General features: G+C 46.8%; 2 long non-coding RNA genes across 3 annotated transcripts; both read right to left on the bottom strand.

The window, feature by feature from the left end:
• Nucleotides 1–21,084: 21,084 nt before the first annotated feature.
• Nucleotides 21,085–42,746, bottom strand: LOC144116206 (uncharacterized). 2 transcript variants are annotated; one of them, XR_013311783.1, is made up of 6 exons: nt 42,484–42,746; nt 41,350–41,473; nt 35,050–35,209; nt 32,214–32,353; nt 27,711–27,868; nt 21,085–23,808 (listed from the first exon to the last, which is right to left on the bottom strand). It is a non-coding gene; the product is annotated as an uncharacterized LOC144116206 (long non-coding RNA). The 2 variants fall into 2 exon arrangements; XR_013311784.1 differs by having other exon boundaries at nt 21,085–21,774.
• A 25,556-nt stretch (nt 42,747–68,302) lies between these two features.
• LOC144106983 (uncharacterized) lies at nt 68,303–70,226 on the bottom strand. Its single transcript, XR_013309175.1, has 3 exons — nt 69,933–70,226; nt 69,078–69,171; nt 68,303–68,534 (listed from the first exon to the last, which is right to left on the bottom strand). It is a non-coding gene; the product is annotated as an uncharacterized LOC144106983 (long non-coding RNA).
• Between the last annotated feature and the right edge of the window lie 1,863 nt (nt 70,227–72,089).

Here is a 72,089-nt window from a genome sequence, read left to right as displayed (position 1 = left end):
ATACGACTGCGACGTCGTCCTGTGTAGACTCGACTCCACCGAGCCGTCTGCCGACATCTGAGAGCCTGACACGACTTGTGCGCCAAGAAGTAGAGGCAATGTCCCCCGTTGCGTTTCATCCACCCGCAACAGACAGTACTCCAGCAGTATCCCTTATACAGGCTGTCGTTCGCAAAGAATTTGCCAATCTTGGGATTCAACCTGTTTGCTCAGTTAGTGCCCCATATGCTCGCCGCATGTCCCCGGAGGTCGGTTCTGAACGTGCATACTACCGTCGACGCAGCCGCAATCCAGATGAATGGAGAACACCTGATGACAGGCCCATCTGCTTTAACTGCTCCCGAGTTGGCCACATATCTCGACACTGCCGAAGCCGTCCGTCCTCGACCTACAGCCGCTACCCGCCGGGTTCTGCATATTCCCGCCGCTCTCCCTCGCCCTCGGAAACGGCCTCTTCTGGCCACAACGCTCAGACCCCGCTTACCAACCGTTCGTCGTCACCTCAGCGTCGTCGATCTCCATCGCCCCGACCTCGCCGCCCTTCGTCGCCGGCCCCATATGCCCGCTCCCGGTCGGAAAACTGATGGCTGCAGCGTCTGGGGGTGATGCTGCTCTGACGACCCGACCAGAAAACCCTCCTTTAACTCTTCATGCTCATCGGAACATCCTTAACGTCGACGTGGACGGGGTCCCTGTTACCGCTCTGATCGACACTGGAGCGCACGTCTCAGTCATGAATGCTCGTCTTCGCCGTCGCCTAAGGAAAGTGCTCACTCCTGCCCCCTCAACTGTGGTCCGTGTTGCAGATGGCGGTATGTCTATTGTCGTCGGAATGTGTACTGCTCGTGTTTCAATAGCCGGCCGCCATACTTCTGTGCTCTTCACTGTCCTCGAACACTGCCCTCATGACATCATTCTCGGCCTTGACTTTCTCACCGACCATTCCGCCCTTATAGATTGCGCCACAAGCATCGTTCAACTCGCTCTACCTGTTCCTTCAGAGCCACCGGATCCAATTGTTCACCGACTGTGCACCGCCGACTTTGTCCGCCTGGACCCCGATGCCGCCACTTATGTCCGTTTCTCCTCGGTCCCGCCAGTTCCCGATGGTGACTACATCATTACTCCGGTTCCTGATGTGCCCTTTACACGCAGTGTTGCCCTTGCGCATACAGTTGTCACCATGTCGGCAAATCAAGCGTCCCTTCCGGTTCTCAACTTTGCCTCTTACGTTCAGCCGCTCCCACAAGGTATGTCGCTCGCCACGCTGTGCCCTGCTGCCGAATGCGTCGTATCGGCGGTGAGAAGCGTCCCACCCTCGTCGAACTGCCGCGACTCTGACGTCCCACCACCTGATGAATATGCAAAAATGATTGCTGCTGACCTCTTACCAGGGCAAGCTCACAACCTTCGGTATCTTCTGTCGTCTTTTCGCGACATCTTTGACTTCGATGACCGCCCTTTGGCTTGAACATCTGTGGTCACGCATCGCATCAACACCGGTGACGCAGCTCCTATTCACAGACGACCCTACAGAGTGTCCAGTACAGAACGCACCATCATACAGCAAGAGGTGGACAAGATGCTCAGTAAAGACATCATAGAGCCCTCGTCGAGCCCTTGGGCCTCACCAGTTGTGCTGGTTAAAAAGAAGGACGGCAGCTGGCGCTTTTGCGTTGATTACCGGCACCTAAACAACATAACAAAAAAGACGTCTATCCACTCCCAAGAATAGACGATGCTTTGGACTGCCTTCACGGAGCCAAATTTTTCTCTTCAATTGACCTTCGGTCCGGGTATTGGCAAATCTCTGTTGATGACAATGACCGCGAAAAGACTGCATTCGTCACACCGGACGGCTTATATCAGTTTAAAGTTATGCCCTTCGGTCTCTGTAATGCGCCAGCTACCTTCGAAAGAATGATGGACTCCTTGCTTCGCGGCTTTAAATGGTCCACATGTCTATGTTACCTCGACGATGTTGTGGTTTTTTCGCCCACGTTTACCACGCACCTCGAAAGACTGGCGAGCATTCTTTCTGTCTTCCGTCGAGCCGGGCTACAGCTCAATTCGTCGAAATGTCAATTCGGTCGCCGCCAACTCACCATTCTCGGACATCTAGTCGACGCTTCTGGTGTCCGCCCGGATCCTGTTAAAGTTAAAGCCGTCAAGGACTTCCCTATTCCCCAGTCGTCTACGGATGTGCGCAGCTTCGTCGGCCTCTGCTCGTACTTCCGCCGTTTCATCAAAACTTTTGCCGGCACCGCTCGCCCCCTGACCGACCTTCTAAAGAAAGACACCCCTTTTACCTGGGGCCCTGCCCAAGAGGAGGCCTTTTCTTCGCTAGTCGACTTACTCACCTCCCCACCTATTCTGGCCCATTTTGATCCGTCGGCTCCGACTGAAGTTCGCACAGACGCCTGCGGTTATGGGATTGGCGCCGTGCTAGCCCAACGTCACCAAGGGCAAGAACGCGTTATTGCATATGCCAGCCGCCTCCTTTCTACAGCTGAGCGAAATTACTCAATTACAGAGCGCGAGTGTCTAGCTCTTGTTTGGGCCGTAGCTAAGTTCCGACCGTACCTGTTTGGCCGTCCATTCTCCGTAGTGACCGATCACCACGCCCTTTGTTGGCTGTCTTCACTGAAAGACCCCACAGGCCGGCTCGGACGTTGGACGTTGCGCCTCTAAGAGTATTCTTACACTGTTCATTACAAGTCAGGGCGTCTCCATCAACACGCCGACTGCCTGTCTCGGCACCCTGTAGAGCCGCCTGATCCTGGAGACAACGACCTTGGCCCGTGCCTCTTCGCTATCTCCGATCTGGTTAACATCGCGGACGAGCAGCGACAAGACTCTTCCTTGCGTATTCTCATTGATCGCCTCAACCGTGCCAGCCGAGATCCTTCATTGCAACTGTTCGTCATTCAGGATGGCGTCCTATACCGCCGCAACCTTCGTCCTGACGGACCTCCACTCCTGCTAGTCGTTCCCCAGCGTCTCCGTTCATCAGTCCTAGCGGAACTACACGACCTACCGACCGCAGGCCACCTCGGCGTCTCCCGCACATACGATCGGGTCCGACGCCGCTTCTTTTGGCCTGGTCTGTACCGCTCTGTTCGGCGTTACGTTGCCTCCTGCGACCTCTGTCAACGCAGGAAGAGACCATCAACGTTGCCTGCTGGCCTTCTACAGCCTATTGACGTACCTCTCGAACCATTCTACCGTGTTGGACTCGACCTTCTCGGACCTTTCCCGACGTCCTGCTCCGGCAACCGTTGGATTGCTGTCGCGACCGACTATGCGACCCGGTACGCTATCACGCGTGCGTTACCAACAAGTTGCGCAACCGATGTCGCCGACTTCCTATTGCAGAACGTAATCCTTCACCACGGCGCTCCACACCAATTGCTGACGGACCGCGGCCGCTACTTTTTGTCCCGAGTAGTTGACGATATCCTCCGGTCCTGTGGCACGCAGCATAAGCTCACTACAGCTTACCATCCCCAGACGAACGGGCTTACCGAGCGCCTCAACAGGACTCTGACCGATATGCTATCCATGTATGTCTCGCCCGACCACCGCGATTGGGACGTTGCCTTGTCTTATGTAACATTTGCTTATAATTCGTCGCGGCATGATACCACCGGCTATTCTCCTTTCTACCTTCGGTTTGGTCGGCATCCTGCGCTGCCATTGGATACATTACTACCGAGTTCTACTGCCTCGACCACAGAGTATGCACGTGACGCCATCTCCCGAGCAACTATGGCCCGTGAAATCGCCCGAGACCGGCTCACCGCATCTCAGACCTACCAGAAGTCAGTTTACGACCGCCGGCATCGCCCAGTACACTATCCGCCGGGCTCACTCGTCCTCCTTTGGTCTCCTTCTCGCCATGTCGGTCTCTCTGAGAAACTTCTACGTCAGTACAGTGGCCCTTATCGAGTTCTCCGTCAGGTGACCGACGTGACCTACGAGATTACACCTCTTCATGCTCCGACGTCGTCCACTAGCCCTTTGACTGACGTCGTTCATGTAGTCCGTCTCAAACCGTACCACACGCCTGCTACATCATCCACTTAGCACCGGGACGGTGCTTTTGCCGCCGGGAGTTATGCTACGGTTGTGCTTGTGCTTGGAACGCTCGTGCTTGGTGCGCTCGCGCTTGGAACGCGAAGAGGACGAAGTGCGTTTCGGTTGCTGGGCTTCGCGTGCCCGGTTGTTCGGCTGCGTGGCTGTAAGCTGTTTCCCTGTAAATATATTTTTTCCCTTTTGGTGTGCACATCTTCACGTTACAATATTCATAATGACGACTGTGCCAACAATGACGTTTGATCCACAAGAGCCACTCATAGAGGTGACAGAAAGAGAGAGGGCCGACAGTGCCTATAGTAGCACAGCAGTGGAGAATTTATGGGGGGATGTCATCCTCATCCCAAAGCCTGAAATTTTACATAGGAAAACCGTGCCGAACACCCATTTCACAACAAAAAAATTTCAAGAAATATATGTTTCTAATGAAATAGCCCCCTCCTCCCCCTTTAAGAATTATCTATAAACCCACCCTTCTAGCCGTGGTTTTGCATCCACATATCTAGTTTATCGCATGATAATTAATATGCGTGACCGTACCTTTTCAGACTTCTAGAAGTTTACGAGTACCCAGTGTCATCAGTATAGGTTTCACAGTGTGGTCCATCATTTCGATGCTGTCTTTCATGTTTAACGTGCACAGCTGCAGCTGTACACATCAATTTTCTCTAGTTGTTGAAATAATAGCTTGTAATGTCACTGCAGAGTAGCAGACTTTACTTGTGATCCACCATACTGAAAATGAAATTCAGTGCTCAACACATCAAATGGTTTTTCTTCAGCACAACCACAGACATCTCTGAAATTGAATGCCCATGTGCATTATCATTTCACTGAGTACTTTTTACCACAAATGACACTATCATAGGATATGGGCAAAATAAATACATGTGAGAAAAGGCGTCCGAATTCAGTTCGAGGTTGATTACACAGCGAAAGCTCAGAGCATTAACATTCATACTATAATTGCGCGAAGGGCAAGAAACGAAACCATGCAAGATGCGGCAATGCCCTCCTTTATGAGCTGGCCATTCTAAGCTCATAAAGGAGGGCATTGCCGCATCTTCCCTGCAATCAGCTCTCAGGAAATCTTGCCATGAAAGGTCGCGAGAGAGCATTTTGGCGCAAACAGGCTGGTTACGTGTGAACGGGTACCCAGATCAACTCATTTCCTGGGCAGCGGAGAAACATCTCAGGCAGCTCAAGAATGGGGCTCAGCCGAAAGAAGCCAAAAAGAAGAAAAAGCCGGCTGTGGTCCCGTATGCACACTGCTTGTCACATGGGCTGAAAAAAGTTGCGGGCAGATACGACGTTGATGTCGTCTTTTCTGCACCTAGAAAACGTAACGCAATGTGCAAACAGGTGAATCAGAGGCAGTACGGCAAGAGCAAGAGGAATGCTTGTCAAGTGCGTCATGTGTCGCCATCTATACCTTGCGAGGTAGGGGTGGTATACCAGATCCCCTTCTCTTGCGGTGCCATGTACATTGGCTAGACTGGCAGGTGCGATAACAAACGCTTGATGGAGCATGAAAACACCAGGAAAAATGACCCCCTGTCTCACACAGGCTCCCACAGTAGGCAATGCCAATGCAGGCATGAAAAGGATCATGCTGAAAGGAGAGCTAAAGGGGACCCCCTTGCCCAGGCGTCTTTCCAGTGAAAAAAGTGCCAATGTGTTCCCGATTACAAGAACACGCGGATCCTGTTCCGACATAACAATAAATTAACACGCGAAGTAATGGAAGCTTTTTATATTTACCACAACGGCGCAAAATGTATCAGCAGCCCTTCCATAACGTTATCCGAGAGGGAATTGAGCTATCTAACCTCCCACGTGCCTTCCAGATAACTTTTGTTGATTGATAAGTAGTTCGCTATTGTATTTATACGCTTTTCGGTCTTCAATAAAAAACCAGTTGATAGTCAGCGCCTGTTTGTGCTAGTCCTTCGTCTTGTGTCCCGTTCGTGTTGCGCTGAGAGCTGTCGTTCCTTTGACCCCCTCCTTCACTTCATACTTAAAAGACGCTAGCTACTGCCCTCAGTCACCCCTGATGAAGGATTCGAGTCGGCTTCGAAACATTGTGTTAAAATTAAAATTTTTGGTTGCAGATGTACAGTTCATTATAGGTCTTCAAACCCAACAAGGAAGGCAAATCTGTCAAAATGTTTAGTTTTTAATCTATTCGTTCAGGCTTCGGGCTAGAAGCTATGCAGCTTGCCAAGAAGTACATCAATACCATGTAAGGCATCTCAGTAATCAAGACAGACCTGGAATTCACCAAGAAATGCAAGGAAACCAAGTTTGTACCCCAGAGCCTACGACTAGGACGCCCGGTCACCACACCGGAAGGGCGAAGCATCATCAAGGCAGAACAGTACTTAGTGACGGCACGGATACATGTGTGCCGTAGCGTGATTAGGAAGGAAGAAATCGACGCTTTCTTCGCCCGCCGACAACTCGAGGACAAGATGGCCAACCTAGTGACGTCAACCAAGGCATTTGCCAAAGAAACCACTTCATCAGAAGCCGACAAACACCGCACCAAGAAAAAAAGAAGTTGTAGAAACGTCAACGGCGGCCCGAAGCATCCCCCTTGGACCATTCTGAACTGGTCGCCAACTTCTGCACCGGAAAGCTCACAACCACCGAAACGTCAATCCTAGCCAAGCGACACAAATTCAACCTCCAGGTGAATAGACCCCCTTCCAGCAGCCGTATATGCGCTTCAAGTCGGTATCCGGCAACTGGAACCTGGTGTACGAGAAGAGGTCATGCTCAAAACAATAGGAGAACTTAATTCAATGCAAGCACAACGAAAAGAATCAAACCTACCACCGGATGAAAGGCAAGCCCTGCAAGACCTCAAGACAGACACTGACATAGTGATCCTCCCAGCGGACGAGGGCAACACAACAGTCGTTCTGGACAAACGGCACAACGAAGAGAAAATATCCACCTTACTCAGCAGTCAAAGGTATGAAAAATTCAAGAAGGACCCCACAACAACTACCTAAGCAAGGCTAAACAAAACATTGAAAGAAGTGTCGCAAAAGCACCCCAATTTCCGAAACTTCTACCTCCAGTTATTGAGCACCAACGGATCGGATCCAGAATTCTACGGCCTGCACTAAGTCCAAAAACCGGGAATCCCTTTGCGCCCGACTGCGGATTTCCGGTGTTCCCCTCTCGTTGTCAGAACACCTTCACAAACTCATATCCCCAATCGCAAGAAAAATAGCGACCCATATCCGTCATTCCAGTCACTTCGTCGAACTGCATGGTCTCCCAAGCCGCACTCGAGGCCGACGAATGTCTTGTCTCCTTCGACGTGGCGTCCCTTTTCGCAAGAATTCCCGTGAAGCTTGCGGTGGCCGCTACCCGAGACGCCCTACAACGCGACGACACACTCAGCGCACGAACACCGCTGAGTGTAAATGATGTGTGCCGCCTCCAGGAGTTGTGCCTATCAAACACACACTTCTCGTCACACGGGGAATTTAACCTACAAGTGAAAGGAACACCAATGGGAGCATCCATCTGTGTCGTCATGGCCAATTTAACCATTGAACACATCGCACAACGAGCCCCCAACTCATTCCACCTGAAACCAGAGATTTTCCTCAGGTATGTCGACGACTGATTCGCCGTCATCAAAAGATCTGAGATTAAAAATTGCCTTTCTCGTTTAAACTCTGTATAGCCTGACATTCAGTTCGCGCTAGAGGTGGAACAAGAAAACTCCCTGCCGTTTTTGGACGTCCTCTTGTCCCGAAACCACAGTACACTTCAATTCTTTGTATACCGAAAACGAACTTACCCAGGCCGGTATCTCCACTTCTCTTCGAACCACCCGAAAGTCCATAAAGCATCAGTGGTGAAGACACCATTCAGAAGAGTTGAGACACACTACAGCACAGAGCTTGAAAGAAAAAAGAACAAAGGATGATATTCAAAGAACTCATCATGAACGGCTACCCAAAAGATTTTATTCCAAAAATCATTCGGCGTCAAAGACACAAAATTCTCCAAGAAATCAACGCACAAAGAAAACGCCACCACCCAAATACGTCACTTCCCCTTATGTCGAAGGTGCCAGCCAAAGCATCGCCCGAATCCTGGAAAAAGCGGGTTTCCAGGTTGCGCACTAGCCCACAAACACTGTTGCGCTTTGCTATACCTGCTCCCAAAGACCGGCCATGGAGAGAAAGAGCCCAAAGCATTGTCTACGAAATTCCTTGCGTCGACTGTGACGCAAGCTCTATCGGCGAAACCAATAATTTCGAAAAAATATTCGGCAACATAAAAACGACGTCCGCAAATTAGCAAGAGAGCTCAATCCAGTAGCCGAACACTCCGAGGACTCCACCGTAGAATCAACTTCGAAGCAATCCGCATCCTCGGAACCGAAACAACTTACCACAAAAGGCTCCTTCTGGAATCTAGGCCATCCAAACCACCCCAAACAACATCAACCGCACAAAAGGAAACCTGCCCCCAGTGTATGCCCGGGTACTTTGCTCTTCAACTCAACGAAAAAAAAACGTCGCCATTGACCATCTCCCTGCAGTGCGACAACGTGACTAACAGCCTTAACACCACCTCCCCCTCTCCACACCTTTCGCACCAGAGCTGTCTTTCCTTTGACCCCCTCCTCCCCTCCATACTTAAAAGACGCTAGCTACTGCCCTCAGTCACCCCTGTTGAAGGAGCCGAGTCGGCTTCGAAACGTTGGGTTAAATAATTTTTTTTGTCGGAAACGAACAGTTAATTATAAATCTTCACACCCAAGCAGACAGTCAAATCAGTCAAAATGTTTAGTTTTCAATTTAACCTCTAACCAACGTATTAGGTGGCGCTATCTATGGGAGCCACTGAAACCCCCGAACACTCAGTGAATTAAAGAAAAAAATTGTGTCGAGGCTTGGAATCGAAACCGGGCCTTTGGAGTTTGAGGCGAAGGCGCTACCACTCCGCTATGACGGCTCTTTTTTTGCGCATTACATAGAAATAGTGCCGAAAACAAACGTCTAAGTCCGCCATAACGGGTGAGGGTTTCTTATGAATAAAGGTGCATGTAGTGAATAGACGGGTTTATTATAAACTCTTCTGATCCAGTAGTCGCCGCGCTTTGGCTACGTATATCCTGGCCTAAGAGAGCTGGTCCATCAGGAATTTTTTTACTTGGGCCATCTCAGGGTGAAATTAACGAGTGTTTTTGGTTCAAAATGCACATTTTGCAACTTTAGTATTTTTTTTACTTTGAATTACGCAGTTTCATCACCTGTAACATTTGTTATGGGTGCTAGACATGTAGAAAAACAAAACGGCTCATTTTCGAATTTACGAGAGCAAGTTGATATTTAAAACAAAAAAAAATTGGAGGACGCTTAAGCTTCATCTTGAAGAGTGAGACGCTACAGCGTGTTGCAGCGTTCCCAATGAGTGCACGGAATGCCATCGCCCGTTCGGCGTGACGCGCGGCCCGTTGGACAATTTAAGGAAATGACACCTGTCTCACATATCTCGGTGGGCACCCGAACCGGGCCGTAAGGAAAGAAAAATGAAGATTCATTTTAAGGAAAGGAAATGACGCCTGTCTCACAATTTTCGCTGGGCACCCGTACCACGCCGTAACGGAAGGACAATCCCTTCCCTTACGGCGCGGTTCAGGTGTCTACCGAGATGAGCCATATTTCGCTGACGGCCACCGGGGTCGGCGCCGACGACACGGGCTTTTCTGCGACACGAGCTCCTTAATGCCGTCCTGTTAAACCGACAAAAATGGCACATTTTCATACCTTTTCGATTTTTAAAAATTGATGCGTTATAAAGATGCTTGCTCAGAATTACACCGAAAGCTTGAATCTGTGCAAATGCCAATGAAAAAAGTGTGAGGTGATTTCTAAAAATTTGAATTGTATATTGCCTGGTTTCTCGCCCTTTCTGTATATTCAAACTGCCGTCACCTAACGAATAAAATTTTTAGGGCAAAAATATCTCAGGCTTTGATTATGCACATTAGGATAACTTTTCATGAATTTTTTGGAACGCTTGGCGTGGAAGGACGCACTGACATTCATATGTAGACATGATCCTAAGCATGTATGGCGAGCCAATTAAAGAGGCACCATAAGCATCTTTGAGCAACGGATGCCGGAAAAGTGCACTGAGCGATAGAACCATCCATTGGGCAACATCTAACTGCATGTCTTCATATTCAGCGCAGAAAGGTATAGCGGCTCAGTTAGGATATCTTACAACTTTATTCACAGCGTTTAAGGTGAAATTTGGTTTTTCATTTTCATCGTTGGAGCTCTCCTACACCGTTCCACCAGACTGTTAATTGAAATGAACTCTTTAAGCTCAGAACGTAATGAAATGTTATGAAGACACGTAAATAATTTTTATGATGTGTAAATGCAAGATCATGCTTTACTTGGTCACTGCCTCAGTGGACACCTCATTTGCGCTGTGACTATGCGGCGTTGGAACTAGAGGCAGTTATGCGCCTTTCCTATTCTGAAAACCAGCAGAAGGTTAATACTCTGCACAATGTGATGAAAGAAAATAATAATAATAATTGGTTTTTGTGGAAAGGAAAAGGCGCAGTATCTCTCTCATATATCGTTGGACACCTGAACCGCGCCGTAAGGAAAGGGATAAAGGAGGGAGTGAAAGAAGAAAGGAAGAAAGAAATGCCGTAGTGGAGGGCTCCGGAATATTTTCGATCACCTGGGGATCTTTAACGTGCACTGACGTCGCACAGCACACGGGCGCCTTAGCGTTTTGCCTCTGCAAAACGCAGCCGCCGTGGTCGGGTTCGAAAATCCCTCCCCTTACCTTGGTGAGTCTCTGTGCATTTCTCAACAAGACGGGTTTGACATCACATGTGTTTCGCGCCTGGTAGTGTCGCGCAGTGACCGAACGCTCGGCGTGTGCTACCTGGGGCTATTAACAGCTGGCCGCACGAGAGTAGTGGAAGGTTTTAGGCGTTCAATGGAGGCCAGCAGCTCTGCTATAGTTAGGTCAAAAGCAATCCCATCGGAGGGCTCTGTAACCGATTAGTCAGGCGGAGATGTAGCGGTGCAGTTATGGTGTGGAAAAAACTGACGGGCAGCTTGTTGTGCACGCCGGCATATCTAACTCCTTCCGTAACATGGAAGGGACGGTTTTGGAAACCCTCCTTGATACATTTAACGAAGTGGGGAATTCTGGTGTTATGCCGGGAGACTGAAAGCATTCTGTTGCGGTTCCAATACCCAAGACAGGACAGGCTCCAGTGTCTCTCTCGGCTCTTGGTCCCATTTCCCTTACGTATACCATCTGCAAGCTTTATGAAAACATTCTCGCCGCACGCCTGTCATGGTGGTTGGAATCCCATGATTGTTACCCAGACACTCAAATTGGTTTCCGCCCACAAATTAGAACAGAGGACGGCCTTGCTACTTTGGCTGGTGACATGCTCTACCACTCTCCGCCGAGTCACCTTGTACGAACCGTGATCACTACAGACATAACGAAGGCATATGAAAACATCCCTCACTGTGCCATTCTTGCCTCCCTTCAAACTCTTGGTCTCCCTCACGGGTAATCCTCTCCATTCAGGCCTTTTTGCAAATCGAATCTTCAGTGTGCGTGTCAAACGGAAAGCCCTTTGGTAACTTCACTTCCAATAGAGGAGTGCCCCAGGGCTCTGTTATCGCCTCCACACTTTTTAATGTGGCTTTTATTCCTCTTGTTTGAGCCCTAAAGACCATCCCTTCTATCCGTGTGCTTGCGTATGACGATGATATAACCCTGTGGTGCTGTCATCCAGATGCGTCTATCCATCAGTCGGTCCTTCAGCACGCGCTGGATGTATTGACATCTCGCCTCCCACCTCTGGTTACAACACTCTCTCCTACTAAATCATGTTTCATTCAAATCGGAAATAAAGCTGGCTGACTGAAGGCTCCCTCTTTAAAGTTTAAGATACATAATTCTCCGATTCCTCAGGTAGAAACTGTTCGTATTCTTGGTCTTTTCCTCGACACATCTCGGACCGGCACCCCGTGGCTGTCAGCCACCCCGTGGCTGTCAGCCACCCGTAAATCGGCTCACGCTACTCTAGGTCTGATTCGTAGTATAGCTATGCGCTCTGGTGGCGTACGTGCTCATACGGCCCGCCAGCCTATGCGCTCGGTCCTTCAGCCACGGATAGTATATCAGGCACAATTTCAACATCTCACCTGCAGATAGTGGGACTCCCTTGAAGCTATTAATCGGGAGGCGATTCGCGTTAGCTATAACATATCTGCCTCGTTTAACACGCCTACCTGTGCTACAAGAGTGCGCTCAACTTATTACACTCAGTTAACTAATCGATTAACGGGCGGCAAACAGAGCTCGAAAACAGTCTCTCGAACTTGATCGTTTGAAGACACTTCCTCCGTGGTCGTATTGCCAGCTCACAGACAATCGCCTCACAGTTTCCCCGACGTTATCTGCCCGCACCAGCCTGAATTGTGCATATAATGTCAAGTATGCGTCGCATACTGCAGAGAATGGAGTTACTGCCGTGTATAGTAAACCTCATCCGCATCTCAACTCTCGCGCGACGTATGCCGCGGATACGTGCACTCCCCTGGCATTGGAGCTTAAAGCCATTTATAATGCCATTTCAACCCTTCCGCTCGTTCCAAAATTCAGTACAGTTCATATTTACACTGACTCCTTCGTCGCCCTTAAACAACTTAAGGCTGTTCGACGCAAATTCCTGATTTCACATTGAATTTACGTGGTCTGCGCAAAGTATCCATGTCTTGTGCGCATACACTGTATTGGCGGCCATGCTCAGGATCTACATAACATTCAAGCGGATGCTATGAGTGATCTCCACACATCATACGACCCGCCACGTTCCCATCTTTCGCCAGATCCCTTCTTGCATGTCCCTTTTTTGCGATTCCGAAGTTCTGCGTCAGCGCTCACGCGCTTTAATTGCTCCGTGTTCGCACCCTCTCCCCCATAGTCTTACTCGGCTGGAGGTATCCGTGCGCTGGATTCGGGCAAAGGCGGCTCTGACACCATCTCTCCACCTGCGAATACCTCTGCGAATACCTCAGCGCAACGGGTCTTCACTCCTTTTTTAACTATCAATTTCCCGCATTCCTTCCATTTTTTTTTCAAATTACGCCTCGTGGCGCACTTTTTGAATAATAAAAAAAGGTGGGCGTCCTACCGTAGCAGTTTTGTGCAAAGCGTTGTGCGAGTGTGTCTTTTCTTTCTTTCATTAGCAGTGCACGCGCGCAACTTGTACAAATATATTGTCATGTAAATAGTGTATTTATCACCTCTCCCTCTATCCTTTCCTACTGTCCCCTCAAATCTATCATTTCACTTCTTCAAACGGCCTGCTACCCTTTATTTTCGGTGCCCCAGTTCAGGTGCCGCCGTCGTAGTGATCGACGGAGAGGGCGTAGCCTTGACCGTGCTAAGTGATGCCCTATCCCCTTCTCTCTCGCGGCGTCGGCGCCGCAACCCTAAACGGATCTGGATGCCTCTGCAAGTATGACCTCTCAGTGCTCCTAGGGAGGTCAAAGGACAGCTCCCGACTTCTCAGTGCTGTGTCCTGTGCTGTTTGTTGTGTCAAAAGACCGCTCCCATTCCATACATAACTGTACTTTCAAGTGCTGTGTCCTGTCACTCCTGTGTCTTCCTAAGAGTGACCTCTGAGTGCTTCAAGTGCTGTCAGCGGACCTTTCCCACCCCATAACAGGACAGTCGCTGTGTGTGAAGACTATTATCTATGTCTCCTAGGTAGTGCAGTGTTGCGTGGTGTTGTGGTAAACTCCTCTTGGCATCTCACCTCCAGTCCCCATCAGTTATGTCTTACCCACCAAGTACCTTAGACATCCGCATGGTGTGGGCCGTGTTGCCTATCTCGGACCCCCGCCCCCCTTATCTCTTACCCCTCCTGCCAGCTCTGAGCAGTGATCCCCGCCGAGGGAAGCAGAAAATTGTGCCACTCCCCACCTACATTGAATCGACTTTGAACCCGGTTTCCGCGCTTGACCAATGGGTTGGTACGGCCGGCACGAAAACAAGGAAATTGTGCAGTTGTTTCAGCGTGTACGTGCCGGCCTGCCTTAGCGCCTAGAACGAACAGACGCGGACCGCGCCTATAAATGAGGGGCGTTGACCGCTGTCTGTCAGCCCGAGCAGCACTGGCCCGAGCAGCTGTTTAAGCTTCAGAGAAGGGCGGCCGCTCGGCTCGCGGGAGGACACCCCTCGCCCAGCCACGGACCAGCGGGGCAGTGTGCGCCAACCTGCGGGACAGCTCTGCTGTGCTCCTGAGGTCGTCGGACTGTCGCAGTACCCGGTGGATAAATTGTTTTATATTTGTGTGTCTCTCTCCGGTGTAAGTGCACTTTATGTGCATAGCTTTTGTTGTATTGCAATCTCGAGTGTTACTTTGCACGAGTTGCTTTGTGTGTTATGTCACTTGGTATGTAGTCGTACGAGTTGTTGTGAAAACCTCTGTATCGTCTCTTTTGCTGTATAAACGTGATTGTGATACGTGAACCATTGGCTCCAAGCCATTATCTGGCTTGGAGCCACCCCGCCAGAAAACGACCACCCCCCTTGTCACTTGGTAGCCGGATTCCGGCTTAGCTTCCCACACTAAGTCGAGGGCGTCTTCATTGTGACCGACACTGTCATCCCTGAACGCTCTAAGGGTGTCTGGGAGTGCAGGTTAAATTGCGCGGAAAGGTGACGCAGGAGTAGGTACGCGCTGCTGTGGGCGGCAGAAGATTAGGTGGACAGATGAGTTAACGAAGTTTGCAGTGATATAGTGGTCGCAGCTGGCAGAGGACATATGTTGGAAAGGACTGATACAAAGAAAGAATAATGAATGTACCCTGCCGCTGGCAGAGGACATGTTTAATTGCAGTGGCATGGTAGAGGTCTTTGTCATGCAATGGACATAGGCTCCTCCTGCTGCTGCTGCTGATGGTCGCGAACGGCGCATGGAAAACATAGTACCGTAAAACTCATGTTGAAAGCAAACAGAGGGTTATATTTCTCGGCCACTTAAACACTGTGCTAGAAGGTGGGGTGCGATGGGAAGCGGTTTGAAAAGAAAGCACCCTGGATAGTTGAAGAACACAGATTGTAAAGAAAGAAAAATGAAAAAATGACGTTAATAATGCCGAATAATCACTTGTTTTAATGCGCAAAAAATTCCTCCGTGATCAGAAATCTGTTGCGCAAAACGGGCGCGCAAATGACGTCATCACCCCTCCTGGAATCATAGGCCGCGGCGTCCCCACCGCCACACATACCTCAAAGAGCGAATGAAGTTCCCAGTACTGATCCAGGAAGCCAGTTACTCATTTCCTTTCCTTAAAATAAACGGAGTCCAAACTTTCCGGTTGCTTTTAGAAAACGAAAGGTGCATAACTGCGCCAATTAGTCAGTGGACCGTAATATGTGTTTATATTTTGAGTTTAAGACAATTTCATTTTATTTAAGTTGGACGAAAAAATTTGGAAGAGCTTCGATGATGAAAATGAAAAAAAATCTGCTTGGATGATGTGAATAAAGCTGTTGACTATGCTGAGTCGTTATAGTTTCTGTGCTGAATACTGAGGCATGCGGTAATTAAATGCCCACTAGACAGCCCGGTCGCTCTGTTAGGCAGTGGAAAACATTCCTGTTAGTCATTCAAAGATGCTTACGGTACTACATTAACTGGCTCACCTTACATGCTTAGTTAACCGTCTACTTGTGAATGCCAGTGTATCCGGCAACCTTGGCATGTGTACATAACTAAATGATGATGATGAAATCTGTAATGACTATGAATATCTTGGTACGCGCTCAGCTCCTGGTCCGTCTGAAGGGGCTCTGTACTCGACGAGACCGCACTGGAATCCCGGTGTGTGACTACTTGGGCCAGTGCGTGCGCAGTCTCGTTTCCTCAGAGGCCCTCGTGGGCCGTCGTCATGACTTGGTTAATTCGCTAAAGCCGGTGCCGGGCCGGAATTAGATTTTTGACTGCTTCGGCAGATACCCTGCCTGTGTTGCAGTTGCGGATAGCCGATTTGGAATCTTATAATCACCCTGATATTCCGCTGATTTAGGTCCAGCGCAATGGCTACCTTCTCAGCCGCTGTTGCGTACGTCTGTCGTCTGTCTGTGTGTAACTACCTGGCTGAGAACAGACGGCACGTCAAGCGCGTCTGTTCGAGGAATGCACAGAGGCTCACCAAGGTTCGCTTACGGGTGCGCGCACTGCCCTGCGGCCACAGCAGCCTCTTGAGTGAGTTTGGTAGTATGCCCAGCGCCCTATAAGGTCGAAAGCATATCAGGACGAGCATCGGCGAGCGCGGAACAGTGTAGCAGCAGGTGCTCTAGTTTTTCCACTGCACCGCAACCGTCACACACATCACTCGTCGCGATTACGTGATGCGTACGTCGTTTCCCGGGTCACACGCAGCCAATGCGCGAACTAGGGATCATTGCTCGATGCGACCGCGTAAGTGCACGACAGCCGGTGATGCTGTCGATGCGCTCAGCTCCTGCGATGGGTGGGTCAGGGTGCTGCTTTCGGAGATGGTCGTGGATGACCACACGCACGTCCTTCAGAGCAAGGGGTAGATCGCTGGGATGTAGTTGATGCCAAAGCTTTTTAGCCAAAGGTATTTTATAGACAAAACTATTGTATAGCGTAGTAAAAATTGGATTTTTGGGCAAGGAAGTGGCGCAGTATGTCTTACAAATCGGCATACACCTGAACCGTGCCTTAAGTGAAGGGATAAAGGAGGAAGTGAAAGAAGAAAGGAAGAAAGAGGCACCGTCGCGAAGGGCTCAGGAATAATTCCGACCACCTGGGGATATTTAACATCGCACAGTAGACGGGCGCCTTAGCGTTTCGCCTCCATCGAAGCACGGACGCCGCGGTCGGGTTCGAACCCGGCTACTCCGGTTCAGTAGCCGAGCGCGCTAACCACTGAGCCACCACGGCGGGTATTTTTACTTCTTGCCATAACCATGGATTTAGCCGATGGCAGTCCGATGCCTGGTCCGGGCAGTCTAAAACCACTCTCATATGTGTTGTGTGTTTGTTGTCTTTAAAAACACATAGGCAACTGCGGTCATCATGCACCAAGACCATGGAGGGCATTGCACCACGAACGCCGACTAAGAACTGGGTATCCTAGTGTTTTTTTCAGCGTTCGTGGCGCGCTTTACGAGTCCACTGACGTGAACCAGCTATACTCCTTTCTTCCTAAAATCGACAGGGGTTAAAATGAAAATTGGTTTTTGGGGAAAGGAATTGACACATTATCTGTCTCGCATTTTGGCGTACACCTGAAGCGAGCAGTAAAGGAATAGATAAAGGAGGAAGTGAAAGACCATAGGAAGAATAAGATGCCGTAGTGGAGGGCTCCGGAATAACTCCGACCACCTGGGGATCTTTAACGTGCACTGATATCGCACAGCACACGGGCACCTTAGCGTTTCACCTCCAGCTTGTTCTAGGGAGCGGGATTGAGGGGCGATAGCAGCAGAGAGGGGAATTTTTTTATTAGCGGTTTAGATCACTATATTTCCCCTGACCTTTTACGAAGCACGTATGGCCCTGTTAACGCCGAATACATGTTGTTAGCGTAAATCATGAATGAAAAGATACGAGCTCAGTCATTACATGGCTGGGCCGGGAGGGGCATCTGCAGTGTACAGGCTTATGGCTATTTATTTATTTACCCTACTGTCACTGTGAGCCTCCAAAGCGTACAGCATTTCTTGGCCACTTCCGTCACTGCCGTCTAGCTCCTTCACCGCGTATGTTCCTGAGGGGTTAGCTCGACCGCTGGAGCGCATCCTTGCCAGGTAACCCTGCCTGCCACAATTGTGACACGTCGCTTTCTTGTGTCTGCACACTTCCGAAGCATGGTTCGACCCACACCTTCCGCACTGAGTGGAATCTTTCATGGATCCATGCACACGCACGGACTTCTGCGGATTACTCCTGTGCTTCTGTACGAAGTTGGCAGCACCGTTGTCGTTGAAGTCCCTCTTTTGCATTGGCCGGACATTCGTTTCAGCGGTTTCCGCTACTAGAGCAAACGCTTCTGCCTCCGGCAGGCTTAACTTCTGTTGCGACAAAATGTGTCGTCGAGGTTGTTCATTACGGATTCCACAGAGAATCCGATCCCGCAGCATGCGGTCCAAAAAGTTCTCGAAGCTGCAGTCCTTTGCGAGACACCACAGGTCGGTGATACAGTCCTGTACCTTTTCGCCTTCCGCTTGGTCCCGCATGAAGAATGCGTAGCTTGCTGCAATCTCATTGGCTTGCGGATCGAAGTGGTTGTCCAGGTGCTGTATGATGACTTCGTACCTCAATCTGTGCACCGATTTCGAACCACGTTGTCGCTCAGGGCCGACACCAGAAGCGCACGCTTCTTGCCCAGATCAGTGATGCCATGGCCCTCAAAAAAGGCCTCCAAACGAACACGGTAACTGCTTCAGCTACCGGTCGTATCGTCGAATTTGGGTGGCCTGGCTGTCATCGTGCAGCTATACAATTCTCGTCGCCACTGAAGTAACGGAATGTAGCCGGTGGGTAGTGGCAGAAAGAAAGAACGTTTATTGCTTAGTGGTGCTCGCTTTATAAAGACCGCAAGGGTCACATGACTGGCCATGATACGCGGCACGTGTGAAACAGTCTTTGCCAATGCTATGCATCAGCACGCATGCTTGATAACACGTCACGCGTATTTGATAATACAACTCCTTCGAAAATCAGCCACTATAATGGCGAAGAATCTGCGTGCGACCGGCGCACCTACGGGTGAGTGGGCTGCGTTCAGCGGTGAGCACTTCGCACCTTCACCTGCCCTCCGACGCACACGCTCTCCGCGATCTTATTCCGTTTTAAATAACGCACTGCTTATGCGCCTGCCATGCTATCTGGTCATCCAGCCTCGTGGACCGTGCGAAACAGCGCGCTGAATACCCTTGTATTTTTTTCTCTCTTGGCTGCGCCGCACGAAAGGTGGGCGTGGTGAAAGCTTTAATTGACACAGTGGAGGTCCTCCACGCAGGTCCTTGAGCCCCCGCACTTTCCCACTGCACTCAAACGTTCATTTCCCGAAGGCTCATGATGCTGACAGCCCGGCCTGTGGCGATGGCTTGCTTTGCCGGGTCTTTGTAGCGAATTTGGGCATCCCAAGCCTGCCAAGTGGTAACGTGCTCCAGGCCCCGCGGGAGACGGTCCGACGGGCAGAGGAAAAGGATATGGTCAAGAGTGGCATTGGAGTTCCCAGTGACAACCCCAGGTCCCAAGGATGTTCGAATTATATCTGCATATGCCACCTTATTTGCGTACTTCCGCAGGATGTCCGTGGGAAGTCCTCCTTTTAGATGTCCTGACACGTTATCTCCTGGATATCCCGTTCGTGTTATAATGTGGACGCTTTCTTGATATGCATTCTTACTGTAATTCTGTGCAAACCTTTGTAAGAGCTGCTCTCGCAACAGCTTTTTTTACCTCGATATATGTTTACTTTTCATATCAGGTGCCTTTTACAGGAATGCCTGTCTCTCAAATAACCTGCATAAATATTTTGGCCTCGCCAGATCTATAATAAACACTGCGGCCTTAAGGGGAATGTTCGAGTCGTTTCTTCGCATTTTGATCAGTCCTGCAACCAAACACGACCTCGTGTTCAGCACGTTTGCAACGCACTCTATTTATAGGTTCCTCCTCGAACTTTCAAGTTTGCTGTGCTCAGATGTCGGCAGTGGATAATAAATGAAAAAAAAACAAATTTTGAAATATTTCGACATAAATTTAGAAACAAATACTTTTTATTATTTATGCCTACGTTGAAACAAATAGTAAAAAATGCGTATATTAAACCTTTGACGCGCTGCGGTCCTGCCGTGTACCGTTTTGTTCCTTTCGGCTGCTCGGGCCGTTGGCGCGGGCAGCATATGTTTTGGCGCGTTTGGCGTTTGGCACGCTTGTCATTGCCTGCATTGTGCACCGTGCGGTCTGTCACCGATTGCAACACGCGTTGGAGCGACCGGCGCTGGCGTGACGATGAGGACGACGTCTAAAGGTTAGTTATTTTTCACATCTTGTTCATACGCCTCCTGTGCACGAAGGGCCTAAAGTAGCAATGGAGCTGTTATTTATTGTTAGTCCTGTATGGCGTGTTGTATTCGTCCCAAAGGAGCAAGACTGTATGCATGCGTTGTTTAGCTGCATAAGATCAACGCGGCACCGCTATTCGTTATGCATGGCGTTTCTTTCTGGAGTTCCCGTGCAAACTCACCTGCGGCGGAGAAAGCTGGGCGAAAGGAAAGATGCCTAGTTATGTTGACCCGCGGTAAGTGCTTTAATTTCTTTTTTATGTCCGTTTGCATGACCCTGCGGCGCCAGATATAAAAGTGTTGGATTGTAAGCATTGTGCCGAGCACAATATAGATAAATGCCGCTCGGTTGCTGCACTGCAAAAATATGTGGAATGTGCCAATTTTTCGAGCGCTTCAAAATATACTGGACCACTGCAGTTGACTTTTTTTTAGCAAACATTTCCTGGTTCCTGGTGAATCTCAGCTTGCACGAGATACCAATTCGGACAGAGAAAGCTTTCACTTTTTGAAAACTGATTTTTTCACTGAGCTGTCTCCTAATTCCGCGAGCAGTCTCCTAACGAGCTCACAACTCTTAACATATGGGAAAACATTCCTAATCTCTGCTCCTGTTAAGCTTGCTTTTCTTTTAATTCCAGACCTGTTTTTTGCTATGCAAAGCCATAAACATTAATAATATTGCTTGTATTGACCTTTGCATGTATGTTGAGGTGACTGCGCAGAACAGTGGTATTTGTTCCTCTGTTTGTAGGTTGCTAAACAATGTGTGCGAAGGAAGGACATGACACCAGCACCAAAATGTGACCAAAGTAGTATTGCAAGCTCATTTTATTTGAGTGCAAGTATACTAGTTTTGGACTTATTGCACTGCCTTCAAAGTAAAATTTGTTCACAATATTGCATGTCGAAAGCTGGTATTTATGGCCATCAACGCAGACTGCATCACAAGTGCTTGACAAGCATTTCAAGAAGTATGCGCACATATTCATGATAATTTAACCTTTTATTTTGAAGGTTTTTCTTTGCAATATTAATGTGTTGTTGCAATATCTAGGTGCACTACAGCCAGTGCTCCTAACACTGCTTCATAGCATTCGGTACCGGCAGCTTGAACATTCTTCACAATTGAACTTCCTGACATCCTGGGTGAGATCACGGATAAGTAATCTGGAGGATGATGCGGATGACATCGAAGTGCCGCAAAACATGGACGCATTTTTGGAATTTCATGATTCGCTGAAAGGTTCGGCATCGATGAAAAATCAACTGGTAATTACACTTTCCAAGTGACATGACATGATTCTGCATAGAATGTGCAAAAGGCAGTGCTGAGCATTTATGCTTGTGTGGTGCTTGCTTTCAAAAGGTGATCATGCCAGGTCACATCTGTACAGCTCCTGATGCTACTTCTCATTGAGGGAGTGTTTGAGGAGAGCATCTAACTGGTTGAAAAATATTTCTTCGAAGCATGCTTGGGGAGACTACATGGCTTTGTCCTCAGTGCTGCTTGCTGCACTGCGTCTGTGGCTGGAAGCGGCACAAAAAGATTATGCGAAGGGCATATTGAGCGCTTGAATTTTGCACTACTTTTGTTGGCTTTCACTTCCTACATGGTCATGCACAGCTGATTTCTTTGCCTCGGTGACCACACCTTGCATGCAGGCTGTACCTTGTGTATCATGCAAACGTTATTGTTGTTAGGTAGGGAACGCCATCATATATGCTGCCAAGTTGCTCTTGGGATGCTTTGTGCACATCTACATGAGATTCAAGTACTAAAAAAAGTATAGTAACTGCTATGCATTTGGTAAACACCAGCGTAGTATTTGAAGAAAGCGATGACTGAAGATGGTAAAAGGAATTTTGCCAAGCCTGGAGGCAAGACATTGTGATGCAAGCTGCCAAATCAAAGGCAAGGGGCCGCGAATGCATTGCCAAGGTTGTCTCACCAATGTGTTTCATTTGAACTTTTGTGCCAACTTTCAAATGTTGTCACATAAATGTGCAGTCGTTAATTGCCGAAACACAAAACAAGTCACACTTGTCATTTCACAATTGCACTAAATCCCATTACCTCCAAGGTTTAAACATCAATACAGAGAACATCGGCACCATTGCTGCAGCTTGTGCTGTCAGTCAAGCTTTGCTGCTTAGCACAGTGATCTAGCTCTTGCTGATTAATGCGATAAATTTCTGGCAAAGTTTTTAAAATTTTTTTATCCTGTCATTTCCAGTCTTAATTTTGTAAATTAAGTAGTAGTTGTTGTAGTTGCAAATTAAAAAGGAATGACTGCATGACATGAATATGTTGTCTTGGACACCATTCCTATTTAAGAAATATATTTCTCTAGAAAGCTGTGGCTAGCATGGCATGGCATCTAAAGCTCTGGCCATCATGTAAGCGCAAGAGCCAAAACCACTTCATATTTTACTCAGAGAAATAAAACTGCTCGTGTGGCAAGATTTTATACAGTAGAAATGCCTGGGTAATGGAAATTTAATAAAGGAAGGCTTGGCACATAGATTTGTAAGTGGTTGCTTGGTAGTGTTTTCTTATTCAGGCTTTTTATTGTCAGTGTTAACTCCGTCTACTCACTACAATGTAATTTTTTCAGAAGACACGATGGAAGAATTTAGTTGGAATTGGCATCGTAGATGGTAGAAGGATGGTCCTGAAGGACCTGCTTTCTGACCAAGTGCTTATTCACTACAGTTGGCAGGGAGGAAAAGGCAAGCGGCAATTCAGGGAGACAGCACGTTGCGAAGCGATGCTAGGAATGACCATATACATGAATAAATTTGTTCATTCGTAAAAGCATTTGTCACTCCCAAGGTGTCACAAATTCAAAATGACTGTACAGCATAACTGCCTTTATGCGCCCTGGAGTTGGATAGTAAATTGCAAGTTGCATTTGTGAGGAATGTATACCTTAAGTTGACAGGTCTTGCATTATTAAAGATAACCTTATTTAACAGTTATCAAATGCATAGCAAACAAAATATGATAGCTTTAGGCGGCCCAAAAAGAAGGAATAATTTTCCTCTGCCCGCATGCCATGAGTGATAAAAGGAAAAGCGAATGCTAGCGACAGTTCAAAAGACAGTACAATGGTCAGAATTGCATTCTTTGTTTATTCACCATGACCTGGTAGCCAGCTATTTGGTAAATCACTGTGAGCTGTTAGCTCATCATCCCTGACACCTGAGACATCAAAATAACTGTGCAGTCTTGCAGATGGTTGCTTCACTCTGTCTGTAAATAAATATTATACAGTAATGCGGGAAATTCATGCATATAGTGTAAACTTAATTTTTCTGCCCAATTTTGTCATGTATCAGTTTAATGAAGCTAGCACGCATTTCCAAAACGTATTTTCTGTCCTGATGCTACAAACTGGATGATGTTGTGGAAATTATCCACAAATTAGGTAATATCCAAAAGAAGCAGGGAAGCAAGGCTTTCGCTATCATTGTACAGGAAGGTTGTCGTGTAACTGAAGCACGTCTTCCTTATTTTTTCAGAAGTCCTAGTAAGCAGAACTACTTGTGATGGAACAGTGGCTGAAATAGAGAAAGTGAAAAAGTCATGGTTGCGACACGCAAAAGAAAGAATGGAGCGCAAGACGCTTAAACTCTATTATGACGGCAGGTATGGATACAGATCTAGTGAGCTGGCACCAAAACTTGTAGGTGCCAGTATCACTGCCTGCTTTTCTTCATTGCCAGTACGTCAATGCTTTAACAAACAACGGAGAGTGAGACATTATCCTATGGTTTGTGAGACTGTGTCCAAGAGAAGGCAAGCTTAGCAGGAGGTGGCAGAAGGTTAGATGAGCGGATGAGATTAAGGAGTTCACAGGAATAGGGTGGGCACAGCTGGCAAAGGACAAGGTTAATTGGAGAGACATGGAGAGGCCTTTGCCCTGCAGTAGGTGTAGTCAGGCTGATGATGATGTATCCAGTTTACAGTTAGTAAGGCTCATCTATTGCAATTGTAGTGGCCTGTTTATTATGTGGCCTTGGAGACAGGGTGTAAGATTTGCACCGTTCTCAGACGTATCGAGCACAGAGAGAGTTGGGCAACTTCGTCGTCTTAAGGCACAGCATAGTGTCCGCACATGCCAGTAGTGGAACGGATTTGGCCTCCACATGGTGACCTCAGGAGTGTCTATTTGGGTTTTTGCGGTCAGTGTTTCTGTGATTTCTATTTAAGTGTCGCTACGGTGGAGCAATTGCCGGCAGCAACTGCAAGGCTAATCCCACCGGTAGTTTACAACCACTCAACTCAACTTGGGCAACTTCGTCGTCTTCAGGCACAGCATAGTGTCGGCACATGCCAGTAGTGGAACAGGTGACAGTTGATGCACTACACAATATATTCTTCACCTGACACATAGTGGAACAGGTAGAGAATGTCTAATTTGGTGCAAATTTAAAAAAAAATATCAGTTAGCTTTTAAATCATTGGCGGCATGTCATTGGCCGATGATTGTTCACAAAAGAATGAATACTAAAGGTGAAGACTTGTGCCAAATGTGTGTCATGCCGCTTTCACGATTGTTATTGGAATGAAAATACAGAAATTCTCTGAATTAAAACAGGATTACATAATTAATATGTGAAGACGAAGGTTGTATATTAAATTTACTTTGTTCAAATGCAGCTAAATACTTATAGCACTAGCCTCATGCAAATGTTGATATTAACCTGCAGAACCAATGACGAAGCAGCACTCCCAACTGAAATGGGAGAAGCAAGCATTGTAGAGGGAACAACTCACAGGCTTCTGGATATACAAGCGGAGAATGATGATTCTGACCTGTAGAATTAGCCGAGTTTTTTCAAGGTTGTATGCCATTAGTTTTGGACAATGTTTTGCAAATAGTCTTGCTTCGCACATTTTCTTGGGTGCCCCACAGTGTACTGATTATTTTGTACTTATTGCTTACTTTTATAACGTAGTAAACTGCTTCTTTTGAAGGTTTTTATTATTTTCTTGTGCTTTGCATATTTTCAAGTGTGCCCCACAGTCTACTTATCATTTTGTACTTATTGTTTACTTTCAAAACGTGGTAAACTGCTTATTTTGGATTTTTTGCATTATTGCTTCCTTGTGCTTTGCACATTTTCTTGGGTGCCTCAGAGTGTATGGTTATTTTGTTCTTATTGTTTACTTTTAAAGCGTGGTAAACTGCATCTTTTGAATTTTTTTCGCTATTGATTCCTTTTGTTGCAGCAGTGTCTTGCGATTCCTTAATGACTACCAAGAATACTGGCAGTATAACACAATTTGTACTGCACAGTGTGTGCTCATCACCTTGTGCCTCACCTTATCCTGTTGTCCTATTAGTGGATCAGGTTAGGGCTTGTTTGTGAACTTTTATGGCTGCCCCAAACTAGCAAATGTAGCTCACCGTAATACTAAAAGCCTACCAGCTCTTGCAAGTGTTCTGTAAAGCCTTTCTTAATTTTATGCATGGTGCTAGTCAAGATTGCAGTGGTACATACCCTTCGATGAAGACCCTCCAATCAACCGTGTCGACCATATGTGGAATCATTCAAATTATTCCCATTTACCGCAGCCGAACTAATTGCAGTCATCTGCGATTTCATGTGTGGAGATTAATCACGACATCATCAGAACTTGTCGATGCCATTGGCTGAAAGGCCTCTTATGAATGTCCTTCGTCGCTGTGTTCGTAGCTGTATTGATTGTTTTTAATTCAGATCATTTAATTAAGTTTTTATTGAGTTGATGTGTTTTTGGCATTGTATTTTCTATGTTGTCCTTTTCTTGCACATTTCCTGCTATGCTTTTAAAATACGTCCCGAATGTTATATTTTAGCATATTACAAGCGGCAATATAGCTGCTGTGTTTTGTTATTATGAATGCCGTAAAATTTACTTCTCTCACAAGATATGCACAGGTTTATTGTGCTTCTGCTAGCCAAAAAAGTGCTCCTGTCTTTCGGCACTCTCTTTACTGTGGGCGCCCCAATCCTAGTCAGATTAATTCTTTTTGTGGCAGCTAGCCTTATGCAGTTGACATGAAAACAGTGTTGTTGTGATGCGCTAAACTAGTCCTTTCCGCCTCTTGTGAACTGTTCTTGCATTTATTTACATCACAAGCGTGTGGATCACTGGCAATGAAAAAAGGGCTTTTATGATATGTGCGCAACCTTTGTACCTCTTTTGAATGCCAAAGTGAATTAGTTTTTTTCATATTTTCTGTTGGCAGTATTCCCCTAGAAGTGAAAAGCCCCTCTTAAATTACAGGCCCTTTCATTCAAAGCTTGTAAAAAGTGGCATCGTTACGGGATGCTTAGGCATGGTAGTAAAGAAATCTTATCATAAAATGATGCCCATTCTCTTAGCCCAAATAGACAGATGTAGGGAAGCTGGTTTCTGAGACTCAGTTCTCGTTTCGAGTGCAGACAAAGTCCTCCATGAGTTGAAATCGTCTGCATGTACCTCGGGGATTGAAAAGGGTTCGGAAGAAGGGAGAAGTAAGGTAGTGGTTATGCCATATGTCCACATGCTGTCGCAGCGGATTAAAAAGAGTGGGGAGCAAGCATAAGGAAAAGGTTCTGTTCCCTGCACCTAACAAGCTAGAAAGAGTTGGGGCGGCAGATCAAAGAAAGCATGAAGGGCGCAGAAGAAATGCTTGAAACATAAATCATGAAAATAGATATGTTCCCTGTAAGACTGGCAAAGTGTATCAAATCCCTCAGTCCTGTGGCCTTACCTACATAGGCCAGATTTGCCACTGCGTTAACGTGCGGCTCATGGAGCACGCTAATTCTTTAAGAAACTGACCTAGCTAAGCTTTGTTTCACGTGCAAATGTACGCCATTTTTTTGACGATACTGATGTCTTGTTCGGTCATTCTGACCAGCGCCCTAGAGAAGTAGCTGAGGCGTTTCATATTATGAGAAAAAGTAATGGGTGCGTGAGTACGCCATCTGTTACATTATCGCTTCGAGAAATCAATATGCTACATAGTGGGTAGTGGTTCTGCAGATACACACATGCTTTTAAAGCGGTTTTTACCTTTTACTAGCACTAGGAGTCTTGTTGACATTGCACATGAGCGCTGTTTTTCCGTGTGTATATATATGACGTGCTTTTCCTAATAAAAAAATCAGTTGTAAGATCAGTGATGGTTTGTGTGCCTCGTCTCTTGGTCCGCGTGTGTTTGCTCTTGTGAACCACCACTATGAAATTAAATAATAAATTATTTAGTGGTCGTACATGTATAGAATGTCTAACGCATGTTTGGAAAGAAGAAAACGCACAGGCAAAAATTTGGTTCCTAAAGTCCTTTAAATTTGAATGGCTACTCTGTAATTGATAACGGAAGTGCTGAAAACCACACCAGGTAGATTTAAAGTAGCTTTTTCCTGCAGTTAGATGGTGTGTTCACAAAGTGTCTATAACCTTCAGAAGATTCACATGTACTCACCAACAATTGCGCTGTACAGCCGTTGGTTCTTAAATGCTTCTTTTTCGCCCCGCCCCTTCAATGTGTACATAAGGACCACAGGAGTCTTCACTAGTCTTCATAATAAGTTTTGTAGCCTCATCAGCTGGCTCACCCCCAATGAGTGCTAGGTTTTTGATCTGAAATAGATTATACAGAATATAAAAAGTGAACTATGCCATGAAAACTATACATTGAACCATTCATAAAACTCCCTCTTCGAGGAATCATGTGCAAGTCAACAAAAAATCAGAAGGATGTAGAACATGATAATACAGAGGACTCAAACAGACCTATGGTCACAGTGGTGTGACTTGGCTTAATGATAACAGAATTCTCTGTTGTCTTCTAAACGCCCATCTTTGCATCATCATATTAACTTCCTTTTATGCATGACTCCATGGCGTACGCTTCCCAAACAATAAGATAAGGGGGAAAAAGTGAAGCCATTACTTTAAGGCCACCTTGAACCATGGCAAAATTGTAGTCTGGAGCTAAATGAGAGATGTAAGAACATAACCGTCAGCTGCCACTATGAACAGCAATGCTAATGCTTGTGCTAATTTCTTGTAGTAGGCCAGATATTATATACAGCAAATCCTCTTTCAAATACACTTGTACAAAATGAAGCTTTCAGGTCTACAAATCCAAATGCAACATGAGGCAATTTCGAAGTCCCAACTTAATCTGAAGTGGACTCACCATTTGTAGAGGGCTCAATTTAAGCTACAGCTCAACAAAACACTATACATCAAAATTATATTGAAAAGAATCAATACGTTGCCAGCAGTTCACAAGCACAATTGAAAGAAATGTCATATACCCAGTCGAAAAGAACACCAGCCCGTTCCTGGTGTTTACACCAAACTGGCTTTTTTAGACATGGGCTCTGGTGTGACCGTGTCTGGTGTTCCGACCAGACCAGGATTTTCAGACACGGGTCCTGATGTGGCATAGTGTGGTGCGCTTTAGTGTGTTCTGGTCTGGTGTTCTGTGCTGTGACCCGGTTGTTTGATACCGGCTCTGGTGTGCTTTGGTTTAGTTTCCTGGTGTGGTCAAGTTCAAGTTCAAGTATATTTTCCTTTCTTACAAAGGAGGAGCCGGGACTAAAAGCTGTGGTAACAGCTTGACTGGAGGTCCCGACTCCTTGAGACAGTGGCAATACAGAAGGAAGGCGAGGGTCACATCATTTACATCAATTAGTAATGTCATGGGTATCCGATGCAAATCCACATTTACGCGAAGCGCGAACACACATGCAAAACGAAAGTCGCAATACACACATGTACTCAAAGCAAATGTTTTACATCACAAAAATATACTAAAATATATCATGTCTGCTTCTTTCACAGATTGAAATTGTCTCGGCAGTAGTCACGGATATTGTGTTTTGAATTTCTGGTAATATCAAAATTGTCATGGATTAGTTTGTTTAGCAAGAGGGGAAGGTTGTAACTTAAGGACTGGTTCATAGAGTAAGTTCGTGGTGTTGGAGTGATCCAAGTTTCTTTGTATCTAGTGTTACGGCAGCTGTTATTTTCTCTCAGTTGTCCAAGTACAATAAAGGGATTGTCACGTTGTTGTGAAGAGTATTTAGAGCATAATAGAAGCCTGTAAAAGTATAACGCGAAGATTGGAAGGATATCATACTTTATAAAGATATTTCTTGTGGGGAAAAGGAATGGCACATTTGCTATGGACCGGACGGCTTTTTTCTGCAGCAAATGCAATCTATGAAGATTTGTTACCCCTGTTGTTCCCCAAACCAAGCTGCAGTATTGGATATGACTTAGTACTAACGCGTTGTAGAGCAACATCTTTACCCTTACTGGAAAAATATGTCTAAAGCGACCAAGTATACCTAGAGCTGAGGAAACTTTCGAACAAATGTGTTCTATGTGCGCATTCCAAGTTAGGTTGTGAGAAAAGATAACGCCCAGTGTTTTTACAGAAGTCACAAGCTCTTTTGGTTGGCTGTTTAAGGCTATTTTGAGAGGCCTAGATATTTTCTTTCCCTTAGGGAGGTATAACAGAATTTGTGTTTTTGACGGATTTATGCGCAAGGAGTTCGCATCTGCCCATGAGTGCAGTTTATTAAGGGCTTCGCTTGTTTTCCTTTCAACCTCGGCCTCGGAAATACCTGTGACAAAAAAAGTTGTGTCATCTGCAAATGACACAACCTGAACATTACTAGCGCTGTAGACGATGTCATTTATATAAACTAAAAATAGCAAAGGCCCAAGAATGCTTCCTTGGGGCACTCCGCATGTTATATGGAGGGTAGGAGAGGATGCTGTGTTTATATCTACATATTGGGTTCTGTGAGATAAGTAAGATTGTAATAGGGTTAGCGCTAGGCCCCGCACACCATACCTTTCCAATTTAAAAAGAATATCATGATTTATGAGGTCAAAGGCCTTAGTAAAATTGATGTAAATACCCATGGTGAGCTTGTTTTCACTGAATGCCTTAATTATAATTTCTTTTTGAGTTAGAAGTGCTGTCTCTGTAGATCTTTTCTTCCTGAACCCATGTTGAAAATCTAGAAATAAGTGATTTTCGTCAAAATAAGAAGTCACTCTGTGATGTATTATTTTCTCGATGCCTTTGGAAAACAGAGGCAGTATAGAAATCGGTCGGTAGTTTGTGAATAGGTTCTTATCACCTTTTTTAAAAATGGGTATCACTCGAGCAATTTGCATTCCTGTAGGGAAAACCAAAGTAGAGAGAATCAAATTATAAATATAGGTAATAATCGGGCACAGTATGTCAAGTACATATTTTACGGGCAATATCTGGAAGCCATTTACGTCCAGCGTTTTACTATTCTTCAAGTTATTGATGGAAGAGAAAACCTCAGCTGTTTCAGTGGGGGCCAAGAACAGCGAACTTATCCTATCGTTTCCTCGCACGTACTGAGCGTAGTTTCTAATGGAACTCCCATCGAGTTCATTATCTTTCGTTTGCTGAATAAAAAAGTGATTGAAAGCATCTGCCAATGGGACACCGGAGAGCTCTTTTTCCCCATGCCTAAAGGTGCCAAGTGTAAGCGTAGGAGTACCGGGACGCACCAAAGAGTTCAACTTGCGCCAGGCTGCATCTGGCCGCAGTGTAGTTTCAGCATCGAACATATCTATTAGGTATGAATTCTTAGCTTTCCTCAGCGTAGACGTAAGTTTATTCCGGTAGCTCTTAAATTCTGCAAGTATATTTAGATCTTTAGTTTTTACAAATTTGGCATACAACGCATTTTTATGCTTGACCATTCTCAGGTGTTCTCTCGTTAACCAAGGTTTTCGCGCTCTCTTTGGCTTTTTTACTTGTGTTACTGGAAAATGCTGGTGGTATATTTTCTTAAGTATACTTTAAAGATAAGGTACGCTGTGTTGCTCTCACGGCATTCATATACTGCATCCCATGTTTGTTTTTCAACATCCTGGCGGAATGATTCAAGACGCGAAGATGTAATAACTTGACGATATGTGGGCTTTGGTTCATTCCACTTGATGGGAAATTGCTTGTCTACGAATAAAAAGGTTCCCAGATGATCACTTATACCTGTACAAAGAGTGCCAGCAAATGTAGTGTCTGTGTTAACGTTGGTAATAAATACGTCTAGTAATGTAGAACTTTGTTCTGTGATACACGTTGGGTTGGTGATTACATTAGATAGGCCATAAGTAGAAAGGGTAAGGCTCAAGTCTTTCTGGTAAGGAGTAGGTACAATCATGTTCACATTCATGTCTCCACCTAAGAAGATCTGTGCTTTTTGCTCCGTCACATATTCTAAAAGTTCTTCAAGGAAGGCCAAAAAACGGCCAAAGGTACCAGATGGCGGTCTGTAGACCACGCAAAACATATTGTCAAGGTGTCGTAAGGTAAGCACTTCAAAATCAGGAGTGACAGCACAGAATTTTTCTTCGGTATCACACAGCAGGTTATCTTTTACCAGGATAGAAACACCACCGCCTCTTTTGTCGTGATGATTTCGATAGAAGCATTGATAACCAGATGGGCAGAATATAGCCGTTTCGCGTTCATACCATGTTTCAGTGAGCATGAGCACAGTGAAAGACATTTCAAATACTTCTAGCAAAGCATGCATTTCATTATCTTTGTTTCTTCGATTTGGTGTGGTTGGTATACCGAAGAATGTCTAGATTGAGATGGTTTGAGTTTGAACATACTATCGTGAGAAAAATTAAGAGATCCCAGCGAATGTACGCCAAATGGTGTAAAACGGCAAGCACTCCTGATGTCGAGTCAGGTGCACTAACATCCATCAATCTCGCTGTGCCGGCCTTGATGGCACGAGCATTGCATCAGATGGCACTTGCACGCAGTTAGGCATAGTGTGGCACACACTCGCAGCGTCATAATTTTTCACATGATTGTACACTGAAGCATGCACATAACCACATTATTTCTGTTCTTGCCGAAGACTAAGAGCCAGCACGTATCGTAAAAAAAGAAAAAAGTGCTCACATTTGCACAAAAGCATACTTAGCTTCATTGATAGACAAAATTGGCAGTATAGTCAAGATGGAGGCCTCTAGCATCATAGCGTGCATCTTTTCTGACAAAGTCGAATAGGTTGAAATTCCATGATAGCAGCTTGACTCCAGCTGTGTAGCCACAAGGCATGAAGAACAACAGAACAAAATCACGAATTTGTGTGAAATGCACTATAATAATCACAGTGCAAAGACAACCAGCAAATACTGCTATTAAATTTAGTTCAGTGGTGCAAACACACACGGCACATTCAATACGACTTGCAATGCCTCTGCAGCAAATCAACTGTCTTCTGCTTTATAGTAAATCAATGCTACTGACATAAAGCACTGCACTTGCATTACTTTGCTTGAAATCAATGTCTGGGTGAGCAAGTATTTCACACTTTCATTCACACAGTACAACGATGAACACGGACAAGGGGGAAAACACCGAAAAACACTTTGAGGTGCCTCCTCCCTTGCCCCTGTTCATCATCATGCTGTGTGAATGAAAATGTGAATTATTGCATTGTGTTTTTCTTTTGTATTCATAGCTAACTGCATATATTTACAACACAGTTGGGTACGCCTGCATCATAATCTGAATTCCTATCATATTTTGGCATTGCAGCTGATATTGAGCATGACAGTCCTTCTAACACTGTCAGGCTTTCAGAGACAATCAACAGCACTCAAGCACCTTCGGTAATTGATTCATTACCAGGCTCAGAGATACTAATACTTGGTAGCCTAGAGAAATAAATTGATATGGAAATTCTACTGCTGCAGAAAACAAAAAAATAGAGAAATGAAGGAATTATAGAAATGAGTACAAGATGCCAATAAAGATGGGCACAAAAACGAGATAAGATGTAGTACGACTAAAAAAATATTTGATGCAAGTATATTTCAGGGTGACAAAATCCATGTATTGAGACTTTTGATGCGCACAGGGTGCAGAACTGTAAAGCACTGCATGGCTGGCTGTATCTATTTAGAAGACCATTCCTCTTCATTTCTTTAAAAAAAGTGGCAGCAAAGCATAAAAAGCCGACTCCTGAAATTTATTTTCAGCTGAATACCACATACAAAATGACAAGGGTGGAATGTTAATGATTCGAAAGGCAACCTTAAACAAGATGCGATGAACTTTGGCACTGCTAAAACCACAACAGATGTGCAAAAAAAAAGCTGACAGATTATTTTTTCTGCTGAATGTATTAAAACTAAAGCTGCCTGAGCCCACATGAGTTTTTTTAGGTACAGCTTGCTATACACATCCTGAGCCTCTGGTGCAGTTGACTGCAGAGTACCTGCAGACACTTGCACACATACAAAACCCACACTAGATTCTGTGCATTGAGCACTATAGTGCCTAGCACGCCCTGTCTTCCAGTGAGATGCACTTATTTTGGTGCATCCAGGCGTTAGGGTTCCAGTTATAAAAAATGTCCGAGTTGGTTATGAGTTAAGTGAATAAGCTTAACAAGTTGACTGGTTCTAATCAGGCAGATTACTTGCAAGAGCCACTTCTCACAGCAAGGCAGAAAACAATAATGGCTTCAGGACACTGCAGTGCAGGGCTCCAAATTAGTTTAGACCAAGTGGGGTTCGTTAAGCTTCGCTGACATTGTATGGCAGACCGGCGCCTTTTCCAAAGTAGCAATGTTTACTACCGCACATATACATAACTCACAAGTCGCATGATTCCTCCCAACATGTACGAAACAAAGTATTGCAACCGCTTCGAGCCATCTGTACAGGCCCCACTGGGCCGTCCCTGCTGAGTGTGAAAAAAAGTGGCTAAGATATGCTTTGTCATATTCAATGCTACAAAGCATTTTTACAAAGCATGCAGCAAAGCTAGCGAAAGAGTGCTCAAGCACACCTATGCTTGAGTAAAAAGTAGCCAAAATTTTTTACATGTAAACTGAAGTAGCCGAAATTAGAACGTGACTTGTAAAACTGTATGCATAACAGCTAGACAAGAGAGCAGAGAAGGTAAGGGCAAACAGAGGCTAATTATGGGCTACATGATGGACTCTAACAGTCACTTCCATCATGGCATCTGAGAGTTAAAGAATAGGCCAGTTAGCATTCAATTCAAGCTTATTTTCATGCAAAATGCTTTCAGTGATGGCTACAAGTTATAACATACAAATTTTCGTTGTTAAGTAGAGGCAACCAGATGATTCATGGACGATGGCAAATGTGGCGGTACCCACGAATGCGTATACTGAATCAGCATCACTTAAGCCTCAGTACCTAAAATCCAAGCTTCAGGGCAAATGACTGCTAAGTACCGTCCGTCTTCTGTTTCCATGGCATGAGAAGTACATATTCACTAAAAGTTGTTCATTATGAGTAATTTAACTGATCATGCACTGCCGCACTGCACATAGAGCCTAGGCTTTTAAGCTGCATTTATCCTCACATGAGCTAACTGCACCCATCAATTAACCTCCTGTAAATAAACTTTCACATGAAGACAACATATACAATTATTTGATCACGTCTTGTATGTTTGGCATTATCCTTTGTTTGGCGCTTTCATAATATAAACCACTAACAAACCTGAGTCGTAATTCTCACAAACACTGATGGAGTGAGTATATGCCCCTGAGATAAATCCAGCTAAAGCTAGCAATTACCTCTCAGTGGATCCATTTTTCACACTCCAGCGCACAAAAATACACGAACAAAGAGGATAGACACCACGGACACCAGACATATTTTTTTTGTGCTCGAATGATGTCTCATAATTCTTCCCAGAACCGACTATCCCAGCCTTCTATGGTTTGCCTTGTGGAGAACCTTTTCCTTGCCTTCCGCTGTAACCTCCTGAGCACTTGCCACTGGAACTGCACAGTACAACTGCTTCTGTTGACCAGATGGAAATGGCAGTCCTCTTGTGAAATACTGCATCCTTTGGGATTCCCTTCACGCTGTCATATATTGCCTTCTCTACTTTGAATTCAGATACACCTAAAAGAAAAAGAACACGCATATAAAAATTCTTAGCCATATTTGCAGCAAGGAATATGATAATAATTGTATTTGTACGCTTCACAGCAACAACAGCAGTATGCTTTAACGCCTGTTGAAGCAAGAAAGTAAGAAATCATTTCGTTTATTACCAACACAAGACTTGCACCTTGATGTTGTTGGTGTCATGCAATAGTGGTGAGTTCTGATAGCAGTGTGAAATACAAAAGGCAACTGCTTGCTTCGAATGTTAGAACATGCAACTTTAACTGCACTCTTATTGAAAAAAATTGACTTCATCTTTGAAAATCGCAGATTAGTATGTCTGGTAGCAAATACTGAAAATAGGAATAGTAGGAGCACTGCCAGTGTTTAAATCAACACGCAGTGACTGGTTTGGTTTATGGTTTGGTTTATATGGGTTTAACGTCCCAAAGCGACTCAGGCTATGAGAGACACCGTAATGAAGGGCTCCAGAAATTTCGACCACCTGGGGTTCGTTAGAGTGCACTGACACCACACAGTACACGGGCCTCAAGAATTTCGCCTTCATTGAAATTTGACCACCGCGGCCGGGATCGAATCCGCGTCTTTCGGGCCAGCAGCCGAGTGCCGTAATCACTCAGCCACCGCGGCGGCTTCGCAGTGACTGGTTAGAGCAATTTTCTAAATCCAGTTCTTGCCCATGCCCTTGTCAAGCAAGGCACTAATGCCGGTTGACCTGCAGTAAATCTAATGTGTCCTCAACGTGCTGCCTAGTTAGCAAAGTTCTTGTAGTCAAAATGGAACGAAACATTACTTAACATTTTTTCAGCTAGAAGCGCATGTGCTATTGATATAGTCCAAGGCAAACAACTTAGTGCCTTAGAATAGTGTTCAACGAGGGGACCACACGCAGAGACGCTGGACTTGCCACTGTTTCCTTATACAAAGTAATACAGGAGTTGAAGTAGAACTTTTTGCTGGGCTAGTTGGCGCATGTTACTAAGATAAGAAGCGCCAGCAGAGACAAGACGTAAGTGTCCGTGTCACTTCTTACGTCTTGTCTCTGTTGGCGCTTCTTTTCTTAGTAATACAGGAGTGCATGGCCTGTGGTGTTCATGCTAAGAAATACAAAATATAAATAGAAACAAAACTGAAGTGCAAAGAAAAATTAGAGACAAGTTCTGTCATTACACCTGGTGTGACACTAGAGAGTGCATGTTCATAAAGAAGTAGTAAAATGGTCATTTTGAAAATTTCCACAATCATCAAATTGTCATGAGCAGTCAGTATGCCTTTTCCTCACACAAAAGGTTTCCAGCGGCTCCGGTGCACTTCAGCTTCTTTTTAGTACAGTGCCTTTAAAAGAGAGAAATTGGTCAAGGGCCACAGAACGGTAATAACTATGTACCACCATTTTCATATCTGTGCTTCATTACTTTTTAAACAACCTCCAATATGACCCACATGATTTGCTGCAGGAGCAGGATTCCAGTGAGCACCACTCACATTCAATGAAGGACCTGGCTGCCTTTTCCATGTGTTATACTACTTTTCACAATGAAAGTGCCATTGAGCGAGTTTGACAGCAAGCGAAAACATGATTTGAACCCAATAGCATAATGAAATTTTAAAGTGGTCCGTAAAATTATGCTTGTAAAAAGACAACTTCAGGTGTCAATACTCATCAAAGTTGCCATCGGATCTCAGCTTTGGTGTGCTCATAAAGGGAGGCTGGGGTGCTTAGTTATAATGACCAATTGTCATGGCTAGTACATTGTGCTTCCTACTTCAATGATGAAGTTTGTGACTAACTATCCTCCAAAATCTGACATCTGGCATAAAGGCTGAAAAACAAAAGCAAATGAAGGACCACTAAGACCTGAAATTATTTCCTACTTGAACAGTTATGCACATCATAAAGAAAGCTGACAAACGGCACGAAGTTATAATGTTATTTTGGCCCCAAATGCTCGCACATTTGAGCCTCAGTATCCCGACTAAAGCAATAAAAAAGACATGACTGTTGAAGGCATCACAAGCTCCTGTAAAGCTCATCAGCATTGAGAAAAACAAATTCTAACCCTCATAATAATATAAAAGTCAGCCAATGAGGCCGCTGTGTCAGTCACCAACTAAGATACGTGTACAAACTACACACTGTAAATGCACAAAATCTTCATGAGAGCAAAGCATGCCCTGCACTTTAGAAACAAATTTGTGTCAATGTAAGATTCTTGGCAACAGTAGGCATCACCATTAATGACATGTGCTAAAAATGAAGAGGGCACCTTAATGATGCTGTACAATTTAGAATTCAGCCTTTCAGTAAACTATATTTTGTCTAGTATCATGAGCACTGTCAGAGGAGAAGGCAAAAATGAAAGGAAAGCTGCCAGCTGTCATGAGGCCTGCCACAAAAAAAAACACTGAACAAAAGTGGTGCACAAACAAAAAAGAAGGGATGCACTATGCGATTACAGAACACAAAATAACACAGGAGAACAGGGCCCAACCAATGAATGAAAAGAGAACAACGAAAAGAAAGTAAGCAGTACTGAACACTGCTACCTCTGCAAATTGAGAACAGTGAAATAGACAACACCTAAAAAATAAGTTTCAAGAATTATAAAAACTTAACTTTGGTCACATATTTTTTTATGCGCTGCATTAGACATTAGAATACATGAATCCTGAAGTGGTATTTGCCTATCATTAAATAATTTATAATTCCATTTCCTTCTCTGATGTTGTTTAGGCTTGATAAGCGGAATGATGGCTGTGATGCCTAGTTGGCCTTTAGGTCTGCTGAGGCATGAAAAAGGCTACAATATAAATGTTGATATGGTGTTTTAATTCACTAAACACCTAAAACAGCCTGTTTTGAAAGCTGGAATGACAACAAATGCTATAGCAGCAGTTATATTACCAGTTTTCTTGCTATTGACATGACCTGAAAACCAACTACACGTCGCAACCATCGTTCGGTTGATAATACTGAAACAACAAGGAGAAAGACAATTATAAATTATTTACCAGTCATAGAGCAAATATCACGGGGTGGTCCATGTACAGGCGTGGACAGAAGTAAACCGAGCGCGCCGCACAAGAAAGAACTGCGTGTCAGCGCCGCCTAGCCAAACCAGACGAAAGCTCGAAATCGCCACGCGCATGTGCAGGCCCGCTTCTGGCGCGACCCTCTCAATGCTCCGCTTGCCTCGCATTCGTCCGGCGTCTGTGTCGTGCTGATGATGATCATGATCGGATGGTTGTGCTCTGTGTAGCTAGCGAACATTTCGGAAAACAAAGACCGCGGTCTTGTTAAGGCAAATTGCGCGGGGACGGCTCTACCATTAAGCCGCTTCGTTTGAGACAGATGGAGGCGTGTTTGCGCCGCAAACAACCCGCGTGTTTCGAACTTTTGCTGCCGCTGGGACTCTGCGGCGTTTCACTCGCAAGCAAACGCGCTCGAAACACTCGGCATACTGCCGCAGTTTGATGTTAATTTTCTACAGTTATCACTGATGATTCGCCTTGTCCCTACCAGGCGCTGACGCAGCACTAGTGCATGCACCCTGCCTGTCTCCTCCGAAACAAACTGCCCTTATACTGGATCCTGCTCTTATCGCCACCGAGACGGTGTGCTGCGGATCGCGCTGTCATGTGAGGAGCAGAGCTCATGGTAATCACTTTGCATGCACCTTCCGGTCTTAGGATGACTACAAGCACCCGCTGTCTCACCCACACGAATGCCGCGGCAGCAGTGCGTCACTGTTGCGTGCCCGCGTGCGAAATTTGGCATATAAGTACCAGTGATCGCCCACTAATCAGAGTATGAGCCATGACAGAACCCGGCAAGCGATCCAAACTCTTCTGTGCGAGCTGTATTACTTCACTGCTAACGGTTACATATAGACATTGGTCTGTTTGAGAATATAGTTGTGGAAATCCAAAAGCTGCATCCAGCACATTTGGAAGCAGTCACTATACTTGAGACGCTGGATCGCGCTGCAAAAAGCGCCAAGAGCGGCGGTTTCCTCTCATTTTAAGCCGACCTCCTAGGCGAGGTTCCAATGCAGGAGGACTGTGGTGCAGCACAGACACACAGCGCGCATGCTTTGCCGCTCCGTCAGTTCCTCGTAGGAGCAAGCCGAAAATGAACGGTAACTGTATTAAAAGAACCCAAAACTGCGGTGGTGGATCGGGTGTTTTGAGTTTATTTGGTCTATAGCGAGATGGAAATGAATCCCAGAGGCAGCTAAAGTTCGAAGGAGGCGCGTTATTTGCGATGGAAACGCGCCTACAGCTGTCACAGATGAAACGACATAATGATAGCGTCGCCCCCGCGGGATTTCTGGCATCAAGCCAGCGGTCTGTGCGCTCCGAAATGCCCGCTCGCTACTAAGGGCACAACCATCCGACCATATTCATCATCAGCGTGACCCTGACTACGGCCGAATGCGAGGCGAGCGGATCAATGAGAGGGTTGCGCCGGTAGGGGCCTGCATATGCGTGTCGCGATTTTGAGCTTACGTGTAGTTTTGCCAGGCGGCGCTGAAAAGCTGTTCTTTCTTGTGCGGCGCGCTCCGTATACTTCTGTCCGCGCCTGCACATTAATGTCTAAGGCATTTGAAAAAAGACGCAAGCAAACTTCTGGTGTCCATAGTATATGCAGTTTCTTTCAAGCTTTGTTGAACTATGATATCAGGTAGCATGCCGAAAGGCTGAGTCAAACAGGTCACTACAAGCTCCTAATTTCCTGCAAGTGTATTAGAGCAAGTATATTCACTGAACTTGCACAGTGTAATCACCAAGCAAGTGAAATGGCAAAAAAATCAAAACTGACCAAGATAATCACAGATGTAACAATTTATGGTGAACATTCAACTTTTTTTATTTAGCACTTCTAAATTTTTTCTGCACAGGCTATAATTCAACAGACCTTAAAGTAGTTTGCAGTAGACGGTGCTTATTTTCCACTCAGATCTAGAGGCAGTAAAAATATTGCAACTACAGTGAAAAGTTCGTTTAACAGTACCTCTTGCTGGACTAGTTGGTGTAACATTGTGTAACAAAAGTAAAAACAGCGCTAAATTTTCATAAACAACACAGAAAGAACAGACAGGACGGGCGCTGTCCTGTCTGTTCTTTCTGTGTGGTTTGTGTAAAAATTAGTACTGTTTTTACTGTCGTTATACAGTGAGAGGCCACCAAACAGAAGCTGTCAAGTCCACATAATGTTTCATCTTTGAGGTGCATTCTTAGCTGCACTATATAACACCATTCATATTCTTTTCATCAAGTGAAATAAGACGTATTTGCTGGACCAGTCTCTGAAGAGTGCCATGTGACACCGGCATTACTGCAGAAGCTTGGCATGGTTATTCTTCTACTATGATTGTCTATGAGGATTTCCATGGGAGTTGGATACTAGAGGAAAAAAGTATAAAAGCATTGTTCTCATTCTGTAATATCACCTTAGAAAGCTGCCCTGTAGCCCATTACATCATATTGACATTTTTTAAAGCCTGGCTGCATTGAAGGGGGTATCTAGTGACTCGAGAACAGGTGGGGAAGGAACTAGAGAGGGAGAGAGAGAAAGCGGCTGAGCTGAGGCTATGCCATTGTGCTCGTTGCTGCTGTGTAGCCTTGGAGCTGAGCGGCCAGCTCTGGACTCAATCGTGGTATGAGGCTGCGGGTTTCCCTTTTTCTTCCACCCTGTGTGTTGTGCTGTCAACGTTGCATTTTTTGCCTCTTGGCAATAAGAAAACGTGTAAATGATTCTTGCTAAAAATCACCACGAAATTTTAGAAATGACAGGAGAAATGTTCCAACCACCACTAACAAGGAAAAGAAAATTGGTTGCTTGCTTCGGATTTATACGCTCCCTACATTCTAGTACAGGGAGTCTCAGATTCGTCGTTAGTTTTGTAAAGGTTCCGAGGCCAGCTGAGACCCCCTGTATATAAGCACTGCTTCTTTCTGAGCATGAAACTGGCACTATCTGATGATGGCCTATTGAGAAGAGGCACACACGTTATTTTGAATAAGGGAATGCCAATACATGCCATCAACTTTCTGGTCCAAAGCAGACACTGCAACACACTGATCTCAATGCAGAGGTGAAAAAAACAGATCTGAGAAAACTCGACACATACTTGTGCTCTGCAATGTACGCTGAACGGGCACAGACCAGAACAGCCCCAAATCTGGACAGTGGAGACATCTGCTCCGATGAAGCTCTCTTCAGACCTCTTCACTACTGAAGAGAAGGCATTTCACCTGCATAACATCATAATTTCCAGCTGTGTATTTTGCACCCACAATGCCAGGCACTTCCGGATAATTATTTGTATTGCTGGCATTTTACACAACCACAAGAAAATGTTTAAACAGCCAAACTTCAAATACACAACGCTACTTGCTCACACTAGTTTTTATAAGCTCTGCACTACTTAGGTTATTCAAAACCACTTAATATGAAAGGGCTGCAAAGCGCTCTGTTTCTAGGGCTACTTCTTTGTCATCGTTCAGCAATGATTTTTATTTACGGTCGCCAACAACTAAAAGAACTTTACAGCTGCAGGCAACGTTACCTGATCGAGCAGGTAGCTACCTGTTGTGGTATCGCAGTGACGCGTCGCTTCAATTCACTCAGTCGCTTGCATGCCTTGACGCGTCACACCCCTCCCACTCTGAGCTTGACAGCTGGTGTAATCGGTTCGTAGAGGTGTGTTCTAACCTTAAGACTCCACATCAGATCACTATAAAGACGCACATATGCGTAGCGCATAACACAACGCTAAACAGACCGAGCGGCGCACGCTATCGGCAGTCCGCAACGGGACGATACTGGCCTCAGAAACACGCGTGCAGGCAGTGCACGATCACGTCCCACGTCGAATCATGAACAGGAAGTCGGGGAACCACCTTAACGAAAGCCCAAAACATAGTCACCCGCGCCTTGCTGGGTGGTATACAATTGCCAGATTTACATTTAGGACTCCTACGCGTGCCTTCCATTCAGCAAACACATCTATGCGTACACCTCGGCGCTGGCGTCACAACGCATACACTGTGAACACTGACGGACCAGCAGTTTGATGATTCGAAGTGGAATGCACTTTGCTGCCGAGGAAACAACCAGTGACTCACGCGCAATGCCGAAGGGAAACGAACAGGACAGAGCTGACAGAGCCTCGTCCCTTCCGCTTCTTCTCGCCTTTGCGCTCGCTCATTTATTTTCGCGGTCGCAAATTGCACGCACTCTTGCGCTACACTATGGGTCTCACCTAGAAACGAAGACTCTATGCATTCCAGTAACCGCTTTCTTCTCTTGCTTCGCGGCTGCAACGGTTGAAGCCGAACGTGTCGTAAATATGAAACGGCTCCATGCTTCTCGGCGTGGTCACTTTTCACAAAGTGCGCGGACGGCTGCATTGCTGACACGCGGCGCAAGCTACGATAAGCAGGAAATCCAAACGGAAGTTTGAAGGAACGATTTTGAAATCAGACACAAACAGCACACGAACAGCAGCAGCAGCAGCACGGAGCACGGCACGGCGTGGCGTAAGGCCTAGCCGGATATCACTCCGGAATGCACAGAGGAAGAGGAGGGGAGGAGGGTGTACTGCGTCCTGCCACGTGACCTGGCAGCAGCGCGCTGGATTCGAACGGCGTTGGGAAGCACACTAGGTGCTGGCGCGTGGCTATTAGCGTCATGGTAAATATATACCGCGAACTGTTACAAAACTGCAGTTAGACTAAGGCGCTCCGCGCCTCCGTGCATCATTGCCGTGCAGTTTTCATGTCAAAAGCAGGCGACAATGTTTCATCTCCTTGCAGAACAACTTTACAAATTGTTTCTTAGTTTTTCTATTTCCTTTCTGGTCTTTTGCCGACCGAATTAACGAGCTTTCACTGCATATTTTTTAGCCCAGCACCAAGTTTCTTGTAAACCACATTTCGCCTTATGCTACAAAGATGTGATCTGCAGCACAAGTCTGCTTTTTTCAACTTCAAAAAAGAGTTAATCTCAAAGGTTCTATTGTAGATTTCAACAAAATGTGTATTACTGCAAAATCCCATTACATCGAACGTCAAGGAACCATAAAAAATTCAAATTATCAAATGACACCCAACAAAACTGACAAGAACCGCATGCACCAGAGTATAGGTCGGAAGAGGGGACCGCCTCAGTTATTGCTGGCAGCCGGAATTCGTCTGCCTATATGCTTTGTCATTTTGAAGCGCATATAACTTAAATTACATGCTTAATTGCATATTTTATGCAGAATATATTTAGCTTGAACGCGGAAATGCAAGCCATTTGCCCACATTCGTCTGACTTCATCAATGTGCTGAGTGGCAGCCCATATACTGAGCATATATATATGCCCGCACTTCACCCATGCGCCCATGCTCCATCGCTGTGGTACCCATTCAGCCCTTTTACATGTAATGTAGGATATGCAGCCAGGCTAATATAAGTGGAAATACTTGTTCATAGGTGTCGCCGGGCAACGATCAATAACATTACGCGTGTTTCTGCACTGCAAACTCCAGAATAATCGACGCACGACTTACGAAGGCTACAGGCTGAAATATACTCCTGTTTCTACACACAGTGTCGTCAGAGTGATGCACGGGAAGCCCCCATCGCGGTTGCCCGCAATTCACCGTCGTATAGCCCAGGTTCACGCACACACATTTTGTCACTGCATAGTCCACACTTAGCCCTTTTCTACCAGATATGTTGGCGGGGAAGGAGTGGGAATGGCTGATATATGCCCATGCGCCGCCCACGTATTTTCTACGCAGTGCTTTTGTAGGCTGTAGGCGGGAATATTGTATGTTTGCCCACACGCAACTAGCCTCCTTGGATCCTTGAGGGTGCTGCAGGGGCCGCCTCTATTGGGTTTGCCCGCACTTCACCATCATGTAACCCCACATTTTATGCACACGAACTGCATACAGCCCTTGCTTAGCCCTTTCATACCCTGGTTAGTATAAAGGCGGGGAAGATGCGGGAATGACAAATGGGCCAACCCTTAGCCCATGCGCGATCAACGTAGGTGGTCCTCAAACGGCTCAAACTGCATGCCTAGAACAGTTCGCCACTGTGAAGCCCTTGGTTTAGTCCCTCTATTTTCCACACAGGACAAAAGTAGGCCGAAGGCGGGAATACTCTCTCTTTGCCCACTCAAAACCATCGTGGCTTCCTCAAGGTGCTGTACGGGCAGCCTCTCTTGGGGCTGCCCACACTGAACTATGTTAGAGCCAGCACTGTTTCCCGCATGTATCTGTGGTGGCATGCATACAGCCCATGCTTAGCCCTTTCATACCCTGTTTAGGATAGAGGCGGCGAAGATGGGAAAATGACAAGTGTGCCCACGCCTAGCCCAGGCGGGACCAACGTAGGCGTTGCTCAGACAGCCTAAACTGCATGCCTACAACGCTTCGCCTCTGTGCAGCCCAAAGTTTAGCCCCTGTATTTTCCACACAGGACCCATGTAGGCCGATGGCGGGTATACTATCTCTCTGCCCACACAAAACCACCGTGGCTCCCTCAAGGTGCTGCACGGGCAGCCTCAAGAGGGGCTGCCCACACTGAACCGTGACAGAGCCCGCTCTGTTGCCCGCATGTATCTGTGGTGGCATGCATACAGCCCATGCTTAGCCCTTTCATACCCTGTTTAGGATAGAGGCGGGGAAGATGCGGAAATGAGAAATGTGCCCACGCCTAGCCCATGCGGGACCAACGTAGGCGTTGCTCAGACAGCCTAAACTGCATGCCTACAACGCTTCGCCGCTGTGCAGCCCAAATTTAGCCCCTGTATTTTCCACACAGGACCCATGTAGGCTGAAGGCGGGAATACTGTCTCTTTGCCCACACAAAACCACCGTGGCTCCCTCAAGGTGCTGCACGGGCAGCCCCAAGAGGGGCTGCACACACTTCGCTTTGTTAGAGCCCGCACTGTTGCCCGCATGTATCTGTGGTGGGACCCAGGTGGGCTGGGCGCTCTTTTTAAGCCCATGCGTAGCTGACGAGGGGTTCACTCAGGCATATAATATGCAGCCCAAACCTTTTTTGCAAGCACTGCGCCCACGAGGGACCCATATAGGTTCATTGCGGGCAGCCACCAGCCCTCATTGCAAATGTCGGACTCGCATGGGCCCGCCACCTTGTGCTACTGGGGATGTCACATATAATAGCGAGTCTAAAATGAAATTAAGATGGCAAGAGGTGTGAAGAAGCCGACGTGGATTAACCGAAGACTAAAGAAGATGAAGAAGCATTCGGCGATGTGGAGAGAGATGAATGGTGGAGAAGAGAAGAGGGAGAAGACGACCACAAGCCTAACGTGGCCTAACGCTAAGGCTATAAACGTGCGAGGGAGAGCGAGGCACGTGGGGGGGGGGGAGTGAAGAACAGAGAAGCGGAGGCTTCGGCGGGTCAGTGGAGCTTCGGCTGGAAGAGAGCGACGCCGGCTACTGCTCCAGGACGCTAAGACCTGCTACGGCCAGGGATGTCTCCAGCGCTGTTGCCACCCGTTCGGGTGGTGCCCCAACGCCAGCACTATCGGCATCACGTCCGCGTGTGCTTGGACCGGGAGCTTGTACGACGCAGCCAACTACGCCACCAGCGACGCCATCCCAAGCACCTCGGACGCCATCTCGAAGCCGGCTACTGGACCCATACAACATCCCAGCCGCTCCGAACCAACCGTGAGCACGAACGCCGACCACTAACAGTTGAACACTAGTAGTAGACGCTGGTAGCAGTGTTCCCGGGTCGTGTGTATTTATAGTCATTGTGTTTTGTTTTAGTTTGTTAATCTGTTTTGTGTGATAGTGTGTGTGTCATGTAGGGTGTATTAAATGTGCGTCTGTGTGGGTACACCTGTCGCCTAGTCCCTTCTTTCCGTCCGAGTGTTCTGGGAGATCCGTGACACCTAACCATTCAGCCACTGCGACGAGTACCCGCAGTGGAAGTGGCAGTGGTTTATTAATATAATAATTATAAATAGAAGGATAAGAGTTTTGCTCCCCGACATCTCTCATCGATACTGAAGCACCTGAGTTGGGGCAGCGGAAATAAAACCAATTTTACAATTTTATATAGCGATCATCGGCATTGCGGGAAAGCCGAGCACTCCCCTCTGTGCTGTGCAGCAGTTGGCCAGAGCCGTCATACACGAGGAGCTTCAGGAGCATCTCCTCGTGTACACTGATGGATCAGTGGTCCCAGACAGCCGCTGCCTTTCAGCGGAGGCTACCATGCATCCCCGCCCTGCGTCTGCACAGACAGACACACGCCCCCTTCTTGGGCCCCTCCACAACGGCGGAGTTGATGGGGATCTGGTTGGGATTGGACCTGTTGCTTTCCATTTTCCCTACGCCACCGTGGAGTGCTCTGCAGGAGTACTCTCACATCGTCCTCAGCCACGTGCACTGAAACGCCGCGGTACCCCACTAGTGCGCGACATTCGCTCACGCGCAGAAAGGATGCGCTGTGCATGCACAGTGGGTGCCCAGTCACAGCGGCATCGCTGGCAACGAGGAGGCCGACGAACTCGCAACTGCCGCACACGAACTACCTCCAAGCGATCTCCTCCTTGCCCTGGATGACGTGCGTGCGGTCATCCAGGAATATCTCCGACGGCAGCACCCCTACCCATGCATCGCAGGAGGTGAGCGCACCGCCAGCATCAACGGCTGCCGACTCTTCGCGGTCGAAACACGCTATGATCCTCCGCGCGCGCATTTGAAGCGTGTGGGCCGGGGAACGACGGGTGCGTCACGGAATCGCGACGAGTGATGTATGTGACGGGGGCGGTGCAGTGTAAATACTGGAACACCTGCGCTCCTTCGCTGCGCCGCGTTCAGCCATTGTCGTCGCGATATGCTCGCAGCCTACAGGGCGCTAGGGATTCATCCAGACTCGCTCAAGACGCGATTGTGGCTGCAGGGCATTGCGCGCACCCGTGAGTGAACATTGGTGAGTCTGCATTTCTCCTGCAGACGGGCTTGACGTCGCGTCTGTTTCGCGTCTGGTAGTCTTGCTCTGTGACCGAACGCTACACGTGTGCTACCTCAGACGAGTAACAGCTGGGCGCCTGGGAGTGGTGGAAGGTTTTAGGCGTTCAATGGAAGCCAGCAGCTCTGCTATGGTTACGTCAAAAGTATAGCCATAGGAGGGCTCTATAATTGATAAGTCAGGCGGATAATAGCGGTGCAATCATGGTGTGTAAAAAACTGACGGTCCGCTGGTTGTGCACGACGGCATACCGAACTCCTTAATGCATAACTTGGGTGGGCGGTTTTCCAAACCATACTTTTAACGAAGTGTCGCATTCTGGTGTCAAGCCGGGAGTCTGAAAGCATTCTTTTGTGGTTCCAATACCCAAGTCAGGCCAGCCTCCAGTATCTCTCTCGGCGCTTCGTCCCAATTCCCTTACGCCTACCATCTGCAAGCTTTATGAAAACATTCTCGCCGCACGCCTGTCGTGGTGGCTGCAATCCCATGATTGTTGCCCAGATTCTCAACTTGGTTTCCGACCAAAAATTGAAACAGAGAACGGCCTTGCTAGTTTGGCTGCTGACGTGCTGGACCACTCTCCGTAGAGCCACTTTGTACGAACCGCGATCGCTACAGACATAACAGAGGCATATGATAACATCCTTCACTGTGCCATTCTTGCCTCCGTTCAAACTCTTGGTCTCCCTCACCGGTTCCTCCTCTCCATTCACGCCTGTTTAAGAAATCGAACCTTCAGTGTGCGGGTCCACGGAAAGAACTTTAGTAACTTCACTTCCAATAGAGTAGTGCCGCAGGGCTCCGTTATCGCCCCACATTATATAATGTGGGTTTTGTTTCTCTAGTTTGAGCCCTAGAGACCAACCCTTCTATCCGCGTGCTTGCGTATGCCGATGATAAAATCCTGTGGTGCTGTCATCCAGATGCGTCTATTCATCAGTCGGTCCTACAGCACGCGCTAGATGCATTGACATCTCGCCTCCCACTTCTGGGTCCAACACTCTCTCCTACTCAATTAGATTTCATTCGCATTGGAAGTGAAGCCGGCTTACAGAAAGCTCCCCCTTTAAATTTCACGATATATTATTCTCAGATTCGTCAGGTACAAACTGTTCGTATTCTTGGTCTTCTCCTCCATACATCTTGAACTGGCACCCCGTGGTTGACAGCTACCCGTAGATCGGCTCACGCTTCTCTAGGTCTGATTCGTCGCAAAACTATGCGCTCTGGTGGCACACGTGCTCATACGGCCCGCTAGCTTGTGCGCTCTATCCTTCAGCCACGGATAGCATATCAGACACAATTTCAACGTCTCACCTGCAGGTAGTGGGACTCCCTTGAAGCTATTAATCCTAACGCGATGCGCGCTATAACATATCTGCCTCAATTATCACCCATATCTTTGCTACAAGAGTTCGCTCAACTTAATACACTCAGTTAACTCATCGATTCACGGGTGGCAAACAGAGCTCAAAGACAGTGTCTCCTACTTCATCGCTTGAAGACACTTCCTCCGTGGTCATACTGCCAGCTCACAGACAATCGCCCCACTGTTTCCCCGACGATATCAACCAGGTACCAGCCTGAAGGGTGCATATTGTACACGGATGCAACACATACAGCAGAGAGGGGAGTTACTGCTGTGTATAGTCCATCTCATCCGCATCTCACCTCTCGCGCGTCGAATGCCGCGGATGCGTGCACTTCCCTGGCCCTGGAACTTCAAGCCATTTATAACGTCATTGCTTGCCTTCCGCTAGTTCCAAAATTCAATACAGTTCATATTTACACCGACTCCCGCGCCGCGCTTAAACAGCTTAAGGCTGTTCGACGCACATTTCTAATTTCACATTCAATTCACGTTTTCTGCGCAAAGCGTCTATGTCCTATGCGCATAAACTGGATTCGTGGCGATGCTCAGGATCCACATAACATTCAAGCGGATGCAATGACTGATCGCCACACATCAGACGACCCGCCAACTTAACCTCTTCCCCCAGATTAGTTCCTGTCCCATGTTTCCGCTACCGCAAAAGATGTCACTCTCTTCATTCTACACAGTCTTGTTCTTCGTCACGGCGCCCCCAAAAGAACTCCTAAGTGACCGCGGCCGTGTTTTTCTCTCGGACGCCGTCGAGGCCCTGCTATAAAGCAATGCCAAATCGTTCATCGCTGCACCAGCGCCTGTCACCCCCAGACAAACGGCATGACTGAGCGGTTCAACCGCACACTCAGTGATATGCTCGCCCTATACGTTGACACAGGCCACTCCAACTGGGACCAAGTGCTCCCTTTCGTCACGTACGGGTATAATACAGCTACGCAGACAACGACGGGGTTTTTTCCTTCCTTTCTCTTATATGGCCGCGAGCCTACATCCACCATGGACATCATCCTTCCCTATCGCCCTGCGCCTTCCGAGACCACATCACCCGAAGCTCACCTGTATGCCAAAGAGTGCCAGCAACTTGCCCGCTCTTTCACAACACAGCTTCAATGGCATCAAAGCACCATTGGGATTGTTCGGACCCTCCGGCGTTATACCCATCTGGCGCCCTCGTTTGGCTCTGGGTGCCTTCCTCCACTCCCGGCCTCGCCAAGAAACTGCTTTCTCGCTATCAGAGACCTTACTGCGTTGTGGAACAAACTTCTCCTGCGAACTACATCGTTGAGCCGCCCGCTCCCCCTTCGGACCACCGTCCCCGGGGGCGCGAAACTGCACGTATAGCGCCTCAAGCCTTACTATGATCCTCCCATGCCTTCCTCCCCGTAAGTCGCCAGGATGCCTCCTTTTCCGCCGTGGAAGTAACTGTAATGGGACCGATGGGCAGGAGTTGTTGCAGCGCACCGAAAACGTAGACGAAGTAAATGAAGTGCAGCTGGAATTTCGAGTGACGCCTGTGCCTGTGTCCGTCGTGTCGCCAACGTACCTGTGCTTCCGATAAACAACTTTGCATATATATATATATATATATATATATATATATATATGGTTTATAGAGTTTAACGTCCCAAACTGACTCAGTGTATGCGGGATGCCGTAGTGAAGGGCTCCGGAAATTTCGACTACCCGGGGTTCTTTAACGTGCAGTGACATCGCACAGTACATGGGCCTCTAGAATTTCGCCCCCATCCAAATTCCACCACCGCAGCCAGGAATGAACCCGCGTCTTTCGGACCTTACCCTACTAGAGCCTAGAAGACCGGTATCTCTTCTCATTAGTTACAGCTCTTCCTGGAAGTTATCTGACTCATGTTCTTCCTTCAATAAAAGCAAGCACTTCTCCGATCAAGAACACGTGTTTTGACCACTACCTGCTATAGACAATAGAATGTGTGTGTGTGTGCGTGCACGTGCGTGTGTGTATGTGTGTATGTGTGTTTGTGTGTGTGAATAAAAGCATCAATACTAGTCCAAATATGGCACAGGCAAACACTTGATAAATACAGGACCGGGGTATTGGCACCTGTTCATGACATGACGAAAAAAACTCTCGAGCAGGCTCAGGACACTTAGCGCGATGATAATAAGCCACGAAAGAAGAGGTGGAAATCGGAGTAAGCTATCGAGTAAAAAAGACCGAAGCTTTGACAGTCAACGACATGACGCGATGTGAGAAAAAAAATCGCCTCATAAGGTCAAGTGAGAATAAAGAGACGTACTGCCACCCGCAGACTTAACACGAATGCTCGAGCGCTTGGCTTCGCGCTACTATGCCTATAGGTCGGTGGATCATTGCAAAAGCCGAGTTTCAGTCCAGTCCAGTGACGGCGTTAGACCTCCAGCCCCCCTAAAGGTGAAACTCTACACTTAGCCGAAAATCTTGGCTGATTTGGGCAGAAATAGATGTCTAACCATTATTGAGCTCGCCCGACACAATGACGACCTCTAAATTTGGCTGGGACCATTGCCAAAATTTGTCCCAGTCTTCCTCCGAAATTTCAAAATGAAAAATTGTTTTTCGTGGAAAGGAGTTTTTAATTTTTTTCCTTGGGGGTTCAATGCCCGAAAGAGACACAAGCTATGAGGGACGCCGTAGTGAAGGGCTCCAGACATTTCAAACGCCAGGGGTTTTTTGAGCGTGCACTGATATCGCACAGCACACGAGTGTAAAGCCGCGCTTCATGAACGCCTCGTTATGCTTTTAATAATTTAGCTTGAAGCCTCTGAACCCCTCTGGTCAACGCGGAGAGTTCTCGGAGCTCCTCGCCCGCGCATCCCCCGCTAACATGAAGAAAGGTGCGGAAGTAATTGTCGACTTAACAGCGCCGCTACGAAGGTCGACTCCGAGCATTGTTAAAAAGCACGCGTGGCGCATAGAAATGGTAGTAGGTAGTAGGCAGGCGACGCCACTCGATCCGGTATGGCGTTCCCACGGCAGCGGATCCCGAAGCTGTGAAGAGTTTTTCGGGGAGCCATGCATGTTTTCATGCATTCTTGCCAGCACCGAAGCGTCGCGGGCTCACTTCTTTCCTCCTCTATCTGACACTTCTAAAATGAGCCGGAAAACAACTCGCCCTGTCAATTAGCGAGAGCTTGCCATCCTTCGAGAGGTGGCACGCAGTTGACGCGGCAAGAAGCCGGATGTGAAGACGAAAGTTCTTAGTGGAAAAGGAGAAAAAATCACGCGAAAGTGCAGAGGAGTTCTGCGTAGAGAGCGTATTCGGAACGTTTTCTTGATGTGTTTTTTTTAACCTGGGCTTCAGGTTGTGCCCAACCTTCAGGGGTTGTGGCTACCTCGTAATAAAACTTCGTTGCTTTATAGAAGTTTAGGACAGATCTTGAAACATGACCACCCCAAAATCTTTATTTGTGAAACATAAAAATGCAAGAAAAATTACATATCACTCTTGTCTAGCGAGAGGCTCCGTGCTTAGCACCTACTTCTAGAATACCAAGCCTTTAACCGAGATCTTCAGTCGATAAGTAAGGTGTTCGAGTGCTGTTTCGCTGCGTGAGATCAGTTAAGTTAGGTATTGAATTTTTCTGTGTAAATTCATTTTTCTACCTTGTAGTTTTCAGTTTCTAAATTCCGTAAATATATCTCCTCGTTTTCATCACAAGCAGCACCTTTAATCTCCTCTTTCATCACCGCTGAATAACCACGTTAGGTGAGGTCTGTGCGCCTCCGAAGAAAGAAAGCAACGAACCACCCTGCGCAATTTACTATGGGCATCTGTAACTTCTCGTCCATCGAAACTCGAACGCCGGCCGGGATCGAACCCGCGTCTTTCGGGTCAGCAGCCAGGCGCCATAAACACTGAGCCACCGCTGCGGGCTGAGGAAAGGAAATGGCGTAGTAATTGTCCCCAATATTGGTGGACACCCGAAACGCGCCGTCAGTACAAAAAAAGTCCGAGGTCAGATTTAGGAAATCTGTTCATGAATATTTTTGTTATAGCTAGTTGTGGTGTGTTTTTACCTAATCAGTTTTTGTCTTTGTTATGTTGTGCTCGTAGTTTTGTTGTGCTTAGCTCTATGCATGACTGATTTCTGTTTCGTTGTCAATATATCCGCTGCTTTTCTAGTTTCTGTTACTTATGGAAATTTTGTACCATTGCCAAGTGCCACTTTGTTTGTTTTTTTTTACATGGGGAGGGCAGGCCTCTGTCAGGCGCTACTAGGCACCTTTAGCTTGCTCTCCCTTGTTTGCAGTCTCTGTACTGGCCAAACAAAACCAATAAATGAAATGAAATTTCGTCCACCTCGAGATGTTTAACGTCCACCGTTTCGCCTACATCGAAACACAGCCGCGGTCGAGTAAGATCTTGCCCGATTTGTACCAAAAGCGATGTCCGACCATAACTGAGTGCGGCCGACATGATGGCGACCTCGAAATTTGGCCCCGGACAAAGCCAAAATTTGGCCTAGGCAACTCCTGAATTTTACCTTGGCTGATTTGGACCAAAAGCGACGTGCGACCAAAATTAAGCCTACCCCACATGATGGCGACATCCAAATCTGGTCCGGGCAATTGCCCAAATTCCATCGCTCGACCTTTGAGCATAACACAGGTTAAACCCTGCCTAACATTTTCGAGTGGATGATCAACCGCAGAGCTGCCAGCGCTGAGCGCAGCTAATAGAGAGATTTAGCACAGCAGAGACGTACTAACGTAGACGCATACCGGTTTACTGGACGCCAGCTGTGCATGAGCAGTGGACCCGCCTGGCCCCACCCATTCCAAAGCGCGTGTGCGAGAGGCGTCCGGTGAACCGGCATTCGTCTATGTTAGTATGTCTCCGATGTGCTAAATCTCTCTAATGTCTGACCTAGAGGCGCCCTCGAGGGTTCGCTTCGTGTTAATTCTGCGGACAGTGTTACATGCACATCCACATCCAGGCAGCACTGGCACTTGATTCTCGCAGGTAATAAATGCATGGGTTCCTCTTGCCCATGCATCAGCCTTGTAGGACCCTGGTACTGCAACTGAAGGAAGTGCGGCTTCGGATTCTCTGCTGGCCGAGAACGGGCGCAAAGTTCTCTGAGGTTGCTACTATGCCATGCTGACGGCCGGCGGTGACAGCTCGCTTTACTCACGCCGCTGCTCTGAATACACGTAGCTCGTATTCTCTAATGGGCAAGAAATGCTCTACTTGGCCTATTGCACAGAATGAACAAGTGGCAGGGCTCTTGTCACTGACCTGGAGCGTATTCACCAGCCTCAGTGGTTTGGATCGGATCTGGGAGTATTCCACGCCTGATGCAGGCCTCAGCAGTCCTTAGTTGGTGGCGTCTCTACGAGGCATGGCCAGCCACTGCAGCCTGGAAATGGGGACAAGCCCGCAGTCTGACACTGGGAGTCTCGCCGTTCAAAGCAGCCGGTGCAAAAGCAGCAATTCAGGGAAAGTCTGACGACAATAAAAGCTAAACAATTATGTGAAGAAGGTCCTCTGCGCATTCCAGGATTTCCCGCAGTTAGAACGCCGGCTCGTGCGGTGGTGATAGTGACAATAGTTATAATCATAGATGTGCTTTATCCTCTACCGGAATTACGACAATCTCATTCAGGAAATGGGAAACGAAACAAAGCCCCTAAATATTGGTTAAAATATAGTGTCGTGTCCAGATTTGTTTTTATTCTTATTATTTCCGAATAATATATGTCGTTTTCGCTTTAGTGTTCAAATCTTTTTCAGTTCTGTGGTACTCTTAAGCTTATACAAGGTGTTTATTTCGAACGTCCAAAATTAAAAAAAAAACAGAATTTCTTTTATATTTATTTTAGCCCAGGAGATGTATTGGGGGCCACGGCGTGCACTAGGGGCCCAATTCTCGACGTTCACAATCGCCTGCCAGCAATACGTAGCCTCTTATTGGCTCACAAATGTGTCTATCACTCGTCACGTATTTCAAACTTGAGGCTCGAAACTATCAGTTTCAGACGTAGTTTACGCATTGACATCAAATTAACGTGGCACTAAAAATAGACTTTTCGCACTGATTTTCTTGATGCCCAGCCGAACAATAAAGTGGTGTTGAAGGGCAAAAGAAGTTCCATGTGGTAGGTTTGAGAATAATTACGCTCGATTTACTAGTTTGGAGAAAACAGCTGCATGTTGGGAAAGTCTGGAGACCATGTGGGCTTCTATTGTGGGTAAAATAACAGCGCAGCAAGGAAGAAAAGACGCAGGGAAAAGACGCAGGCTTGATGGTGCTGGGTATGTCTCTTTCTGTCCGTGCATTTCTTGTATTGTTCTATTTTTCCCTCTGTAATTACAACTAACCAGATTAAAGTTTGACACTCTGTACCTTTAAGGTTGTATTGTAGAAGCATCTAGTAATACAGCCAACAAATGAGGAGCACGAAAATGGCTGCCCGCCAAACAAGCATATGCCTACTGACAGCATAAACTTGCGGTAGGCAGTGTGAATGTGCAAATGCCATAGTGATGAAGTCTTTGTGTGTGCATGGGCTCATTATTTACATTGGCAAGGTGACCGGTCCAATCAACTTACAATTTACCGCATTGTATGAGTGGCTGCTAAAAAAATTCTTTTTGTGCGGCAGATTTAAATCCGTAATCATCACTGTCCGTCTAGTGAGTAGAGGTTTTTGGATGTGAACATTTATAGTAGGAGATATTTCATCAGGAATTACTGTAGTGTGCCATATCGACTACTAGGTGCTTCAAACGTTCTTCAACCTACACCGTAAGGTTTTCAAGATAATGGCGACTAGCATATTGCACAATGACCTGCTAAGATTGCTCGATTTCCACTCCACCACCCGCCATTATGCACAGAACCAGTCTGTAATCATAAAATGTTTTTAAAATATTTTTTTACTTGATCATTAATTACTACAGATGACTCGCTTTATGGACACTTTTACGCGGGAACCAAAGTGTCTATATTGACGAGGCACAACTGAACCATTGAGTCATATAATACTCGTGCCTCAGATTAGCATTATTAGGTTTTGCCGCTGAGCGTGAGTTGGCCTAAGACCCTTTCCAAAACGTTTCACCCCAAAAGAGCCGAGCACCACGTCAGGGGAAACCTTGTACCCACTATAAAGCTGGTGGGTACCCACCGGCACTGGTGATTGAGGCCAGCACCTCCCAAATGCGAGGCGGGTGCCCCAGCCATTAGGCTACCGCTTCTGCACTCCACTGATCCAGCTATCCATCAAATGAGTAAAAGCTATGGCCAGGGCTGGTGCTCTGCCTTCTTGGGTGCAAAGGTTGGAAAAGTAGGCTCTTCCTTCTAATCCCGCCGCTCTGAGTGAGCCTCGTGCCTCATGTATGTTTAAGTTGCTGGCTCATTGTCTGCTTCTCAACATGTCCTATTAAACATCTGATTGGACAGGAGTCGCAGTAGTGTATGGGCACAGAGTTCCTTAGTGTACCCTAGAGGGAAAGCTGGCGGGTTTTCACTTCGTCCACCATGGACGACCGAAGCATGCTGGGAAGACAGAAAACTTGACTGACATCTAGTGGCGTGTTGCCTGTGCTACGAATTGGATTTTTTTTTGGTTGCTCGGTTTCACTTTCACTACTGTATCGTTCACTGATGTTTTGTGAGCTTACTGGTTGTGTACTACAGTTACTCACGCAGTTCATTTCAGATCAAGCATCCCAAGGCACTTGACTCGAAATGAGTTGAGCACAGTGCCTGGTGCCTGCTAAGCCTAAAGTCTATTTGTCCCTCACTGGGTGCCATTTATGCATTAAGCTTGGGTTTTGCTCAGCGGGAACCTGTGCTAGCTGTGAATTGAAATGTGAAAGAAGGGAACAAGTTTGTTTTGTGTAAACTGACAACACAACAGTCAGCTGCTGTGACCACTCTGCACATTTCTCCGGTGCGCTGTTTAATCCGTTTAGTTTAATCCTGCGTTTGTTTTCAAGATGAGTTTCACGCTTCTATGTTTTTCATGCGCCGTTCGCGACAATCAGCAGCAGCAGCAGGAGCCTATGTCCATTGCAGGACAAAGGCCTCTACCATGCCACTCCAATTAACCATGTCCTCTGCCATAGGCAGGGTACTTTCATTATTCTTTCATTTTATAAGTCCTTTCAACATATGTCCTCTGCCAGCTGCGACCAATATATCACTGCAAACTTCGTTAACTCATCTGCCCCCTAATCTTCTGCCGCCCACAGCTACGCTTGCCTTCTCCTGTGTCACCTTTTCGCGCACATAAGCATGCACTCCCAGACACCTTAGAGCATGTGCGGGTAGCAGTCTCGGTCACAAAGATGATGTCCTTGACTCAGCATGGTAAGCAGAGCAGCTACCAAGTGACAAGGGGGTGGTCGTTTGTTGCCCAGCGGGCCCGCTGGACTCCCGGGAGGACACCCGTCGCCCAGCCACTGACCAGCGAGGCAGCGTGCGCCAACCTGCGGGACTGCTCCGTTGTGCTCCTCAGGTCGTCGTACTGTGGCAGTGCTTGGTGAAGAAATTGTGTTATATTTGTTTGTCTTTCTCCTGTGTAAGTGCAATTTAGGTGCATAGCTTTTCTTGTATTGTAATCTCTCTCGAGTGTTGCTTTGCACGAGTTGCATTGTATTCTAAACCACTTTGTATGTGCTCGCACGAGTGGTTGTGAAATCTTCTGTATCGTCTCTGCTGTATAAATTTTGTTTTGATATGTGAACCATCGGCTTCGAGACATTATCTGGCTTGCGACCAGCGCGTCTGTTGGTTCTTGGCCCTATGGCAGGCCCGCACGTACACGCAGCAACAACTGCACAATTTCCTTCTCGTATTCGCGCCGGGCGCGCGAACCCATTGGTCAAGCGCCGAAACCGGGTTCAATGTCGATTCAAAGTAGGTGGGGAGTGGCTCTCTTTTCTGCTTCCCTCTGCAGGGATCACTGCTCAGAGCCGGGGGGAGGGGTAGGAGAGGAGGGATAGGGGGGTGGTTCGAGAAAGGAAACACGGCGGACACCATGCGGGTGTCTAAGGTACTTGGTGGGTAAGCCTTGACTGATGGGGACTGGAAGTGGTGATGCCAAGAGGAGTTTATCACATCACGCAACACAGCTCCACAGGAACACTGCACTGCAGAGGAGGGACATATATAATAGTCTGCCCACAGAGCGACTGTCATGTTATGAAGTGGTAAATGTCCGCTGACAGCACTTGAAGCACTGAGAGGTCACTCTTAGGAAGACTCAGCCGGGACAGGACACAGCACTGGAAAGTCCGGTTATGGAATGGGAGCGGTCCTTTGACACAACAAACAGCACATGACACAGCACTGAAAAGTCGGGAGTGGTCCTTTGACCGCCCCAGGAGCACTGAGAGGTCACACTTGTAGAAGCATCCAGATCCGTCTAGTGTTGCGGCGCCGACGCCGTGAGAGAGAAGGGAATAGGGCATCACTTAGAATCGTCAAGGCTATGTCCTCTCCGTCGATCACTATGGCCGCGCCACCTGAGCTGGGGCAGCAAAAATAAAGGATAGCAGGCCGTTTGGAGAAGTGAAACGATAGAGCTAAGCGTACAGTAAGAAATAATAGAGGGAGAGGCGATAAATACACTGATTACATGACAATACATTTGTACAAGTCGTGCGCGTGCATTGTTAATGAAAGAAAGGAAAGACACACTCGCACAACACTTAGCACACAACAGCTGGGGTAGGGCGCCCAGCTTTTTTTTATTATTCGAAAAGTGCCCATCAGGCACAATTAGAAAAAAAGGGGAAGGAATGCGGGAAATTGAAAGTTAAAAGGAGTGAAGACCCGTTGCGCTGAAGTAGTCGCAGAGGTTGCTGATGAATCGATTGTTCATGGTATACTTCACGTAGTCACGTTTGCGGTTCCACCGGAAGCCCACCTCCCTGAGGTGGCTTTTTCAATAGCATCCGTCGCTGGGCACGTCCACAACAAGTGCCGCACATCACAAATGTCCGGTGAAGCGCTACACTTAGGGCACCAGTCAGTTGCTGGCAGATCTTTTGCACGCCACCGATGACGGACAGGTGGTGTAAGAGCCGCCCCTGCCCGAATCCGGTGCACGGATACCTCCTCCTGCCGAATAAGAGTACGGGGGACAGAGCACGAACACTGAGGAATTAGAGCGCGTGTTCGCTAGATTTGCGAGCCGACATTTTGACGTAACGTGTTAGGTAGTCAACGGCCGCAATGACCCAGCGATTGTTAGCCGGAGTAGTTGGAAGCGTGCCGTAAAGATCAATGCCGACGCGGTCAAGGGGTCGGCCTGGGCAAGGTAACGGCTGCAAAGGAGCTGCGGGGGCCGGGGCGATTTCTTGCGACGTTGGCAGGCGGTGCATGACCGAATTTACTGATGTATGTAGCGGTACATACCTCACCAGTAATATCGGAGACGAAGCCGAGCTTATGTTTTCAGCACACCGGCATGGCCTAATTGTGGATCGGCATGAAAAGAGGCGCAGATGACAGCACGGAGGTGTCGGGGAATCACTAAGAGCCACTTTCGCCCATCGGAGAGGCAGTTAAGGCGGTACAAGAGGCCATCAAGAATTGCGAAATGGTGGGCTTTGCGGCGAAGGGTCCGGGACGAAGAATGCGGCGAGGGATTGTACAGGAAAGTGAGCAGCGAGGTGACCCAAGGATCCTTCAGTTGTTCGGAGAGAATATCACGGACGTCGAAAGACGAGAAATCGTAGGCACAGACGAGGGGAGAGGGTGAATCGCACAGGAGCGGTGAACGGGAAAGAGCGTCGGCGTCCGAGTGCTTCCGGCCACAGCGACAAATGACGCGAATATCGATCTCCTGGAGACGTAAAGCGCAGCGGGCTAGTCGGCCAGAAGGATCTTTTCGGAGGATAGCCAGCAGAGGGCGCGGGTGTCTGTGACGACATAGCTAGGTGGCTTCAGCCACCGCCTGATTTAAAGGGTTCAGCCGTATCCATTTATCCATCTATCCATCCACATAGAAGTTTCGTCCGTAAATGTAAGGTCAGAACTTGGCAATCGCCCATATGATGGCGAGATATTTTTTTTCTGTGACAGAATAGTTCGATTCTGCCTTGGTGAGGGGGCGGCTGGCGTAAGCGACAGCATATTCCGGATACCCAGACTTTCGTTGCACAAGAACGGCGCCCAAGCCCACACCGCTCGCGTTAGTGTGAATTTCTGTCGGACAGGCGGGATCAAAATGGCCTCGCTTCCAACACACGCCTTTACACTTGGTAGAGGTGACTCGGTTCCCGTCCTGGTCTTTATCCTGGAACTTCGAAGTGCAACGCTTCTCGTCCCCGCCACCATCTCGAAAGGTCCTAGCTAGCCATCGCAGGCTATCCCTACCACAGTCCTCTGTTCCGGAGTACAGGGCCAGCGTGACCCTACTCTATTTAGTGGCACTGACGACCAAGACGTCGACAATTGGCTGGCCTCCTACGAGCGCGTCGGCACTTAAAATCGGTGGGACGATTCTGTTAAACTAAGCAACGTACTCTTCTACTCCACGGACGTTGCCAACCTCTGGTTTCGCAACCATGAGGCCGATCTTCTCACCTGGTCTTCCCTTAAGGCGAGCTTCGCGGACGTTTTAGGTCACCCCGCCATCCGGAAACTTCGTGCTCGAGCCCAGCTTCCTGCCGAGACATTCACAAGTTATATCGAATATATCATTGACTTGTGCAAGCATGTAAACCCGTCCATGAGCGAAACTAAACTGATCAAAACAACCACATCCTTAAAGGGATCGCCGATGACGCATTTCAGATGCTCTTGGTGAAAAACCCCACCTCCGTCGCTACCGTCATCGAGCTGTGCCAAAGCTACGACGAACTCTGATAGCAACGCGCATCTGCGCGGCAGTCCGGCGCGCCTGCAGAGGGTCTTGCTGGCTTGGCCCTTGGCGGCTCGTCTTCTGAGCAGTCTCTGTTCATGCAGCACGTCAAAGCCTTCGTCCGCGAAGAAGTCGCGCGTCAGCTTTCTCTGCTGCATCACATTCCTGACCCCGTCTGCCCTACTCTGGACTTGGCGCCATCCTTCACGCCCACTATCCGCCGTGCTATTCAGGAGCAGGTAGCTCCAGTTCTACCATCCAGACCCCACCTCCCCATGTGGCAGCCCCGCTCACCTATGCTGAAGTAGTCGCCTGTACATGGCGCCCGCCCACCTCTGCCGTCTACCGTAGCAGCTCGGACTTTTATGATCTGTCGCTGTCCATGCAACCGCCGCCAGCGCCGTAACGTCGACCCCGCCGACACCCTACGAGCCCTTGGCGTACCGACGACAATCGGCCAATATGCTAATCTTGCGGTCTTCTCGGCCATATCGCACGCCTTTGCCGTCAGACATCCCTTCGTTCTGGGGATGCCGTCAGGGCGTCCCGCTACGATTCCGAGTCGCCCTTACCTGGTGTCTCTTCTGGCTGCTCCTATACGCATCGCCCTCAATACCCTACTCGCCGCTCGCCTTCACCTCCACGCCGTTCCATTTATCCGATGCTCCGCCGCCCGGACCCCCTCCCAGAGGAAAACTGAATGCCGCAGTTCCGGAGGCAAGAACTGCGTGTTTTGCGAACTCGATAAGTCCTCCGTTGCCTCCTGCTAACGTCATTGAGGTGTTTTGTTGAAGGCGTCTCTGTTATCGCGCTCATTGACACCGGTGCTGCCGTGTCAGTGATTACCCAGTCAAAACGCACTACAAGATTCTAAGACAGTCTGTAGTCTTGTCGTATTTTGTGCATGTCTTGTGTAGTCTGTCTTGTCTTTTGTAGTCCTGTCTTCTGTAGTCTGTCTTGTCTTTTATAGTCTGTCTTCTGTAGTTTGTCCTACCTTTTGTAGTCTGTCTTGACTTCTGTAGTCTGTCTTGTCTTCTGAAGTCTGCCTTGTCTTCTCTAGTTTGCCTTGACTTCTGTAGTGTGTCTTGTGTAGTGCTCGTACACAGTGTAACAGTCGTTACTGTCACCTGTCAATTAACACAGGATTTGTGTTCTGCAGTAGGCTACGCACAAAAATGCACAGCTTGTTAATGGTCGCCTGTCAACACAAGCTTTGTGCATTCCAGAGTAATTCGTGCACAAAACCACTAGAATTGAAATGAAAATGATCAATATTTATTTAGTGTGTCGTGCTTTTTTTTCGAGCTTGCTGATGCATGCTGTCCAGCGTTGTCCTGGCCGCAGGTTCCTAGATACATTGCCCATGAGCCAAGAAAAATGGTTTTTGTCTTGGCTGAAAAAAACAAAAAATAGAGATCACCACTGCTACCTGCGCGAAAAAAATGTGAAAGCGTTGACGCCTCCTCGACACTGGTCGCCTTTCAAATTTGGCGCCATGGTTGTTTTCTCGTTGACTTGATTGGTTATCAATTAACTCTTATTTTACCCTCATTTCATCCCAGCAACGATTTCGAGTTTTCAAATTTTCCTCCATGGATTGTTCCTGCCCACTCACTCAATATTTGCCCAGTCTAATCACGCGTTCATTGCTTCTCAATAGTTACCTAATTGCCTCTAATTTATCATTCTTTTTCCTATCTCCTGGTTAAGTACAGGACACTTATCACTGGTCACGTGATTGCTCATTTCGAGTTTTCAAACTTGGCGCCAAGCTTTGGCTTTGTCCATACTTCCAGTTTTTCAAACTTGGCACTACGCTGTAGCTCCATCTACTTTCAGCGTTTTCAAATTTTGCGGCACTTTTTCTCTAGCCCAGCCACTTTTTGGACATTTTTGGCTGCAAATAATTATCCGATTATGAAATTTTCTTTTCGAGCAGCATCCTAACATCATCCTCTGCCAATTACACAACCAATCGTATGACGCTATCTCTTCTGAGTTGCCCACAACTGCTGCGGACACGATCCCCGGCAACATAGCCTAGTAAACTCACTTTATTCAAAATGTTGTAATACTGAACAAGACTTATGACTGGCCGAGTTGGTACTGACTCACCTTAAAACCAGCCAGAACACACAAGAAGACATGAGCTCAAGAGGCGGGACTAACAGAAATTTAATTGAAGATTTTGATTATTTGATTTGTGAGGGTTTAACGTCCCAAAGCGACTCGGACTATGAGGGACACCGTAGTGGAGGGCTCCAGAAATTTCGACCACCTGGGTTTCTTTAGCATGCACTGACAACGCACAGTACACAGGCCTCTAAAATTACGCCTCCATTGAAATTTGACTGGTTCGGCCAGGATCGAACCTGCGTCTTTTGGGACAGCAGCAGAGCGCCATAACAACTGAGCCACTGCGGCGGCATCATTGAAGGAAAGCCGCAAAAGAAGACCCGCGAAGAGATACAAGCGCACAATAACCCAAAGCAGTGAAAGGGCGAAGTGCAATCAAAGGTCACTGGCATACTAATGAATCATCTAAAAAAGCAAATTCCTTACGGTGAGGGTTTTCCGATGGCTTAGCCACACGTGTCCTTAGCCTTACCGATGTAGTAAGCCTCAACTATCTACCGAAAGATTTATCCCTTCCATAAACCACTGATGTGTCGTGGAAATTAGGCGTGCAAAGAGACAGGTCATCCTCAGATTTGCATTCACAAGATTGAGCATACAGTGCCAGATTAGAATTTGCCTTCCCCCTATAGAGTGAAAGTGCTCAGTCAAGTGCAAATTCAAATATCTGCCTGTCTGCCCATATTAGTTGCAGCCATAAGGCAGTGGAACGCAATAAACTCCATTACTTTGCAAGTGGTGAACCTTTTTTTGTGACACTGTCCATTGTGGACAAGTACCCAGTTTTATCAAGCCTTTTTAATGGCGGCGCAAAGGCCTCCTGTCTTGCACTTCGCTGTTAAGACAACAGCAGCATTACGCTTTCCCGCGACTTTCTTGAGACTGTGAAATACTGTGGAGGTAAGGTGTATCAGCATCATCGGAGTATGTGCTCCTTACCCTCGAGCGAGTGAAAACATACTATGACAGGTTGTTGAGATGGGCAAGTAGGAACCCAGCTGCTTGGAAACCTGCTACAAGAATGCGTCCTCAGCAGTGATGGCATGACTTATCTAAAGCTGATGTCATGCACACGATTGCACACCCATCAAGTGTTTCCCTCTTTACTGACCTTAACCAGCGACAAATACACCTCTTCACCATCCTTCCCCAACAACGAGTGGTCCGACTCGTAGCTAAAAAGAGCCTTCCCAGATCTTTAGCTGTAGCCCTGACAAACATATTCGTCCACAAAGCGCAAGTCTGCATCAAGAAACTGCTAACGGTTTTGCTTAGACAATTCTGATGTAAAAGACAGGCCTTGACCGCATGCCTTAAAGACGCCTGAAACCTCTTGTGCCAACTTATCTGAACCTTCTATGTCCAGAAAAATTACAGTCATGAACATAACGAAATGCTACTATGCCAAGGTCTTTCAAACAGGGCTCTAATGCCTTATCGACTTTAGACAAAAAAATGTTGCTGAGCAAAGGTACGACCTGCATGTAAATACCACCCTGCCAACTGACAAATGCGGATTTGCAGTAAAAGGACAACAGCACCAAGAAGCGAGCAACCGAAATCACACAATCATCTGTAAAAACATGTTCATTGTTCACCCTGATGCAGTTTGCACATGCCTCAGAGGTCTATCATGTGACAATGAATAGTGCAGGCCCTCCATGTCGATGCTCACTGCAGAGCACCTGCCCAGGTTGCTGTCCACAAGAAACTAGAACTCCACAGAACTCCACTTTTGTGAGTTGGCAAGGCGGTATTTACATCAGAAATCAGGCATATGCAGAGGGTCCCAGGTTGCACTGTTCCTCCGCGACATTCTTCTCTCCAGAGTCGATACCGCATCAAAGCCCTATTTGGGAGGCCTTGGCATAGTAGCATTTCGTTATGTTGATAGCAACCTAATTTTTTTGACAAAGAGGGCTCAGATAAGTTGGCACAAGACGTTTTAGAAATCTTTAGGCATGTTGTCAAAGCCTATCTTTTACGTCTGAATTCCACTGAGCATAACTGTTTGTAGCTTCTTGACTTAGACCTGCGCTTTGCGGACGACCACATATGTTGGCGCCAAAGTCCAAGATCAGGAAACCTCTTAGCTACGAGTTGAACCACTCGAGGCTGGTGAAGGACAGGTTGGCAATCACATGCATCACGACCGCTTTATGAAAGTCATGTCATCACAGTGCTTAGAATGCATTCTCGGAGCAGGTTTCCAAGCCAATGGCACCTGGGTTCACACTTGCCCATCTTGCGCATTTGTCAGAGTGTGTTTTTACTCTCTCGAGAGAACGGAACACCGTTCACATGATGCTGACGTAGTTGAGCAGCACAAAAAGACGGGCTCTATACCTTACCTCCACGCTATTTCGCACCATTTCAAGAAAGTTGCACCAAAGTATGATGTTGCTGTTGTCTTTACCGCTAAAAGTAATGTAGGAGCCCTTTGCTTCTTCGTTCAAACTAGGCTTGATACAACTACGGGTAATCTTCCGCTATGCACAGTGGCAGATAAAAAATGTTCACCACTTGCAAAAGTAAACTGGTTTTTTGCATTCCACTGCCTCGTAGCTGAAACTACTATGGGCAGACAAGCAGATATCTTAATGTGCGCCTGGCTGAGAGCACTTTCACTCTATAGAGAGGAAGGCGAATTTTCACCTGACACTGCACGTTCAATCTCGTGAATGCAATCGGAGGACGACCTTTCTCTTTGCACGCCTGATTTCTGTGGCACATCAGTGGTTTAGGGAAGTGATAAATCTGTCCTGATATAGTTGAGGCTTACTACATCAGTAAGGCTAAAAAAAAGTGCCTTGCTAAACCGTCGGTGAACCTTCACTGTAAGGAATTAGTTTTTTAGATGGTTTACTAATACATCAGCGCCTTTCGGTTATTTCTTGCCCTCTCACTGCTTTGGGGTCTTGCGTGCTTGAATCTCCTTGCAGGTCTTCTTTTGCCACTTTAATTCAATAAAATTTCAGTTGTTAGACCAGCCTCATCTTGTGCTCATCTCTTCTCCTGTTTTGTGTCTTCCGGCTGGTTTTAAGATGTAATACTGAAGGCCGAAAGAAAGCCATTTTAGAGTGAAGTGCACTTATAATGGCCACAGCTATAATGAATGTTCATTTATTACAAAAAATAGTGCTAACTTCATTAATTTATGCATGAAGTATATGACACTGCATCAAAATAGAAAAGGACTAAGCCTCTAACCGTCATGGTCAAACTGCAGTTACAGCAAACAAAAGGACACCATAAACCTGCCCCACATGCAAAAGCTTGCACTACAGGCCAATGCAGAAATAAGGCCAGATTACTTCCCAAACTGCATGACACTGCCACGCAAAGTAAAGATTGTGACAGGCAATAAATGAGCAACAAAAAAGCAAGCTGTAGGTAGCAGCCAATCTCATGCAGAAAAGCTACAAGGTCAGGCCAACATAGACGTGGAAGAAATTTGAAAAAAAAGCCACAACAAGCACATAATAATTTTTAAGGTTTTCACAGCCCTTTAAACGCCAAATACTTTCCAGAAAAAACATAACAGAAGCGGCAATTTTTTTTCGGCAATCAATTTTTTTCATGTACTTCATAACTCTTGAAGCATGGGCGGGCATAGAGTAGTCAGATTAGTGCATGCGTTCCTAAGCAATGCCATGCCAAAAACTGTACTTACAGAAAAAGCTTGCCTTACTGAGTGAATACCGCTGGCCATCCACTAATTTCCCAGCCTGCTCCAGGTCCCTGGCAAAAATCACACGCAACTTGGTGGCTTGCACAACTTCCATGCAACTCTTGGTTTTTTAGCTGGAAAAAAATTGAGGGATCAGTGAGATATCAAATTTTACATGCATTGCTTTGTTTCAATGAGCGACTAAGAAAGAAACAGCGGTTTCTGTGAGCGCAACTATTTTTTCACACTAGCTTTCTACAGTAAACCACGTTTATTGCGGCCTAATTCACACTGACTTGCTGCACGGTCCCAGCACTACTGTGTACAGCTCTATGGTTTCAAATGCTTGTTAGCTCTGAGCCCTTGGGCTTGCACTCGTTAATGCAGAAAACCTCGGAAAGGCCAGCCAGAGCTTCGAGCTTTAAGCCATAGGTATTCAGAAGCTCAGTGGTCTGTGGGAGAGCTTTTGGCTGGGTGACACAGTAGCAAATGCTGCTCCAGCTACTTTCACTCCATTGCAAAAAACTCGCACAGCAGAGACCTGTCCTCCATTTTGCATTGCAGAAACAATCACTGAAATTCAAAGCACGCATACTAAATGCACACCTACCTTCCAACACAGCTTCATAATAATGGGTATAATTATTGGAATGAAATACCAGTCAGTACATGTAGTTTTCAGTTTATCCAAAAATTATAAGCAACCGACAAACAACAAACATTAAAAGAGAAATAAAATAACCAGAATTGTTTAAAAAATCTGTCAGAAGAATTATGTGACATCCACTACACTCCAGCAGTTCTTCGCCTTTGTGCACCTTCAAACCACACTTTCTTACAGGCACATTTGCACAGAAATTGGGTTGAACCTGATCTTTAAGAATCTTTTTTGGTGCAACAGTAGGGAGAAACCAGGTTTTACCCAAAAACGAAGCGCCCTACACATTGCATCACAAGCCCAGATGGTTCACTTGAGTCGCCTCTTATGCTTATGCAAGAAACAGGAACAGAGATCTCTTGACTAAATCAAAAAAAGAGGAAGTGCAATGCATGTGTAATGCAGAGAAGATATAAGCAATACCACACTAAAACACTGGGAGGATTCCAAGAGTAGGTGAATGCATGAATGGGTGGCAATCAGATGGCTAAATGAGATTAGGAAATTTGAGGAAAAAAGGTGGTAGCATGTGGCACAGGACACAGTTACCTAAAATGAACTAGAGAACCATTGTTTTGCACTAATTTTAACAGCACATTCACAGGACAGACAAAATCACTAACTCCAGGAACAGACTGAGCATCATGCAACTCAATGTCAATCACTATTGCAAATGGCACCAGAACCGCAGACTGCACATGAGGAAAAGTAGACATATTTTTCCTCTCAACTTTGAGCAGCAGTCAGCTGCGGTTTTAGGAGCAAAGCTCTAAAGTATGGCAACATTGGCACTTTGTTTTACTGACATGAGGGTGCTTGTGAACGTGCAAGTCCCATGTTTGTTTTGCACCAAATGTGTTAATTGCGAGGCATGTTTAACTAAAGAGGGGCATCTAACATGGGCATCAGCTCTTCATTACTTCCCTTCTATATCCCTCCCTTATATCACGGTTCAAGTGTCCACCAAAATGTGAGACAGTTACTGTTACATTTCCTTGAATTTTCCTTCAACTAATTTTAAATTTTTCAAGTATACAGCTTTAAGAAGGTAGAGGTACAAACTGTGCAGTATAACCATATGCTACGGCAATAAACCAGCAATAAATCTGTGCTGACAGCAGCTTGCCCAGTGCATTGCAAGGATGCTATATCATACAAGGATTGGTGTCATCGTGCAATGTTACATTACTGACTGACAATTTGGTCTCTGTATCAGAAATACTGGTAAACCATCATTGTAGTGCACAATGTTTTTAAGGGCATAAATGAACATATAGGTCCTTTTCGAGGACACATATGCATACCAGGCAAAAGGTGTGCAATGTCAAAGCACGTTTATGTTAACAGCAGCTGCGTCAAGAGCTACATCAGCGACTATATTTTGTACAAGTCTACAGTTCCGGTAATTATAAGCTGAGGCACTGCTGTGAAGTGCATGTAGAGTTTCATGCATTTCTAAACCTAGCTGCAAGCCTATATTGAAAATATTTTTCTAAATAGGCAGCTAAGATATGCATCACTGAAAAAGAATAACTGCCATGAACGGATCAGGAGGGATGACACAGCCGAAGGCAGGAAGCACGCATGGCCCAACAGATGCTGGCCGCTGGCAACTGCAAATAAATACATCCAGAGCAACAGCTGTCAGTGGCTGTAGCCATGTCATGAATGACAAGAGAGGAAATCGTCTACTGCTTTAAAAACTAATATAATGTAATATAAGATGTAATATAAGTAAATAAAAACCAATGAGCTAGCCCATGACAAAACAAATGAACAGATTTTATGTAATGCACCCTTATACATTCTTTGAGAAGAGTCACAATGACTGTTATAACGACACTGAAAGATGAGCTGGCTGAAATACCGCACACCAATTTGAATATAGGATGTGCAGGTTTTCATTAATTCCTATCATGGTGCCTTGCACCAATGCCTAGGTATTAAATTGAAAGTTGCAACCAGTCTGCCTTGGTTAAATGAGAAGAGAGAATGGAAAAAAGCATGCCTTCACTAGCAAGGAGCTTGATACCTCACAGCACAGCTTGGCATCATAAAAAAATTGCTAGCGCATTTAACAAATCTGCATACAATTAAAAGCTGCACAAATTTGTCGACTGGCAATGCAAGTAAAGGCAAGAGAAACAAAAAAATACCAAAGAACACTCGTGAGTGCGGCGAAGGGAGGTCTGTGGGTAGGATCCCGTGCGTGGGAAGAGTTCCGAGCTCGGAGAATCGCCGGCACCACAGCTGATGGCACGCAACCAAGAATAAATAACAAAGCGAAAATAAGTAACAAAAAAATATCGACAATGGCGAACGACTTGAATGCGGGCCGCAAAAGCGAGGGATATAGCAAAAAGGTAAAAATCCTAAATAATTGTGCAGTTGCATCTCCGACAGCTCGCCGTGCTCAGAAGGAGAGGAAGCATCAACGTTTACAGCTCAGGAGACGCAAGATTGATCTAACTTTGACATAACACTGCCTCAAATCCTGTTCCACTGGGGAAGCACAGACAAGTTTACAAATGACAAGGCGATGAATATGAACTAGCCTTTCGCATGCGATCACTGTCTCAAAATTTAGTATGACGCATATTAAGGCACAAGAACTAATCCGATGAGTACTAACCCTGAGCAAAATAGTTCGGTGTCTGATCGCAGCTGGCCTAGCGCGAGCGCTCCGCCGCGCGGCACTTCTCGCTCATCGTCTTCTACGCAGTGCAAATCCATGCTTTTGCACAGAGTGTCGAAGCGCTAGCAAGCGAAAGCGTAACTCTGTTGTGATATCTTGTGCCATTTTTATTTACCACGGCACGCGAGTAATAAATGCACATAAAGACAATGAGAACAACACTTGTCATGCAGGATATAGGCCCTGCTTTTTTGGCGCCGCATTATAGCTGCGGCAACTGCAGGCGGACTGCCTCCACTCACATCCCTATATAGCCGCATACAAATAGCGCGTGTGAATACAGATCATTAGCAAAGAAACGCAGAGCAGGACTCACCGGCCATGCGATTCATCCAGGCTTAGTAAAACAGCGCAGGAGTCTTCGTTCCCCTAACAGATGAAAAGACGTCGCAGCACTCTCTCTTCATGGCTTACCCGTTGAAACTCGCAAATGTTGACAGGCCGAAATCCTGGTCGTTGGCTTCCAAAACACACACCAGCTCACCTTCCTATTGAATGAGTACTTCACACGTGTCCGCCGTACAAGTACTCAAGCAATGCCTCAAAGAGGCAAATAATACAAAACACGACGTGACGGTTGCGCTGCAATGGCACCGACGGCTGCGCTTTCGTGTCGGTGAAAATTTGCAACCGACAAAAAAATTTGTTTTTTAAACCATGAATACTTATATTATCTTCACAACAAAGACACTGCATTTATTTTAAATTATTTTTATAATATTTAAGAATACTAAAGTGCTTTCAGTTACTTTTTCTGGTATGTCGTTTGTAGAAGCTGCGATGCTGTGATCCCCTGAAGTGACCCGGATGCCCTAGCAGACGACGGAGCAGACGACGGTGTTGACAGAATGCAATTTCGTTTGATGCCAGATAAAATCACGAAGTTGCGACAAAAACAGCGAAGAAAAGCGCCGTATTTCAAGCTGGCGAATATCGTGGATAAGTTGAACGCAATTGGCACGATGGAGAGTAGCTGCTATGCATTAATTTGCGCGACACTGGCACGCTCACCGGAGATCATGAAACTTTACAGCTTAATCGGTGACCAGTACAGGCGGAGTGCTTTGATATCAACTGCGTTACGAAACTACGTCGATACTTGCGTCTCACTTTAGCTAATATGCCACAGCGGCTAGCACTCGCCGCATCCTGATCGCGTGTAGTTTAACAAGCAAGAGCCCACTAGCGCATCGAAGCAGGCGTGTTTTCGAGTTCGTATCGTTACGATAAATACGAGTTGTTTCGGCACGTACTGGAATTGAACTTCTCAGCCTGTGCGTCACGGACGGTGACGATGGCGTCACGGACGATCTTAACTAAGACTCGCCGCAACGCAGCCGATAACACAAGCATATATGCGTTAAAGGTTGTTCACCAGTAGTGCAAACGTGGGCATAAAGTATCGCTCAGTCGCAGCGCCAGTCGCTCGCTTCTCGGTTTTCCAGACTTCAGAGTGAAAGTCGCAAGCTGTTGAGCCAATCAGTGAGCCAGCGGGAGTGAGCGAGCCGAGCTTTCGGGAACGACGCCGCCCGCGGGCGCGCCGGGCAATGAGGTACGCGCTACCCCCTGGCTGCCCTAGTCGTCGCTAAGCCTAGCCGGTTTCACATCGACGCAGCAGCTGAGTGCACTTCGAAACTGGCTAGCGCTGAGGTGCTGCTCTCGTCATCGGTTTACTGTGAACCTCGTCTCATAGTAAAACAAAGATATGCTCGGTTTCCGCGACACCTTCAGGAGCGGAGCCAGCTGAGGCCAGGAAAGCCGCGATTGGGCAGCAGCAATTAAAGGCGCCGTGGGGAGACATTTGTTTGTATTCCTGTTATCGCTTCTACCAACGACTCGAATTTGGCCAACGATACTCCATCCGACGGCTTAGTATAGACTTGAACAAACATTACTGTCGCATTTTTCTGACGCTGGCGGCCGGTATTCAGGCTGGCATGCCGCGCCCGTACGTTATCATGTCGCTCAACTGTATGGCCGTGGTGCACATCAAAACCCCCCAGACATCCTCCTTTTCGCTCAGATTGTCATAGCACACAGTCACACTGGGACCAGAGTAGTTTAGAGGACCGAGCGCGGGTGCACAGGAGCTAGACTGTGTCAAAGCAGGCGAAACTCTTTAAAGCGCGCGGTTGATGTCAGTCCCAAGACTTTATTCTCATTTCGACCGAGAATCAAATCGGTTCAAATTCGCCGGCCTCCGCATTTCACCTTCGGCTGCATACGCTGCTGTCTATATTTAGCGACATTTTCGTGTCACCGTCATGAAATTTTCAGTGAAGGCAATGAACGACGTCGTAAAGTATTTTTTTTGCTATTTTATGATAAGCACCACGTCGCTGCCGCTAAAAAAAATTCTCCGCCAACACTGCATCAGCGTTGGACTTAAGCGCGTTAGCTACGAGAGCTTCAAGTGTTTAGATCGGGGTCCTAGATCGGGGTGCTCAGCAAACGTAGAGAAGACAGAATACAA

Source organism: Amblyomma americanum, chromosome 1 (assembly GCF_052857255.1).
Source record: "Amblyomma americanum isolate KBUSLIRL-KWMA chromosome 1, ASM5285725v1, whole genome shotgun sequence".
NCBI lineage: Eukaryota > Metazoa > Arthropoda > Arachnida > Ixodida > Ixodidae > Amblyomma > Amblyomma americanum.
Note: the sequence above shows the minus strand (reverse complement) of the source record. Positions and strands in the feature narration are given on the sequence as shown.